A 71483-nucleotide genomic window follows, 5' to 3' on the forward strand; every position below is an offset into this window, starting at 1 on the left:
ATACCTAAATATTTTGGTCGGTTTTATTGAGAACCAAATTTTCGACCAGTTTGACAATCCAGCGCCAACATTATTTATCCACTTGAATAGTTGTTCGACCCTGCTCGTGATTTCATGGACTCTGTCACCTTTCTCAAGACTAATGTTTCAGTTGAAGAGAACCGACTTGCCACTACTGTGGACTACAGACCCACAGATTCACACCTCTACGTATATTCATCCTCCCAACCATCCCATGCCAAAAATTCAAATCCATATTCCCAGTTCCTCAGGCCTCGTCTGTGCAGCGACAATTTGGACTTCAAATGAAAATCAAATGGGTGCCTTTCCCATTTCAATTGTGCAGGTGCATTGGAACGTACCTGCAACACCTTCAGACAGACCACTTTACAACCTTCTGAGGAAACAAACAAACAAGAAGATGTCATGCGGAGCACGATACTTGCAAAATCCCCCGCCCCCCCCCCCCCACCCACACAAAAGTTTCCATTGATACAGCAAATTGTCCATTTCATGAAGATTAAAATTTACGATCTTGATCAAAGCTCGGGTCAACAGGATGAAAAGTGACGATTTTTCCGATGAAAAATGATGATTTTAGAAGTTTGACCTTGAGTTGACCTTTGACCTTTTGACCTCAAAAATAGTTGGTTTCCCAATTCAGTGAGGCAATACACAAATGCTGTTCTATTTTCAAGTCAATCGGATGAAAATTGACGGCTTTTCAGTTGAAAATTGATGATTTTTAAAATTTGACCTTGAGTTGACCTTTGACCTTTTGACCTCAAAAAAACTTGATTTCCCAATATATTGACTCAATATACAAATGTTATTAAATTTTCACGTCAATCGGATTTAAAATGGCGATTTTAGAAATTTGACCTTTTTTTGTTTGTTTGTTTTTGTATACTGAATCGAGCCTCGTGAAAGAGCTAACTAACATTTACTTCACAAACAAATCAACCAGACAAACAAAATATATAAAAAGAGGGAGCGGAAGACAAGATGGGGAGAGAAGGGGAAGCACACAACCACAACATCCGAGAGCAGGGAGATGTATGGAAGGGAGAGGGCCTGGGGGGAGGAGGCATGGGAAGGGGGGGGGGGGGAGGGAGAAGTATAAAACACAAGGACACCAAGGACTTCCTGGACAGAAGTTGGTATTTCAAAAAAGTGGAATTGGGGTGAAATTAGCGGGGGTAGAAAAGATCAAGGTTTTGGATGGGGGAAGATAAGAGATGGTGGTGAACAGCTGTTTTAAAGACCTGGAGGTGGAGTGGGATTGAAGAGAGTGAGGGAGTTTGTTCCAGAGGCGGGAGAAAAGAGGAATGAAGGAGTGAAGGTGAGCAAAGAGTCTTGATTTTGGCAGTTTAACCGTAAGAGGGTTGCAGGCAGATCTTGTGCGACCTGTAGGAATATTTGCGGGACAGAGCCCAGAGAGAGCTGGGGGGGGGGGGGGGCAAGGCCAGAGAGGAGTCGGTAGAAGACGGCTGAGAAAATACTGGCTGAGAAAATATCTCCTGACCTCCAGATGACCTTTGACCTTTGACCTCAAAATCAATAGGCTTCTCAATTGGGACGACCTATACAACTTGGTGAAGTGTTGTGACGATCGGTTTAGAATTGTGACCTGTAGGCCGGTGAGAAACAAACAGACAGACAGACAGACAGACAGAACCACAAACGTAACCGACCAATATACTTGAAAAATCTTCGATTTTGCAAGTACCAAACATACCGAATAAAGGACCCCATTCACATGGATCTACCATCCCATCACTTTAACTGCACCTCTGGAAATGAGATCTGCAGAATTCCATGTTTTATTTTACCCAATTCTGTTGTATCCATCTCACCTCTCCTACTTTTTCTCTTCTCCCTCTCATTCACTTTTCCGTTCTTCTCCTGTCCTCCTTTTCCTCTTTTCTCGCCTCTTTCGCTTTTCTCAAATCTTTCTCTCTCCTTAATATATCAATCTTTTTATTCTTTTGAGTTTAACTTCCGTTTTCAGTGCCGAGGAAATTGGACAAAGAGGATTGAACCAAAGGGTGGACCTTGTAGCAGAATTTCCCATTGGTGGAGGTCTTCCACTGAAGTTGCCAATTTTTGTCCATCTGACTCCTCATGAGATGAGAAAGCTTTGATGGGTCCAAAGGGATTTGGGCTTCAAAATCCGATCTGAGAGCATGATTGGCTGCCTGATCACATGCCTTATTGCCTGTCATGCACATATGGGCAGGAATCCAGCACATGTCAAGGACTGAGCTCCTCCATTTTGTAATATCAATAAGTTGTAGGACCTCAAGAACCAGGTTGTACTTGCATGAGACTGTAGGGACTCCATCGCCTTCAGAGCAGAGAGCGAATCAAAAAAGATGACTGCACTTTGGGGGTTAAGGTCACTTATCCATTCGGAGTCATGGGGGGGGGGGGGGGGGCAAATTGCCACTTTGTTTGCGGGATTTACAAGTAAAGAATCCAAAGCCATTTCTTTAGTCGTTCTCATACTTGCAAGTCCGAAAGGAGGTGAATCAGAGTTTCTGAAATGCCCTTGGCCTTCCTTTTGGGGGTAGGGAGGATTTGGAGGGGGAGAGTGGAAATGATGAATTTGGACTTAGGACCGGAAATCGTAAATCCCCATCTTTGGAGCCGCTGCTTGATCCTACAAATATCAGTCTGAAGGTTTTTGGCCGTAAAATGTAGGTTTCTGCTCTGGCTGCGGTGTTGTCTATCTTGCTATGAGAACCTGAAGAAGAGGCTGCATCATGAATCACAATATGAAATAGAGTGCGACTAAACAGCTACCCTGGACTTATCCTTGTGGAAAATGGGGGGCATGGCTTGCCCTACTCTTACCTGAAAATATCTGTTGGACAAAGTTCCGGATCCACCAGAACATTCTGCCATTGATTTCTAGTTGATGTATCAATATAAAGAAGGCCTTCTTCCCAGACTGTGTCATAGGCCTTGTGGATATCAAGAAATACTCTGAATAGTGACTCGTAGATGTTTAAAGATTTCCTGGTGACATTAACAAGTGAGGACATATGACTGATAGCACAACGTCCCTTTCTAAACCCACTCTGGTATTTGTGCAGCATGTTCGGTCTTTTCCCAGAAGAAAACCAGACGGTCATTAACTATCTCTTCCAATGTTTTACTAACAACAGAATAGGAGCAAATGATCCATCAGAGGATGGGTTTGAGGGATCTTTTCAGACATTGGGAATTGGAATGACAATGGAGGAATTGGAATGACCAGTCACAAGAAAGATTTCCTAAAGATCAGATCTTTTTGAATAGTTCAAGGATTACTAACAACAACCTATCATCCGTGTGCTTGAACATTGAGTCGGTTAAATGATCGGGAGCAGGAACAATATTCCTGGACTTCTGAAGAACTTGCTTCATTTGCAGAAGTCAGAGGTCCAGCTTGAATGTACAGCTAAGATGATGGGAGTCAATGATGATGGCTTTGTGTTGGTTTCAAATTGAAGCTTATTTGCTTCAAACTCTGAGTCATTCTTGATGTCTTCAATAAGATTAGAAAAGTGTGTGTTCCATGACCAAGCAGATTGTAGAGCGCTCGCCCAGCGGATTAAGAACTCAAGCAAGCACTCCAATGAAACGGTTAATAAGGAGCGGCTGGCTCGGCAAGCAACAGAATGCTGATTGCTTCTGGTTTAAATGGCAGAAAATGTTTGGCAGATCCGACCCGCCAATCCCCACTTCCTTAATACTTTGAAATGGACTCAATCTGGATCCATTATATAGAGGGAAATTTAAAAACAGATGGTCAAAATCTTTGATTTTCCTGCAAGTATCGCAGGTCCTAGTACAGTGGAGTGACACCCTATCCTATGTATGTATGAATTAATACGACAGAGCAGAAGGAGGGATGACAGCGTTGCTTAAATAAATAAATACACTTCGTTATAAGAACCGCTAACGTCTTAAATTTTTCAGATTTCACTCCAGATTTCGATACTTATTTCGTCTACAGGATCCGATCCTCAAATCGAAATCCAGATTTTGATTATATGCTTTAATTAGTCCGTGAGAGTAGATCATGTTTCCATGCCAAGCCACGTTTGAATAGGCCTAAACAAAATTGCGCGGCCGAAGAACCCAGCGATTTGACAGAGGGCTGACCAAGACGATGCACCGCCATTTTGTAAGGCTTATTTTGTTTTTTTGGTCAGCACCCCCTAAATTATCTTCAAAAAGGGTGCTTATACACACCCAGACACCCATTTTTATGGCTCCGGCGACGAAGTCGTTCTTAATGTCGTTGCCGGAGTTACCGGAGGCATTATGTTTTCAGGTTGTCTGTCCGTCCGTCTGTCCATCTGTCTGTCCGTCCGCACGTCTGTCTGTCCATCTGTCCATCCATCCGTCCATGATAGGTTTTCATTACTGCGATAACTTGAGAACGGCTGAAGGGATCTTAGTCAAACTTGGCACAGGTATGTATAATGAGGTAAAGATGAACTGATTAGATTTTGGTGTCACGAGGGCAAAGGCCAAAGGTCAGAGGTCATGTTAGGTAAAAAATACTGTTACCGCGATCACTTGTGAACCAGTGATGGGATTCTGACCATATTTGGTACAGTTATGTAGAATGATGTAAAGATGAACTGATTAGATTTTGGGTTCAATAGGTCAAAGGTCAAAGTCTGTAATAGGTCTATAACTCGAGAATGGTTGAAGTGATCTAATGCAAACTTGGTACAGGTATGTATAATGATGTAAAGATTAACTGATTAGATTTTGGGTTCAAGAGGTCAAAGGTTAAAGGTCAAAGTCTGCAATAGGTCTATAACTTGAGAATGGCTAAAGGGATCTAATTCAAACTTGGTACAGATATGTAGTTGCCAATGAGGGGGGGAGTGTAAGGGGGGGGGGGTGGGGTGGAAGTATGGGATCTGTGGGTCCACCCCCAGAAAATTTAGAAACGAGAATTCGGAAACATCGTTGGAAACGGCATTTCCTGCATTCTTGGAAGTTTGCAGTTCGTTGTGTTCTTCCCTGGCCCAACAGTTCAGCAGATTCGCGATGACTAATGGGCCAAAGTGGCGAACTGGTGAGCAGACTTGGCCAGGTGGAATCCCTAGTCAAAACAAGAATGACCGCACTGTGGTCACATGACAACTTTCAACAAAATCCAGCAACGGGCCATTTGGGAAACAGGCATTTAAAGCGCTATGTAAAGATGAACAGCACGATTGGGAAACACATTTAATGCGCTACTAAAAAAGTAACCTTGTCAGCCTTGTCAGCCTCCGCCACGGTTCTACGAGCCAATTTGTCACACAGTCACAGGTTGTTTAACCCAATATGGGGCCATTCAAAAATGATATAACACTAATTTTGTAAGCACAATAGTTAGTTATAATATGTAAGCAAAACAGTTATTTATTTATTTATTTGAATGCCCGTATCTTCTGGAAGGAGCTTCCAGTGGTTGGTTTTTGGGCTCAGAACGGGACGGAAGTGGGGCCTTGAGGTGCTAATTTGAACTCTTGGTGTGTGCTGTGCTCGCTTTGGAGTAATTGTTGACCTGGATGGAAGATGGGATAGAAGAGAACATGGAAGTTGATTCCACAGGTGGGGGAAAAAGGAGTAATGAATGAGTACAGGTGGGCAGTGGTCCTGGATTTGGGTAGTTTCAGCAGAAGTGGGTTGATGATGGACCATGTGCACCCTGCAGAAAAACCTAGGGGTGAGGGGTGGGGGACAAAGCACGGAAAGAGCAGAGGTTGCAAGACCAGAAAGGAGGGTTAGAAGAGTCACTTTTTGAAGTGGCTTTAGTTTATTTATCTAATCTTCTCTCACGTTTTTCCCCTATTATTTTCGCTTTACTTGTAGTTCCAGTCCCCTTAACTTTCAACTCCTGAACCCTGACCCTCCCAGTCAAAATTAGTCATTCTCACTACCACTTGCTCCCTGATGATCTCTGACTCATTCCCACCCTATTATCAACTCTCACGCATATCCTGTCTCTCTTTTGCTTAAACGAAGGATTAACGTCTGAAACGTCACCGTCTTGCTTCCCATGATGGCTGGCATACCTCAATCAACGTTCTGTTGGTTTCATCCATCATCGCACGAAGTGCCTGACCCAAAGGCCATCTGGATCATCAGCTGGGAACTGTACGTCATCAAAGTTTTGACCCTCCATGCCAGATCAAGCTCTCCAAACGGTGGGTCCACAAGTGCAATCAACAAGTAGCCCTTTAATGGAAATGGGAGCAAAATGCAATCAATGCACATTTTGACCTCCTAACTTGGCAAAAGAGATTGATTATTATTGATAGATAAAAACCTCCCCCTCCCCCAACCCCCCTATATAGAACATGATGTTTGATGATCCAGTGTGTGTCCTTGTAGCACAAGAACTGTCGTTTTTTAAAATGAAAGGAGTTGGGATGATAGAAGGGTGGGAGGTCTGGGAGAAAGTTTGGCAGAAGGGTGGGAGGTCTGGGATAAGTTTAATTAGGATGGTGGGAGGTCTGCGAGAAATTTGGGAAGGATGGTTGGAGGTTTGGGAGAAGTTTGGGAAGGATGGTTGATTGGTTGGAGGTTTGGGAGAAGTTTGGGAAGGATGGTTGGATGTTTGGGAGAAGTTTGGGAAGGATGGTTGGAGGTTTGGGAGAAGTTTTGGAAGGAGGGTGGGAGGGTTGGGAGAAGTTTTGGAAGGAAGGTGGGAGGTCTGGGAGAAGTTTGGGAAGGATGGTGGGAGGTTTGGGAGAAGTTTTGGAAGGAAGGTGGGAGAAGTTTTGGAAGGAAGGTGGGAGGTCTGGGAGAAGTTTGGGAAGGATGGTGGGAGGTTTGGAAGAAGTTTGGGAAGGATGGTGGGAGGTTTGGGAGAAGTTTGGGAAGGATGGTGGGAGGTTTGGGAGAAGTTTGGGAAGGATGGTGGGAGGTTTGGGAGAAGTTTGGGAAGGATGGTGGGAGGTCTGGGCGAAGTTTGGGAAGGATGGTGAGAGGTTTGGGAGAAGTTTGGGAAGGATGGTGGGAGGTTTGGGAAGGATGGTGGGAGGTTTGGGAAGGAAGGTGGGAGGTCTGGGAGAAGTTTGGGAAGGATGGTGGGAGGAGAAGTTTTGGAAGGAAGGTGGGAGGTCTGGGAGAAGTTTGGGAAGGATGGTGGGAGGTTTGGGAGAAGTTTTGGAAGGAAGGTGGGAGAAGTTTTGGAAGGAAGGTGGGAGGTCTGGGAGAAGTTTGGGAAGGATGGTGGGAGGTTTGGGAGAAGTTTGGGAAGGATGGTGGGAGGTTTGGGAGAAGTTTGGGAAGGATGGTGGGAGGTTTAGGAGAAGTTTGGGAAGGATGGTGGGAGGTTTGGGGGAAGTTTGGGAAGGATGGTGGGAGGTTTGGGAGAAGTTTGGGAAGGATGGTGGGAGGTTTGGAAGAAGTTTGGGAAGGATGGTGGGAGGTTTGGGAGAAGTTTGGGAAGGATGGTGGGAGGTTTGGGAGAAGTTTGGGAAGGATGGTGGGAGGTTTGGGAGAAGTTTGGGAAGGATGGTGGGAGGTTTGGGAGAAGTTTGGGAAGGATGGGTGGGAGGTCTGGGAGAAGTTTGGGAAGGATGGTGAGAGGTTTGGGAGAAGTTTGGGAAGGATGGTGGGAGGTTTGGGAAGGATGGTGGGAGGTTTGGGAAGGAAGGTGGGAGGTCTGGGAGAAGTTTGGGAAGGATGGTGGGAGGTTTGGGAGAAGTTTGGGAAGGAAGGTGGGAGGTCTGGGAGAGGTTTGGGAAGGAGGGTGGGGGGTGTGAGAAGTTTGGGAAGGATGGTGGGAGGTTTGGGAGAAGTTTGGGAAGGATGGTGGGAGGTCTGGGAGAAGTTTGGGAAGGATGGTGGGAGGTTTGGGAAGGATGGTGGGAGGTTTGGGAGAGGTTTGGGAAGGATGGTGAGAGGTTTGGGAGAAGTTTTGGAAGGAAGGTGGGAGAAGTTTTGGAAGGAAGGTGGGAGGTCTGGGAGAAGTTTGGGAAGGATGGTGGGAGGTTTGGGAGAAGTTTGGGAAGGATGGTGGGAGGTTTGGGAGAAGTTTGGGAAGGATGGTGGGAGGTTTGGGAGAAGTTTGGGAAGGATGGTGGGAGGTTTGGGAGAAGTTTGGGAAGGATGGTGGGAGGTTTGGGAGAAGTTTGGGAAGGATGGTGGGAGGTTTGGGAGAAGTTTGGGAAGGAAGGTGGGAGGTCTGGGAGAAGTTTGGGAAGGATGGTGGGAGGTTTGGGAGAAGTTTGGGAAGGAAGGTGGGAGGTCTGGGAGAGGTTTGGGAAGGAGGGTGGGGGGTGTGAGAAGTTTGGGAAGGATGGTGGGAGGTTTGGGAGAAGTTTGGGAAGGATGGTGGGAGGTCTGGGAGAAGTTTGGGAAGGATGGTGGGAGGTTTGGGAAGGATGGTGGGAGGTTTGGGAGAAGTTTGGGAAGGATGGTGGGAGGTTTGGGAGAAGTTTGGGAAGGATGGTGGGAGGTTTGGGAGAAGTTTGGGAAGGATGGTTGGAGGTTTGGGAGAAGTTTGGGAAGGATGGTTGGAGGTTTGGGAGAAGTTTGGGAAGGATGGTTGGAGGTTTGGGAGAAGTTTGGGAAGGATGGTGGGAGGTTTGGGAGAAGTTTGGGAAGGATGGTTGGAGGTTTGGGAGAAGTTTGGGAAGGATGGTTGGAGGTTTGGGAGAAGTTTGGGAAGGATGGTTGGAGGTTTGGGAGAAGTTTGGGAAGGATGGTGGGAGGTTTGGGAGAAGTTTGGGAAGGATGGTTGGAGGTTTGGGAGAAGTTTGGGAAGGATGGTTGGAGGTTTGGGAGAAGTTTGGGAAGGATGGTTGGAGGTTTGGGAGAAGTTTGGGAAGGATGGTGGGAGGTCTGGGAGAAGTTTGGGAAGGATGGTTGGAGGTTTGGGAGAAGTTTGGGAAGGATGGTTGGAGGTCTGGGAGAGGTTTGGGAAGGAGGGTGGGGGATGTGAGAAGTTTGGGAAGGATGGTGGGAGGTTTGGGAGAAGGGTGGGAGGTTTGGGAGAATTTTGGGAAGGATGGTGGGAGGTTTGGGAGAAGTTTGGGAAGGATGGTTGGAGGTTTGGGAGAAGTTTGGGAAGGAAGGTGGGAGGTCTGGGAGAGGTTTGGGAAGGATGGTGGGAGGTTTGGGAGAAGTTTGGGAAGGATGGTGGGAGGTTTGGGAGAAGTTTGGGAAGGATGGTTGGAGGTTTGGGATGGGATGGGATGGGATGGAAAGTATAGGATACATGGGTAGAGGGGCAGGACATTGTCACGAATATTCCCCCGGTCGGCGCTTGCCATTAACTCATGACGTTTTTTGACATTTTGTTATGACTCGGTCCCTATTTATATCTGCAAACACCACACACACGAAAAAAACGATATTTTAATGTATTTAATACGCGTTTCTATTATCTGCCAATAAGTGAGGTCCGTTTACTTAATAGCCAATCAGAAAGTACCATTCCGAGGCGGCTGCCAATGAGCGGCCGCCGGCGTCGGGAGTCTTGAGATGGTGGGCGTGGTTTGCGAAGCGATGAGGCGGCTTGTGCTGTTCATGTTCTCCGGAAACAGTGAACTTCAGGATCGTTGGGAAGGACTTTGTCTCCCTCGCGCTGTCCAACGTTTGTCCTGTTGTTGTCCCTGGTGTCCCACGGCGCTTCCATAAGGACGTCCTCGGTTGGATAGGTAAGTGGAGCATTGTTTACATTGTTTATTGGTTTGTACGAGACAAGATGCGGACATTTGTTGAGACGTTGCCGTTGGAGCAAATATTGGTGGTAAAGTTTGATGTATGTGGTGAATAATTACCATAGTAGACATCCACATCCACAACCACATCCACATCCACAGCCACAACCACAACCACAGCCACAACCACATCCACATCCACATCCACAACCACAACCACATCCACAACCACATCCACATCCAGCATTGCGGAATGATTGGGGGTTTTCCTTGTTTCACCAACATTCCTTTGGTCCACTTGTTGCTGATGTTTCGTTGTGCAGGTTTGCTAATCCGGCACGAATATCACACTCGTGATTAAACCAATACATAAACCAATACATAAAGTATAAACCAATAAACGTCAAACGAGTTCGAACTACAAACCAATAGTTTCATATATTGAGTGTTTTTTGAATCGCATGAGGACCGCGGCTTGCACAGTGTTAGTGATAGCGAGTAATGATTAACCAGGGTGTTGGCACGGCCCCAGCACGGTGCTGGCACGGTGTTGGCATAATGTTGGCACGGTGTTGGCATGGTGTTGGCATGGTGCTGGCATGGTGCTGGCATGGTGCTGGCATGGTACTGGCATGGTGCTGGCACGGTGTTTGCATGGTGTTTGCATGGTGTTTGCATGGTGTTGGCATGGTGTTGGCATGGTGTTGGCATGGTGCTGGCATGGTGCTGGCATGGTGCTGGAATAGTACTGGCATGGAGCTGGCACGGTGTTTGCATGGTGTTTGCATGGTGTTGGCATGGTGTTGGCATGGTGTTGGCATGATGTTTGCATAGTGTTTGCATGGTGTTGGCATGGTGTTGGCATGGTGTTGGCATGGTGTTTGCATGGTGTTGGCACGGTGTTGGCATGGTGCTGGCATGGTGCTGGAATAGTACTGGCATGGTGCTGGCACGGTGTTTGCATGGTGTTGGCACGGTGTTGGCACGATGTTGGCACGGTGTTGGCATGATGTTGGCACGGTGTTGGCATGGTGTTGGCATGATGTTGGCATGGTGTTGGCATGGTGTTGGCATGGTGTTGGCACGGTGCTGGGATGGTGCTGGAATAGTACTGGCATGGTGCTGGCACGGTGTTTGCATGGTGTTGGCATGGTGTTTGCATGGTGTTGGCACGGTGTTGGCATGGTGCTGGAATAGTACTGGCATGGTGCTGGCACAGTGTTTGCATGGTGCTGACACGGTGCTGGCACGGTGTTGACACGGTCTGGCACGGTGTTGACACGGTGCTGGCACGGTGTTGGCACGGTCTTAACATGGTGCTGGCAGGGTGTGACATGGTGTTGTCAGGGTGCTGGTGCAGTTGCTGGTATTGGAACAGTGTTGTCAGGGTGCTGGTCCAGTTACTGGTAGGGTATTGGCACAGTGGTGGCAGGGTATTGGCAATGTTGTCAGGGTGGTGGCACAGTGTTGTCAGGGTGGTGGCACAGTGTTGTCAGGGTGGTGGCACAGTGTTATCAGGGTGGTGGCACAGTGTTGTCAGGGTGGTGGCACAGTGTTGTCAGGGTGGTGGCACAGTGTTGTCAGGGTATTGGCAGTGTTGTCAGGGTATTGGCAGTGTTGTTAGGGTGGTGGCACAGTGTTGTCAGGGTGGTGGCACCGTGTTGTCAGGGTGGTGGCACCGTGTTGTCAGGGTGGTGGCACAGTGTTGTCAGGGTGGTGGCACAGTGTTGTCAGGGTGGTGGCACAGTGTTGTCAGGGTATTGGCAGTGTTGTCAGAGTGGTGGCACAGTGTTGTCAGGGTATTGGGACAGTGTTGTCAGGGTATTGGGACAGTGTTGTCAGGGTGGTGGCACAGTGTTGTCAGGGTGGTGGCACAGTGTTGTCAGGGTGGTGGCACAGTGTTGTCAGGGTGGTGGCACAGTGTTGTCAGGGTGGTGGCACAGTGTTGTCAGGGTATTTATTGGCAGTGTTGTCAGGGTGGTGGCACAGTGTTGTCAGGGTATTGGGACAGTGTTGTCAGGGTATTGGGACAGTGTTGTCAGGGTGGTGGCACAGTGTTGTCAGGGTGGTGGCACAGTGTTGTCAGGGTGGTGGCACAGTGTTGTCAGGGTGGTGGCACAGTGTTGTCAGGGTGGTGGCACAGTGTTGTCAGGGTGGTGGCACAGTGTTGTCAGGGTGGTGGCACAGTGTTGTCAGGGTATTGGGACAGTGTTGTCAGGGTGGTGGCACAGTGTTGTCAGGGTGGTGGCAGTGTTGTCAGGGTGGTGGCACAGTGTTGTCAGGGTATTGGGACAGTGTTGTCAGGGTATTGGGACAGTGTTGTCAGGGTGGTGGCACAGTGTTGTCAGGGTGGTGGCACAGTGTTGTCAGGGTGGTGGCACAGTGTTGTCAGGGTGGTGGCACAGTGTTGTCAGGTTATTGGGACAGTGTTGTCAGGGTGGTGGCACAGTGTTGTCAGGGTGGTGGCACAATGTTGTCAGGGTATTGGGACAGTGTTGTCAGGGTGGTGGCACAGTATTGTCAGGGTGGTGGCACTGTGTTGTCAGGGTGGTGGCACAGTGTTGTCAGGGTGGTGGCACAGTGTTGTCAGGGTGGTGGCACAGTGTTGTCAGGGTGGTGGCACAGTGTTGTCAGGGTGGTGGCACAGTGTTGTCAGGGTGGTGGCACAGTGTTGTCAGGGTGGTGGCACAGTGTTGTCAGGGTGGGGGCACAGTGTTGTCAGGGTGGGGGCACAGTGTTGTCAGGGTGGTGGCACAGTGTTGTCAGGGTGGTGGTACAGTGTTGTCAGGGTGGTGGCACAGTGTTGTCAGGGTGGTGGCAGTGTTGTCAGGGTGGTGGCACAGTGTTGTCAGGGTGGTGGCACAGTGTTGTCAGGGTGGTGGCACAGTGTTGTCAGGGTATTGGGACAGTGTTGTCAGGGTAGTGGCACAGTGTTGTCAGGGTGGTGGCACAGTGTTGTCAGGGTGGTGGCACAGTGTTGTCAGGGTGGTGGCACAGTGTTGTCAGGGTGGTGGCACAGTGTTGTCAGGGTGGTGGCACAGTGTTGTCAGGGTGGTGGCACAGTGTTGTCAGGGTGGTGGCACAGTGTTGTCAGGGTGGGGGCACAGTGTTGTCAGGGTGGGGGCACAGTGTTGTCAGGGTGGTGGCACAGTGTTGTCAGGGTGGTGGCACAGTGTTGTCAGGGTGGTGGCACAGTGTTGTCAGGGTGGTGGCACAGTGTTGTCAGGGTGGTGGCACAGTGTTGTCAGGGTATTGGGACAGTGTTGTAAGGGTGGTGGCACAGTGTTGTCAGGGTGGTGACAGTGTTGTCAGGGTATTGGGACAGTGTTGTCAGGGTGGTGGCACTGTGTTGTCAGGGTGGTGGCACAGTGTTGTCAGGGTGGTGGCACATTGTTGTCAGGGTGGTGGCACAGTGTTGTCAGGGTGGTGGTACAGTGTTGTCAGGGTGGTGGCACAGTGTTGTGAGGGTGGTGGTACAGTGTTGTCAGGGTGGTGGCACAGTGTTGTCAGGGTGGTGGCACAGTGTTGTCAGGGTGGTGGCACAGTGTTGTCAGGGTGGTGGCACAGTGTTGTCAGGGTATTGGCACAGTGTTGTCAGGGTGGTGGCACAGTGTTGTCAGGGTATTGGCAGTGTTGTCAGGGTGGTGGCACAGTGTTGTCAGGGTGGTGGCACAGTGTTGTCAGGGTGGTGGCACAGTGTTGTCAGGGTGGTGGCACAGTGTTGTCAGGGTGGTGGCACAGTGTTGTCAGGGTGGTGGCACAGTGTTGTCAGGGTATTGGCAGTGTTGTCAGGGTGGTGGCACAGTGTTGTCAGGGTGGTGGCACAGTTGTCAGGGTGGTGGCACAGTGTTGTCAGGGTATTGGGACAGTGTTGTCAGGGTATTGGGACAGTGTTGTCAGGGTATTGGGACAGTGTTGTCAGGGTATTGGGACAGTGTTGTCAGGGTATTGGGACAGTGTTGTCAGGGTGGTGGCACAGTGTTGTCAGGGTATTGGGACAGTGTTGTCAGGGTATTGGGACAGTGTTGTCAGGGTGGTGGCACAGTGTTGTCAGGGTGGTGGCACAGTGTTGTCAGGGTGGTGGCACAGTGTTGTCAGGGTGGTGGCACAGTGTTGTCAGGGTGGTGGCACAGTGTTGTCAGGGTATTGGGACAGTGTTGTCAGGGTATTGGGACAGTGTTGTCAGGGTGGTGGCACATTGTTGTCAGGGTGGTGGCACAGTGTTGTCAGGGTGGTGGCACAGTGTTGTCAGGGTGGTGGCACAGTTGTCAGGGTGGTGGCACAGTGTTGTCAGGGTGGTGGCACAGTGTTGTCAGGGTGGTGGCACAGTGTTGTCAGGGTGGTGGCACAGTGTTGTCAGGGTGGTGGCACTGTTGTCCAGGTGGTGGCACAGTGTTGTCCAGGTGGTGGCACAGTGTTGTCAGGGTGGTGGCACAGTGTTGTCAGGGTGGTGGCACAGTGTTGTCAGGGTGGTGGCACAGTGTTGTCAGGGTGGTGGCACAGTGTTGTCAGGGTGGTGGCACAGTGTTGTCAGGGTGGTGGCACGGTATTAGCAGGTTTTTATTATTATTATTATCCAGAAATGATAATCTGCTGTTGTTATGCTCGGTTTCCTTTGAACGCAATGGGCGTTTTTTGTTCTTGTGCTGTAGGTGAGCGAGTTTATTGTTTAGTTTGAATTTTTGTCACATTGTTTATCTCTCTGAGATTATTCTCTTGGAGTGTGAGACCATTGACTTGCTAAAAGCACAAATTTGAATACTTCAGGACACGCGTGTTCTTCCGGTAACACCATCCTGGTTGAACTCTCAAAATCCAGGGTCTCTGCGGACCTCAAGTCCTTTGTTCCTCTTTTCTCCATTTTGTGAAACTACCTTCTATGGTCTGTTCAGTCGCACACTTCCCTCCAGGGCTTCAAGCAGGCAGCACACCACCATCTTGCGTCATTCCCCAGGCCATGCCATGACCCTTTCCACCCTTATTAACCCCTACCCTCGTACTTGTACATGGCTGTGCTGTCTGTCTCTGTCTCGTCCTGTTTGTTCATTCCATTGGTTGGTGTGTCCAGATATGTCCCTACTGCCAGTCCATTGCCTCTCTACGCCATCCCCATGTGCCCTCTTTGACGACCTTCCATATTGTATAAAATATATAAATACCATTTTGTTTATTTGACTCCAACAGTGCGAATATCACAAAAGATGCCACCGTCAATGTACAAGATGGCCAGCTTAATCCGCGTGTGTTTTAGGGAACGACGCCTCATTATTACCCCACCACGTCCCCTTCTTGTGGGGTCTGCTGGGGAATATGTTGCCAAAGTCTTTCACGAACCGGCTGACCAGGCCTGACATTTGACTCAAGGTGACTAGGGCATCATCTTATAATTTCTCAGGGTACCGGCGATGACTCGCCTTCAATTCACGGAAGACACCGTGGGACCTTCAACGGCCAACAACTAATTCTGGCACACGGTACACCCACCTGAACGTCTGTCCGAGGGACAGCACACCTGGTGATGCACCTCTCTCCCCGAAAAGCACTCACCTGACGCTTTATAATCTGCTTGAGAAACGAACCCAGGTTAGACAGCCCAAAGGTAACTAAGTTACCTCTGCACGCCATGTGGGCGTGCCAACAACAACCTCCCCGGATGTCAACATTTGGACCTTGTAGGTCCTTACGGGACTGTCGTACTCCCAGTAACTCGACATGGTGGCACCTGTGCGACATGGTGGCACACCTAATATTTGTCTTTGTATGAACACTTGTATTACACGCAGAACCGGTGACATCGACGGTGTCAAATAATTGTTTAAAAACCTTCCGAATGAAATGATTATTGGTGCTCTTCACTCTTCTCCTGGCACTTCATACCTTCACGTGAAGCCCAACATTCCCATTCATCCAATATTTCTTTGATCCGACCGCCCAACCCGACACCTGTGCCATCGAGGCCCCGTGAGTGAAGGTGTTGGGTCGGGCGTGTTCCCAGGGCATGGAGCCGATGTGCCTCAAGATGAAGAGGAAATACCATATCTGTTACTGCAGCTCTTTGAATTGTAATCGATATAATAAGGTTCTGATAGCACACCTGTCCCCCTTTCGTCTCCCGAGCCAAACCCGTGTGCACGTGGATCCTGTTTTCACCATTTGTTCACCTCTGATATCCTGGGTGTAACATACCAAGGGTAACGATGGTTAATCTTTATGTCCCACATTGCATGATCCCACCCCACTAAATCATATAAATGGTGCGGATGTGTGAAATTCCTCCATCACTCGATTCCTCTGGAGCCTCGGGGAACCCCACTAACCTCGCACCTACCTGGTCATGGTAGAAAGGTCTTTGGAATGTGCGACTAGTGAAGAACACCTCCTTCCGGTGAGATTAATTATCCCCAGAATTACGGATCGATTATTTCCCCCAGAATTGGCGATTTTATTTATTTATTTATTTTATGACTCGCAATACCCCCTTCCATTGACAGCACTATGTCATATATATATATATATTTACATAAAGAGAATTGGGGTGCTTCCCTCCTCCTCGACCCCCACTCCCACCTTGAACCTCCAGGATTAGGAATTATTTTTTTCTTTCTTTTAACCATCGAAAAACTTCGTGCGCACACCGAGTTCATCCAGCAATTCTCACCTTATTTCATACAGGAGTGCAACACACACACACACACACACACACACACACACACACACACACACACACACACACACACACACACACACACACACACTTCTGAAATGATCACAGCTGTACACTTCTCTCAATTTTGTTTAATCATTGTCCTTACTTGTCCCTCACAATTTATCCTTCTGCCCTCGTTTCTCTGCCTCTGGTTATCTGCTTCCCTTATCCCAAGGCCCCATGAAGCTTTGTTTGGCACAACAACTTATTTTGCTCAACGAATCCAAATGTCACACTTTTTCAGAATTAATTGTTGTTGTTTTTTGTATACACAGTCAAGGCTTTGTGGAAGAGCTAGAACACTGAATGGATCAGTACGCAACAGAACAAAAGGAACAACAGAGAGGGGTGGTGGTGGAGTGGTGGCAACACCAAAAGCAGAGTTGAAGGACAAAGTAGAGGGAGACTTGGACAAACAGTAGGTGTGGGGTGGAATGGGGAGCAGGAAAGGGTACATGCGTAGACAGGATGGGTTCAGAAGGAAACTCCCAGGAAGGACAAACTGGGAAATTTGGAAGTAGGTGGGAGGGGGGGGGGGGGGGGGGGCGGGGCAAGGGTAAAAAAGATCAAGGTTTTGGGTTGGGGATGATCTGAGATTGTGATGTACGGCTGTCTTGAAGACCTGGAATGAAGAACGAGATTGAGAAGAACATGGGAGGTAAAAAAAGAAATGAAAGAGTGGAGGTGAGCAGTCATCCTGGATTTAGGCAGTTTCACCAGAACGGGGGTTGATGGTGGACCACGTGCACCTTGCAAAAACCTGGGGGGGGGGGGGGGTGGGGGGGGCAGAGAGGAGTGACAAAGCACAGAAAGAGCAGACGGTGCAAGACCAGAAAGGAGGTGGTTGAAGACAGAGAGACCACCAACCTTTCTACGATGGCAAAGTGATAGGCCCATCAACTCAGCTTCATCGTGGGATCCAATGATTTTAAAGGTCTTTGTTTCCATGGCATCAAGTGGAGCAAGATGTGATGCAGGGGCGCCAGTCCTGAGCAGAGGGCAGTACTCCATGAAGCTGCGAATGAAGGCCTTGTAGGTGTATAGAAGCTCAGGTGTGCCAAAGAAGGACTTAGCACGATGGAGGATTCCCAGTGGGCGGCTAGCTTCGCAGGCCAACTTTGAAATGTGGTTTTCCCAAAGAAAGATCATGGCTGAACTTCGTCAAGAGTAAAGCGGATCGTTAAGGAAGTAGATGGGTGTGGGGGTGCCAGACAGTTCTTTTGGAGAGAGATAGTGGGTGTGAGATTTGTCAGGATTGAAAGACATTCCAAGTGTTTGGCACCGACTTTCAAACCCGTTCTTCACTGAGCTGCCGAAGAGTGAATTCTTAATTTTTTTAACCTTTGATTTAAAAGTTTGAAATGCATTTTGCTTGACTCGACTTTTGTTTTTCTTTTTTTTGTGTGTCAGTTCTGCCTGTACATGGCCTGGCATGCAGGTCCATGTCCCAGAGGCATGAACATGACTCATGACTTCCAGTTGCTATGGCAACCACAATGTTCCAGACATGACCTTGTTTTTGCTCTGGTCTGCTTGCTTAGATTGCCTCTCGGCACGTCTTGGGAGTTGAGGAATGAGATAGACATTGTTACGAGTCCTGCATGTGACTGTGTGTGTGTTTGTGTTTATACCTATTTTTATATTATTTGTCATTTAAATGTAAAGGGTAAATGTATACATGAACAAAATGAATGCATTCTGCTTGTCACAGCTTGTATTCATGAACATCGTTTTGGTCTTGTTGACTTTATCAAACGTTGACTCACTGCATATCTACTTTTTTTTTTTTTTTTTTTTTTTTTTTTGGATACAAGATCGAGGCTCGTGAAAGAGCGAACATTAATCACACAGAAAGACAAGGATATCAGATCCTTGTACGATATCAGATCCTGTGCCACCACCCTGACAACACTGTGCCACCACCCTGACAACACTGTGCCACCACCCTGACAACACTGTGCCACCACCCTGACAACACTGTGCCACCACCCTGACAACACTGTGCCACCACCCTGACAACACTGTGCCACTTGGTGTGCATTGCACTTGGTGTGCAATCCGGGCCTTTTTAGCCCGAGGAATTCCGCGTGGGGTGGATGAAGCTTCGCTTGAGACGAGGTCTGCTCCTTCTTGTTCGTCGCGAAATTGGGGAATCGGAAAGCAGTTACAACCTTAGTTGGTGGAACCTTTTTTTGGGGGGAAATTGGGGAATCAGAAAGCAGTAACAACTTTAGTTGGTGGAACTTTTTTGGGGGAAAATTGGGGAATCAGAAAGCAGTAACAACCTTAGTTGGTGGAACTTTTTTTTGGGGGAAATTGGGGAATCAGAAAGCAGTAACAACTTTAGTTGGTGGAACTTTTTTTGGGGGGAAATTGGGGAATCAGAAAGCAGTAACAACTTTAGTTGGTGGAACTTTTTTTGGGGGGAAATTGGGGAATCAGAAAGCAGTAACAACTTTAGTTGGTGGAACGTTTTTTGGGGGGAAATTGGGGAATCAGAAAGCAGTAACGACTTTAGTTGGTGGAACTTTTTTTGGGGGGAAATTGGGGAATCAGAAAGCAGTAACAACTTTAGTTGGTGGAACTTTTTTTGGGGGGAAATTGGGGAATCAGAAAGCAGTAACAACTTTAGTTGGTGGAACTTTTTTTGGGGGGAAATTGGGGAATCAGAAAGCAGTAACAACTTTAGTTGGTGGAACTTTTTTTGGGGGGAAATTGGGGAATCAGAAAGCAGTAACAACTTTAGTTGGTGGAACTTTTTTTGGGGGGAAATTGGGGAATCAGAAAGCAGTAACAACTTTAGTTGGTGGAACTTTTTTTGGGGGGAAATTGGGGAATCAGAAAACAGTAACAACTTTAGTTGGTGGAACGTTTTTTGGGGGGAAATTGGGGAATCAGAAAGCAGTAACAACTTTAGTTGGTGGAACTTTTTTTGGGGGGAAATTGGGGAATCAGAAAACAGTAACAACCTTAGTTGGTGGAACTTTTTTTGGGGGGAAATTGGGGAATCAGAAAGCAGTAACAACTTTAGTTGGTGGAACTTTTTTTGGGGGGAAATTGGGGAATCAGAAAGCAGTAACAACTTTAGTTGGTGGAACTTTTTTTGGGGGGAAATTGGGGAATCAGAAAACAGTAACAACCTTAGTTGGTGGAACTTTTTTTGGGGGGAAATTGGGGAATCAGAAAGCAGTAACAACCTTAGTTGGTGGGACTTTTTTTGGGGGGAAATTGGGGAATCAGAAAGCAGTAACAACTTTAGTTGGTGGAACTTTTTTTGGGGGGAAATTGGGGAATCAGAAAGCAGTAACAACCTTAGTTGGTGGGACTTTTTTTGGGGGGAAATTGGGGAATCAGAAAGCAGTAACAACTTTAGTTGGTGGAACTATTTTTGGGGGGAAATTGGGGAATCAGAAAGCAGTAACAACTTTAGTTGGTGGAACTTTTTTTGGGGGGAAATTGGGGAATCAGAAAACAGTAACAACCTTAGTTGGTGGAACTTTTTTTGGGGGGAAATTGGGGAATCAGAAAGCAGTAACAACTTTAGTTGGTGGAACTTTTTTTGGGGGGAAATTGGGGAATCAGAAAGCAGTAACAACTTTAGTTGGTGGAACTTTTTTTGGGGGGAAATTGGGGAATCAGAAAGCAGTAACAACTTTAGTTGGTGGAACTTTTTTTGGGGGGAAATTGGGGAATCAGAAAACAGTAACAACCTTAGTTGGTGGAACTTTTTTGGGGGGGAAATTGGGGAATCAGAAAGCAGTAACAACTTTAGTTGGTGGAACTTTTTTTGGGGGGAAATTGGGGAATCAGAAAGCAGTAACAACTTTAGTTGGTGGAACTTTTTTTGGGGGGAAATTGGGGAATCAGAAAGCAGTAACAACTTTAGTTGGTGGAACCTTTTTGGGGGGGAAATTGTGGAATCAGAAAACAGTAACAACTTTAGTTGGTGGAACTTTTTTTGGGGGGAAATTGGGGAATCAGAAAGCAGTAACAACTTTAGTTGGTGGAACTTTTTTGGGGGGGAAATTGGGGAATCGGAAAGCAGTAACAACTTTAGTTGGTGGAACTTTTTTTGGGGGGAAATTGGGGAATCAGAAAGCAGTAACAACTTTAGTTGGTGGAACTTTTTTTGGGGGGAAATTGGGGAATCAGAAAGCAGTAACAACTTTAGTTGGTGGAACTTTTTTTGGGGGGAAATTGGGGAATCAGAAAGCAGTAACAACTTTAGTTGGTGGAACTTTTTTTGGGGGGAAATTGGGGAATCAGAAAGCAGTAACAACTTTAGTTGGTGGAACTTTTTTGGGGGGGAAATTGGGGAATCAGAAAGCAGTAACAACTTTAGTTGGTGGAACTTTTTTTTGGGGGAAATTGGGGAATCAGAAAGCAGTAACAACTTTAGTTGGTGGAACTTTTTTTGGGGGGAAATTGGGGAATCAGAAAGCAGTAACAACTTTAGTTGGTGGAACCTTTTTTGGGGGAAAATTGGGGAATCAGAAAGCAGTAACAACTTTAGTTGGTGGAACTTTTTTTGGGGGAAATTGGGGAATCAGAAAGCAGTAACAACTTTAGTTGGTGGAACTTTTTTGGGGGGGGGAAATTGGGGAATCAGAAAACAGTAACAACTTTAGTTGGTGGAACTTTTTTGGGGGGAGAATTGGGGAATCAGAAAGCAGTAACAACTTTAGTTGGTGGAACTTTTTTTGGGGGGAAATTGGGGAATCAGAAAGCAGTAACAACTTTAGTTGGTGGAACTTTTTTGGGGGGGAAATTGTGGAATCAGAAAACAGTAACAACTTTAGTTGGTGGAACTTTTTTGGGGGGGAAATTGTGGAATCAGAAAACAGTAACAACTTTAGTTGGTGGAACTTTTTTTGGGGGGAAATTGGGGAATCAGAAAGCAGTAACAACTTTAGTTGGTGGAACTTTTTTTGGGGGGAAATTGGGGAATCAGAAAGCAGTAACAACTTTAGTTGGTGGAACTTTTTTGGGGGGAAATTGGGGAATCAGAAAGCAGTAACAACTTTAGTTGGTGGAACTTTTTTTGGGGGGAAATTGGGGAATCAGAAAGCAGTAACAACTTTAGTTGGTGGAACTTTTTTGGGGGGAAATTGGGGAATCAGAAAGCAGTAACAACTTTAGTTGGTGGAACTTTTTTTGGGGGATACCGTGCTTAAATCCCAACCGTCCCAAACCTCTGCATTTATTTAAGTTATTCATTTTTGTTCTGTGTGAACAGTGTTTGCCTGTATCCTTGTTTGCAGGAGCGGGGACGGCGTGTGCCCAACATCTACAAAAGCAATGATCTCATTCAAAGATAATGTCCCAGACTTTAGGACTCCTTCACCCAAGGCGGCTTATGTAAGTGTTGTGTTATTTGGTCCATTTTCCGATTGGTTTGTGCAAAGGTTATTCACTTTGTGGATGTTTGGTGTTTTTTATGCTCATCATTTTACCTTGTCTTACTTTATTAAAACTATGTTGTGCTTTTGTTATTAAAAAACCCACTAAATGAACAGAATAACATAAATATAATTCACAAACAACACAAAACCCAATTTTCTCTTGGGGTGAAGAAAAAGAATAAGAAGGTTCTCCATCGCGGTTTGATAAGTAAACAGGTGAATCCTAGGGCCAGGTCTAGGAGCAAAAAAAGGGATAGGAACAAGTCAAATGACCTAAAAATCCAACCCTGTGAATGTGGCGAGAACAGCAGCTGTACCTGGCAAACGACACTCCAAGCTGATAACATTTTTCCAAGATGGAAAAAAAAGAAACACCCCAAAAAACCTCGGAATTCCCCCGGATCTTTTGCAGTCGAGTCTACAGCAAGTTAATCGATTTAGAATGTCTGCAAATGTAAAATGAAGGTGAAAACGATCGACATGAAAGGCCTGTCGTCATCCGCTCTCCCACCAAGAGTGGTGCCACACGGCAGACATTTACACAGATAATTTACATCATCCTCCCCCTCCTTCGGCAAACGTCTGCGTCAGCAAACGACGGTCCACTTGGTGGTGCAGCAAATCACATGCTTTCCTCACCGCGTGTTTCCTGACCTCTCACGGTGGTGGTCATAATATTGGTGACTATTGTGCGGCGTCTTTATCTCGTGATGCCCTCACCTGGTCATTCCTCCTGGCGATTGCTATACTGATCGCGGTGCTAACCTTGATGACATTACGTTTCTTTGACTCCCCTGACACGAAGGGGCCACCCGCGATCAGTGGGCCGACACGGGTTCTCCCGCTCGGAGGGCGTGGGTGCCCGCCAGTATATAGTTAATAATGTTTGGGCCATAGGGCGTCGGGCATCTAAACAATGTTCCCAAAAATCGTAGAATCCTTTAGCATTCCACTCACTACGTAATGAATCGTTCAGTCAAACTTTTCATGAAATGTATTAACTCAATTGCCAGGAAAACTGCTTCATAGTCCCTTGTATTGGGAGTACCGTACCGCATACGCATTTTCTGGTTTTTACCCAAAAATCGTAGAATCCTTTAGCATTCCACTCACTACATAATGAATCGTTCAGTCAAACTTTTCATGAAATGTATTAACTCAATTGCCAGGAAAACTGCTTCATATTCCCTTGTATTGGGAGTACCGTACCGCATACGCATTTTCTGTTTTTTACCCAAAAATCGTAGAATCTTTTAGCATTCCACTCACTACGTAATGAATCGTTCAGTCAAACTTTTCATGAAATGTATTAACTCAATTGCCAGGAAAACTGCTTCATATTCCCTTGTATTGGGAGTACCGTACCGCATACGCATTTTCTGGTTTTTACCCAAAAATCGTAGAATCCTTTAGCATTCCACTCACTACATAATGAATCGTTCAGTCAAACTTTTCATGAAATGTATTAACTCAATTGCCAGGAAAACTGCTTCATAGTCCCTTGTATTGGGAGTACCATACCGCATACGCATTTTCTGGTTTTTACCCAAAAATCGTAGAATCCTTTAGCATTCCACTCACTACATAATGAATCGTTCAGTCAAACTTTTCATGAAATGTATTAACTCAATTGCCAGGAAAACTGCTTCATATTCCCTTGTATTGGGAGTACCGTACCGCATACGCATTTTCTGGTTTTTACCCAAAAATCGTAGAATCTTTTAGCATTCCACTCACTACATAATGAATCGTTCAGTCAAACTTTTCATGAAATGTATTAACTCAATTGCCAGGAAAACTGCTTCATATTCCCTTGTATTGGGAGTACCGTACCGCATACGCATTTTCTGGTTTTTACCCAAAAATCGTAGAATCCTTTAGCATTCCACTCACTACATAATGAATCGTTCAGTCAAACTTTTCATGAAATGTATTAACTCAATTGCCAGGAAAACTGCTTCATAGTCCCTTGTATTGGGAGTACCATACCGCATACGCATTTTCTGGTTTTTACCCAAAAATCGTAGAATCCTTTAGCATTCCACTCACTACATAATGAATCGTTCAGTCAAACTTTTCATGAAATGTATTAACTCAATTGCCAGGAAAACTGCTTCATATTCCCTTGTATTGGGAGTACCGTACCGCATACGCATTTTCTGGTTTTTACCCAAAAATCGTAGAATCTTTTAGCATTCCACTCACTACGTAATGAATCGTTCAGTCAAACTTTTCATGAAATGTATTAACTCAATTGCCAGGAAAACTGCTTCATAGTCCCTTGTATTGGGAGTACCGTAGCGCATACGCATTTTCTGGTTTTTACCCAAAAATCGTAGAATCTTTTAGCATTCCACTCACTACGTAATGAATCGTTCAGTCAAACTTTCCATGAAATGTATTAACTCAATTGCCAGGAAAACTGCTTCATATTCCCTTGTATTGGGAGTACCGTACCGCATACGCATTTTCTGGTTTTTACCCAAAAATCGTAGAATCTTTTAGCATTCCACTCACTACGTAATGAATCGTTCAGTCAAACTTTCCATGAAATGTATTAACTCAATTGCCAGGAAAACTGCTTCATATTCCCTTGTATTGGGAGTACCGTACCGCATACGCATTTTCTGGTTTTTACCCAAAAATCGTTTGGGGGCAATCGATATGCTGCCCCTCCTCCTCTCCCTCGCCCACCAAAAAGTGGGGGACATGATGTTTATTCAGTCAAACCCAGGGTCAGATGATTGAAATGTGGAATATTATTCGCTTACACCAGATAATGCAACCTTTGCAACCTTTACTCTTTATTACCATAACTACGGCATTGATACCAAAACATTTTGTTTTTAAATTTTGATCTTTTTTTTTTCTTTTTTCTTTTTACATCAACTAAAGTTTGTGGGAAAAGTCGTGCATGCCGCGTATTATGAGACGTCAATTTACTGTTTAATTTATCGCAAGGACGTTTTTTGACGATTGATTGTGCAAAGTATTTGTACTCGAGTTCTTCGAATCACGAGATGTTTCCTAAGATGGGAGGGGCCCAACAAGCCAACACAGGTTGTTTGACGTAAATGCATGATTGACACGACCAACGTGAAGTTTGTTTGTTCTTGTTTCGTCCCCATCATCCTGTTTTGGGTCATCATGATGACTACGTTCAACATTAAACTCGTTTTTGTTGATTTATTTTAGGCTTCTTCTTCTTTGTTTCTCCGCCTTCTGGAGCTGTCTTAATGGATCTGAATCGCCATCAAGTTAATTATGATGGCTGCATCACCCTTCATTCCAATTATGTTCTCAATTTTGTCTTGTGCCAGCCATTTCGAAGTCCACCGAAAGAAATATGTGTCATTTGCGACAAGACCGTCTACCCCATGGACCGACTGATGGCCAACGAGCGCGTTTATCACAGGCCGTGCTTTCGCTGCAGCCATTGTTCCAGGACATTGAGGTTTGTTCTTTGTCAAATTCACCGCATTTCACTGCTGTAAAAATGTGAACAGTGCAGGAAGTGAGAATCTTGTTTTTCTGTTTTTATTTATTTATTACCCCACACGCAAAGGACAAATGTTCATTGTCTGTCTGTCTGTCTCTGTCTACAGACACCAGCCTATGATTGAGAAACAACTTTCTTTCAATTGAATGTTATATTTTGAACACTAATTGGACCATGAACCTGCAGTTTATCAGTACTTTGGCTCTGAATTTGGCAAATTGTACATAATATCATCTTGATCACACATGCGCACAGAGGACTAAGATTTGTACGGCGTAACCCGTAAGGCGATGCCGTCTGGAACAGCATGTTTGTCCAGTGTATGTATGTATGTATGTATGGATGGATGGATGTATGGATGGATGTATGTATGTATGTCCCTTCCACCAGCATTTTGTGGGTTTATTACCCTCGCCAGAGGAGAGGGTATTGCATTTGAGTCTGTTTGTCTGTTTGTTTGTCTGTCCGCACAGAATAAATATGATTTTCTCTGCAACCGTTGGTCCGATTGACAGGAAGTTTTCATCATAGGTGCAACTCCACCTGTATAATTTTTTTATGATAATTATGACGTCATAGGTCACGTGGTTCGGCCGCCATCTTTGAAAAATCGAAAAAATTTGCACCTCTATATCTCGGAAAGCACTGAATAGAAAAAAATGAGACATGGCTCATTGTAAAGAACTCTCCATGGGGAATAAAATATGTTAATGATGATGTCATAGATGCCTCCATTATGACGTCATAATTCGACAAGTACAAAACTTCATCCGATCAAGATGAAATTTCTTGAGCATCATCTAGGAATAAATTAGTTTAGGAAAAAAATAATGAAGACGTCATTGGTCACGTTGTTCGGCGGCCATATTTGTTTTAGCACAAAAGCCTTAAAAACCACTGAAAATACATCCTGGCGAGGGTTTGCAATCTCTGATTGCTCTTTCTTGTTCCCTTTAAAATTCGTTTTCTCTGCAACCAGAGAATGCAACGTTTTAAAACAACGCGTATGAAACTGTCTTGGAAGAAGAAACTTGTGCCAATAGGATATCCAATTGTCCATACGAGTTGTTTTTTAGTACAAGGCTACAAAGCTCCATGCTGCATGGAAAGGAAACAAGCTTGAAACTCTGTTTCATTATGCTGTCGGTATTTGATCTACAAGTTGGCTAATTGCCTTTAAATGTTGGCTAACATTGTTGGCAAATCAACTTGGCTAACAATTGTTGGCTAATAAAAATAAGTTGGCTAACCCCCACTCTAGCAGGGAAAATGGCCTTAAAATGCCTGTCGTTGTTGTTGTGTGTGTTTGATCTGCCTTCGTCGGTTATTTGCTTGGCAGGCCCTGTAGTGTAGTGAGTCCTCAAAAGAAAATTGATGAATGATTATAAATAAAATGAATGACAACCCACACATGATGATACTCTATTGGGAGTTGGTGCTGCAGAAGCAGTTTCCTGGCATGGGTTATGCTGGGTAGTTTGCCATTGCCTTCCCAGTGGTGATTAGGGCAGTGATTTGGAATTCGGCCAGGGTGCCGGCGATGGCTCACCTACTCTTTGAGAAGGACTCGGAGTAGGATGTTTAACATCCAACAATTGATGCTGGCAGATGGGACACCCAATTAACGTCCATTGGAGGGTCGGCACACACTGATTAATCAGACCGCCTGTAAAACACCAGGATGACAGTTTATTGTTGGGGCGAGATTCAAACCCAGACTGGACAGCTCAGAGAGGTGAGTGCTATCCTGCCAAGCCGACCCATACATGGTATCATTCACATTTGTCTGGTGCAAAATTGAGACGTCCACGTTTTCTGAACATTGTTTAAATTGCAAAGAGCGATGGAATGTGAAGAATGATGAATGTTCTAACTTGTGCGCATTACTTTGCTCTTTCTGTGTTTGTGTGTGCGATGCAGTATTGGAAAGTTTGCGTCTCTCCATGGAAACATTTATTGCAAACCACATTATGAGCAACTGTTCAAGTCGAAGGGAAACTATGATGAGGGTTTTGGACACAGGCAGCACAAGGAACTCTGGAAGCAGAAAACCGATTTCTCCAAAAAGGATGATGTGCCTGTTCTGGTTCCAAATCTACAATGGCATGAAGATTCCAGTTCAGAGAGAAACTGGAATGATGTTGTCATTAAAGAAGGGGCTGTCTTGCCGACACCCGACGTTGACGGTACGCAGGTTCTGTCTCGCTATTCAGAGAAGCAGGACTTTTCAGATTCGGTAGTAATGAGACAACAGAGTTCTGGGGACTTGCGCAGCTCTCCATCAGGCAGTGGTCGATTTGAGAGCCGACAAGAGTATTTGAAAGTTGAACATGATGCTTACGGTGGAGAGACGAAGGGAGATGAATTTTCAGCCAGTTTTGGAAGGGATGAAAATAATGGCAATTTTTCTAACGTCCTGACACGAAAGGTAATTTGGCCTCCCATTGATGCATCCGAGATCTCTCCAAGACAGAATGTTGTGAACCGATTACAAAAGCCAGATTGGCCCCCGAAAGAGGCGGATTGTCCTACCTATCTCGACTGGGAAGGGCCCGATTGCTTGGATCGCCCGAAGAAAGGATCCATGAACGTCCAGTGGCCTCCACAACACGAAGACACACGCAGCCCGCCAAACAGGGAAAATTATGCAATGAAGTTTAAGCCTGATTGGCCCCCAAGGAAATATTCAGATGAGAATGTGAGCGAGTTTAAAAAATCGACCTATGATGATGATGATTATCAAAAATGGAGGAACACAAGTGAGGTTGATCAAAGCAATTTCATTGACGAGGATTCACAGATGCACTCCAAAGAAACGAATTCCTTTGTTCACCAAGCACCTCCCGGCAATTTCTCCTTTTCAGAAGGGGAAGCATATGATGAAGTCCAGATCAAAGTTGGGGCACTGGATGTAGTCGACAATTCTTGGGAAGGTGTGCCCATAACTGCTCCGAATATGCACGAGAGAAGCATTGAGTGGCACAATAGAGAGGAGGAGGTTTCAAAATTGACTCCGAGCATGTTTGAGAGGGGATTCGACTTGGACAATAGAGACCAGGTGTATTCGGAGTACACTCCAAGAGTGTATGAGGGAAGGATCGAGTCGCACGAGAGTAACGAGGTGAACTCGGAATTCACTCCTCAGCATCTCGACGGAAGCGAGTCACCGAGAAGGGATTATTCCGTAGGGAGACTCAAAGATACAGAGTGGCCACCTCAAAATCAATCCTATGTAACTTCGGCATCGGACTTGCCAGACAACATCACGGGCATTGTGGATAGAAAGAAGATCGAATATACGGAGAAGAGTGACCGGGAAAGAAGTAGGCTAAATGATGGAGGCGAACCTCGAATGAAGAATTATAATGAAGTCGGAAAGTTGCTGGTGGAGGAAAGGAGTTTTCCTGAGATTGATAACCATCGGAGTTATTACTCGTCCCATGAGAGGAGGCACCACTTTGATGGAGACGCTTCTGATGCGAGTGCGTCACAACCTTGGAAGAACGCGGAGTCGGATGATGGAAATGTGGAATATAAGTCTCGTACAACACAAAACACGATCTTCTCCCGGGATGAAGAAGATGAAGAGGGTGCTCGATCGCCCTTTGGTAGGCATAAGGATGGAGATGAACCGCAAGGCTATTGGACCAGGAATGCAGTTTATTCAGAGTCACAGCCCGAGTCAGATGATCGAAATGTGGAATATAATTCTCATACAACGCAACACACAATCTTCTCCCGTGGTGAAGAAGAAGAAGAAGAGGGTGCTCGATCGCCCTTTGATAAGTATGGAGATAAATCCCATGGCTATGGAACCAGGTATACAGTTTATGCAGAGGCAAACCCAGAGTCAGATAATAGAAATGTGGAATATAATTCGCATGCAACACAAAACGCAAGGTTCTCCCATAGTGAAGAAGAAGAGGAGGGTGCTCGATATCCACTTGATAAGTACGCAGATGAATCGCAGGGCTCCCTGACCAGGAATGCAGATTACACAGGGCCAACCCACCTTTCATATCACAGGGAGCCACAGGAGGATGTTCCACCCTCTGGGATCATTGTCCAAGCACGTAGCAAGCTGAGGGAAAGAGTGGACAATAGAAATGCTTACATACCACTGGGGGGATTTAAAGATGGAGAGCACCAGTAAAATGTCCTGCTGCAGCTACAGTAGGACGTGTACAGTCATGGAGCACCTGTAATATGCACAATTGGAAACGTCCTCAGGTTAATGTTCTCAAGCTGGGGAATGCACACAAAGGAAAACCACTGCACAACACCGACTCAAAATGGCCTGAAACGTCCGATTCAGTCCCTGGAGTTGGTGTCGCCATCTTGTCCCATTTATGGAGAATCTTTCCCCCTTTCCTCATCTTTGTTATCCTTATTTTAAAATGCTATATTCTCAGCATTGCACAATTAGTACTGTGGTATAATAGGCCATAGCTTTTGTCTGTGTGTCTTATCAATTGGGGGTTTCTGTTCAATCCCGTTACAAAATGCTTCCGATTTGCGTTGCCTGCAGATGTTTTGTTGATGTTCCTCTTTCCTCGTTGCACCTGTGCGATGTTCTTTTTATTATTTAGTTTTTGGCATCCTATGCATGTATGAGTGTATGCGCTCGAGTTGCAAATGATCGCATCCTTTATGATGTGGAAATAGCCAAAGTTTGCTGTTTTACAATGGAATACCAAGTCTTCGTGAACGCTGTGCGTGATAGGCCCACCAGGATGACATAGGCCTCAGTCTGCGTCAGCGGACAAGTGGAACGATGGATTTTTGCCATTAACTGAAAGCTGATGACTATCAACCACCATGCTAAGTTAGTTACCACTGTGGTTAACACACACTCTTATCGGCTTTCAGTTGATAAAATCCATTGTTGGTTTGCTTTACCCTTCATTCAATCTCGATACTTTATTGTCTGTGCTCTTGCGTGGTGTGAGACCAGGAACGATGTTGCAGACAGCAGGAAGGGGAGCTTTGCTTTAAGTGTTGAAAGAGACATTCCTGTTAAAAGTAGAAAAATAAATACAATGAAGTGAGCCATACCGCATCCTTTCCGTACTGAATGCCGATGACATAAAAAAGGGATTGAAAAAAATGAATAAATGGGATGCATGTAGTGGATGAACCCGTCTTGCTCGGTGTAGTGAGGGTGGGTACACTAGTTTATGATCAATTTCTGATTTCAAATGTTTGTATACACTTCAAGTGGCCAAGCGCATATTTTACCGTAACCTGAAAGTCGCTGAATTTTCAAGTTTCTGTTGCTCAGAGATGGGAAGCATTTTATTTTATTTGTCTTAGGCCTCAGGCCTCGGTTTATTGAAAGAACATTACTTTCTCATGCAAATTGCAATTTTGTCTGTTGATCAATTTTTGTTTCATGTACCATGGAGAAGGTGAATAGTGCTTGTATCTTACACATTTTATTCTGGTCACTGTTGGGTTTATTTTGGAAATTCGATATACAGTACGTGTATATTTTTGTTGTTGAGGAATAAACCTTGATTTGACAAACAAAATCGTTGGTGATCTTTACCTCCGTCCCCGAAGGTGGATGGAGGTTTGTTTTCGTCCTGTTTGTCTTTTTTTTTTTTTTTGTATACAGAGTCGAGGCTCGTGAAAGAGCTAACATTTATCAAACAAACAAATCAAACAAACAAGCAAACAAAGTATATTAAAAGGGGAGCGGTCGACAAGATTGGGAGAGAAGGGGAGGAAGCACACAAACACAACATTTGAGAGCAGGGACATCGGGAGAGGGCCTGGGGGGAGGCAGGATAGGTATAAAACGCAAGGACACCAAGGACTTCCAGGAAAGAAGTCAAAAGTCACCTCAAAAAAGTGGATTTGGGGTGAAATTAGCGGGGGTAGAAAAGATCAAGGTTTTGGATGGGGGAGGATAAGAGATGGTGGTGAACAGCCGTTTTAAAGACCTGGAGGGAGGAGTGGGATTGAAGAGAGTGAGGGAGTTTGTTCCAGAGGCGGGAGAAAAGAGGAGTGAAGGTGAGCAGAGAGTCTTGATTTTGGCAGTTTAACCATAAGAGGGTTGCAGGCAGATCTTGTGCGACCTGCAGGAATATTTGGGGGACAGAGCCCAGAGAGAGCTGGGGGAGCAAGGCCGGAGAGGAGTCGGTAGAAGACGGGGAGACCACCAACCTGCCTGCGGTGATAAAGTGAAAGGCCCTCGGAGATAGCGTCATCGCGGGAGATTCCAATGATTCTGAACGCTTTGGTTTCAACAGCGTGACGACGAGCTAGGTGTGAGGCAGGAGCACCAGCCCAGAGGGGAGAGCAGTACTCCATTGAGCTGCAGATGAAAGCCTTGTATGTGGTGAGGAGCTCAGGTGTGCCAAGGAAGGACTTCGCACGACGGAGGATGCCCAGTCGGCGACTGGCTTTGGAGGCCAGCTTGGAAATGTGGTTTTCCCAGGAAAGATCATGGCAGATAGTGAGACCCAAAAGCTTGAGTAACAGAACTTCTTGGAGAGGATTATTCAGAAAGTAGATGGGAGGGTTGTTCAGTCGGTCCTTTCGGAGAGACATTGTAAGAGTGTGAGATTTGTCAGGATTGAAAGACATGTTCCACTTGTTTGACCAGTCTGTGATTTTGTCCAGGTCTGCAGAGAGTGAGGAGGCTGCAGACTGCCGATATGAGGGATGAGGAATGGAGCGGCAGAGAGTGGAGTCATCAGCAAAGAGATAGAGAGGATTTTCAAGAGAGTCAGAGAGATCATTGATGAAGACCAGAAAAAGCACAGGGCCCAGAACACTGCCTTGGGGAACTCCAGCCTGAACAGGAAGAGGAGATGAGAGAAACCAATTCAGGGCCACACGTTGACGACGACTAGAGAGGAAGTCCGCCAGCCATGCGTGGAGATTTCCATGGATACCAAAGGAGGAGAGTTTGGTGAGCAGAGCGGGGTGCCAGACCGTATTGAAGGCACGTGATATGTCGAGGGAGACAGCTCTAATTTCCTGTTTGGCATTGAGGACCTCCATCCATTGTTGAGACAGCAGAAGCAGCATGTCCAGAGTAGAGTGACCTGGTCTGAAACCAAATTGATGATCAGAGATCAAGCCTGTCATTCTGAGTCTGTCGATCAGAGTCTGTCGTTCTGAGCAGAATATCTCAAAAAGTTGTGGACAGATTCAGACGAAACTTGGTGGACAGGTTGGGTGTTTGACAAGGACAAAATGATTCAATTTTAGTGAAAATCCAGATACGATAATTTAAACATGATTCTTCACAATTGATGGAGTACTGCTCTCCCTTCTGGGCTGGCTCGCCTGCCTCCCATCTTGCTCAGCTGGATGCCATGGAAACCAAGGACTTCAAGATCTTTGGAATCTCGTGCGATGAAGCTGAGTCTATGGGCCTATCATTTTGTCATCGCCAACAGGTCGGTGGCCTCTGTCTTCCATAGCCTCCATTTTTGTTTTGCACCCTTTGCCTTGTCTGTCTGCTTTGCACCCCCCCCCCCCCCCCCCCCACCTGTCAAGTGTCTGCAGGACGCATGCAATCCACCAGCAACCCCCATCTAGCGAAACTGCCAAAATACAGAACCACTGCTCACCTCCACTTATTTGTTTCTCCTTTTCCTGCCTATGGAACCAACTTCCACATTCTCTTCAATCTCATTCTTCTACACCCATCAAATCTTTCTCCCATGAACCCCGAAAAATTTGCTTCTTTATCCAACATGTCCACCCATTGTGTTCTCCCCTACCCCTCATCCTTACCCACATCCCTTGTTTGTCCGTCTCCATCTATTTTCTCACACGGCCCTGCTGTTAGCATTTATCCCTCTCCTTCTGCTGCTACTTTTGTTATGTTGTGTCCTGATCCGTTGTGTTCCAGTTCATCCACCAACCTTGACTATGTATATAAAAAGAACTAGCAGAAGGTAAAATAAGAACTCTATAATCTGGTTTGAAATATCCCACTCCTGACAACAGATTAGACCCCGGACGCCGTTTGCAACTTTTAACTCTGGCCGGATCCTTCCACCCAAAGTCGGTTTACCATACAGGTGAGCCAAGCTAGGCAAATGGGGACCATACAGGTGAGCCAAGCTAGGCAAATGGGGACCGTCCCAGGAGTTACGTGACACACTCTAGTCAGTCGGCCGAGCGAAACCATCATCACGTAACCGCACCTGAGGTCGAACTTTGATAACATATCTGAGCTGGCCAAATGCCTCAGCAGTCTTAGGTCGCCATCAAAATTGACAGAATAAGTCAAGACATTTTCTTAAAGAAATGGCCTTTATTGCCCGGAACAAGAAACAAAGGGCAAGTATTCACAACAGCCAGCCAAACAGGTATTTACAATGGTAAGCCAAGCAGGTACTGTATTTACAATGGCAAGCCAAGCAGGTATTTACAGGCAGGTGAGACAATGAAATTGCATACATGTACAATAATTACAGCACTCATACATTCATTCTCCTTACCCCGACGCTAACATTCCTGCCCCGGATCCTTATCTGCTATGAGATAACACTTTACAGTACATATGCCGGCATCATGTATCCGATAGGAAAGGGAGAGATTGGTGATTGGCAAAGATTGATGGGATGGATGATTGGTGACAAAGATTAGCTGGTAGAAGAAAACATGAGAGAAGAGAAGGACGAGAATAGACTCGTGTTGTGCGAGTAATATAAATAATCGATCGAGCCCCGAGCAAAGGCTGTGATCGCTTCAAGTAACAACGCCTTTGAGCACGTCCTTTCCTCCCCCAGTCTCCCAGATTCCCACTGCCTCTCTGATTCCCTCACACAGCCACCTTATCTCCGTAACCGTATCTCCTCACGATCTTTTTTTCGCTTCGACCGTCCACTCCCCCACGGGCGGGGCCGCTTCCCTGGCACACTCTGCTTCAGGAGGCGCTCGTGAAATGCGCCCGACAACTGCCTTCTGAGCGCTAATGAGGAGAATCAGTTCAGAGTATGGAATTATGGTACAATCTTTTTTCAGCGCCGCTCGTGAAATCGTGACAGGTGCTAAGGGAATAATGCCTTACAGTTAAACTAAACACTATAACTATGAAATAACTGCTCAACTATGGGAGGATTTATTTGGAACTCATAACCACAACAATATCTACTCGTGGGGCACCCATGGGCATAGACATGTATGACAGTTGGACATCTTGAGTTAGATGCTCCACGTAGAGTTTACAAAGTGGGTACTGGCAATTCATCAGCTCCAGAAATTATGTAATCTACACAATTTATCTACTTCACATGATGTGTGAATACATGTTCATGCACATGGGAAATACAGTTTGTAATGTGTTATTACACATATTATAAAATGTAACTTCACAATCTAAAATCTCCCCTCCCCCCTTTTTGCCACAATCATTACCGAAATGCACACAGAAGAGGAGGGAGGATAGGGGTAGAAGGGAGAGAGGGGTGGGAGAAGGGGGAGAGCGACACTTCTACCTTAACTTGAGAGGGGGAGAAGGGAAAATCTGTCTTGACTGATTTACTTCTGCTGTTCATTTTTATGCCTCCGCCGACGAAGTCGCCGAAGGCATTATGTTTTCAGGTTGTCCGTCCGCTATATGTGTAGGTTTTCGTTACCTCGATAACTTGAGAACAGCAAAAGGGATATTGGTCAAACTTGACACAGGTATGTATAATTAGGTAAAGATGAATTGATTAGATTTTGGGGTCACGAGGACAAAGGTCAGAGGTCATGTTAGGTAAAAAGACTTACCGCGCACGATAACTTGTGAACCAGTGATGGGATTCTGACCAAATTTGGTAAACTTATGTAGAATGATGTAAGGATGAACTGATTAGATCTTGGGGTCAAAGGTTAAAGTCTGTAATAGGTCTATAACTTGAGAAAGGCTGAAGTGATCCAATTCAAACTTAGTACAGGTACAGTCACGTGAAAAAGTAAGTACACCCTGAAGGAACTGCGCTCCAACGCGAGTCGAAAGAATTGACGCGACCAAAGACGGAATTCGTCCGAGTTGCTTTATTGAAACAAAACAGCTCAGGTATTCTGACAAGCCCGTTTTTCGGGCAACAATATATATACACATTTATGTCGGGAAGTTTGCCCGGCAAAAGCTATACCGGGCATGCCCGGGTATCAAGGGCGAGCCTTGGAAAGGCGAGTCTGGACCTGCCCGGGCGTGTTTGGCTGCGGCCTGGCAAGTCGAGGCTGGGCGTGCCCGGGCGCTCTGGGCGAGCACTGGAAAGGCGATAGCGGGCATGCCCGGACGCTCTGGGCGAGCCCTGGAAAGGCGATAGCGGGCATGCCCGGACGCTCTGGGCGAGCCCTGGAAAGGCGATAGCGGGCATGCCCGGACGCTCTGGGCGAGCCCTGGAAAGGCGATAGCGGGCATGCCCAGACGCTCTGGGCGAACCCTGGAAAGGCGAGAGCGGGCATGCCCGGGAAAGACGAGACCGGGCGTGCCCGGGAGGTTTGGGCGTGCCCGGGAACAGTGAGTCCGGGCATGCCCGGGAGAGGCGCGTCTGGCCGTGTTCTGGCCGGTGCAAGGCGATTATGTACATCCAGCGGTAACCGCTACACACGCCCCTCCAGAATCGACCTGCACCGGCAGGGTCAATTTAAGGGGGGTCCGGATGACCCGGCCGAAGCGACCCCTGGAGGGTCGTGGGGAGGGGTCTGACGTGGTGGTGGGTGGTCGAGCGGGGGGAACTGTGGACGGGGGGCGGCCTCGCCGCGGAGGAAGGGCCAACCGTGGTGGTCGGTCGACGTCCATGTGCGCCGGTTTGAGGCGGTCCACAGAAATCCGGTCCGGCCGGCCGCCGAAGTCGACGATGAAAGACTTGCCGCCCCGTCGCAGGACCCGGAAGGGCCCGTCGTACGGCGGCCGGAGTGGCCCCCGGTGCGCGTCATGACGCACAAAGACGTACTCCGCTGTGCGAAGCGCCGGGGGGACGTAGGACTGGGGGCCACCGTGGCGGGACGTCGGCACGGGGGCAAATCGTCGGGCGGCCTCCTGGAGGTCCGAGCGCTGGCGAGCGGCGGACCAGGGACTGGTAGCGTCAGGCACGAATTCGCCCGGGACGCGGAGTGGCTGGCCGTAGACGAGCTCGGCGGCGGACGCCTGGAGGTCTTCCTTGGGGGCCATGCGAAGGCCCAAAAGGACCCACGGCAGCCGGTCGGCCCAACCGTCGTCCTGAAGGCCGGCCATGAGTGCAGCCTTCATGGAGCGGTGAAACCGCTCGCACAACCCATTGGCTTGGGGGTGGTAGGCCGTGGTGCGGTGCAGCGTGACCCCCAACGAAAGGGCGGCCGCGCCCCAAAGCTCAGACGTGAACTGTGGGCCGCGGTCGGACGAGATGTCCGCTGGTGCGCCGAAGCGCGCGACCCAGGTGGCGATGAACGCCTGCGCCACGTCGGCGGTGGTGGTGGAGGTGAGGGGCACGGCCTCCGGCCACCTGGTGGTCCTGTCCACCATGGTGAGCAGGTGGGTGAACCCCCGCGAGGGGGGCAGGGGACCCACCAGGTCCACGTGGACGTGGTCGAAATGCCGTTCAGGCACGGCGAAAGGTGCCAGCGGGGCCTGGGTGTGGCGGTGGACCTTGACTCGCTGGCAGGCCGTGCAGGGGTTGGCCCAGTCGCGGATGTTTCGTCGAAGGCCGTGCCAGACGAAACGTGCCGACACCAGCTTCTGAGAAGCTTTCCGGCCCGGGTGAGAAAGGCCGTGGATGGAGGCGAAGATGCGGCGCTGCCAGGAAACGGGCACGATGGGGCGAGGCTGGCCCTGGGAGACGTCGCAGAGCAGGACGGTGCCCGCGAAGGGGATGTCGGCCAGGCGGAGGCCCGTGTCCACCACGCGGAGTGCCTGCACTGAGGCGTCGGTGGTCTGGTCGGCCGCCATGAGCGTGAAGTCCACGCCGAGGTGGACCGCGTTCGCGCTGGCCCGCGAAAGGCAGTCGGCCACGGCGTTGTCTTTGCCGGCGACGTGCTGGATGTCCGTGGTGAACTCCGACACGGCGGAGAGGTGGCGCTGCTGGCGGGCCGACCACGGCTCCGTGACCTTAGCCATTGCGTAGACCAACGGCTTGTGGTCGACGAAAGCCGTGAACGGGCGGCCCTCCAGGAGGTGTCGGAAATGGCGAACGGCCAGGAATAGCCCGAGCAGCTCGCGGTCGAACGTGCTGTAGTTTAACTCGTTCGGCCGGAGTTGCCGGCTGAAAAAAGTGAGTGGCTGCCAAACCCCGTCCACCCATTGCTCATGGACGGCGCCCACCGCGTAGTTGGAGGCGTCCGTAGTGAGGGCGATGGGCGCGTTGAGCACCGGGTGAGCCAGCAGCGTTGCGTCGGCGAGGGCCCGTTTGGCACTGGCGAAAGCCGCGTCCATGGCCGCGGACCAAACAATGTCATGCTTGGCCGGCTTGCCCCGGAGGGCCTCGTAAAGGGGCCGCATGAGCTGAGCAGCGCGGGGCACGAATCGGTGATAAAAATTCACCATGCCGAGGAACTCTTGGAGGGCCTTGATGGAACGGGGACGCGGGAATGTGGTGATGGCCTCGACCTTGGTCGGCAGCGGCACGGCCCCGGTCTTGGTGATGCGGTGGCCCAAAAAGTCAACGGTCGTCGCGCCGAAGTGGCATTTGACCGGGTTGACAATTAAGCCGTGCTCGCTGAGGCGACCGAACAGTGTTCGGAGGTGGAGGAGGTGCTCGGCGCGGGACGTGCTGGCGACGAGGATGTCGTCCAGATAGACGAAAAGAAACGGCAGGTCGCGCAGCACGCCGTCCATCAAGCGCTGGAACGCCTGGGCCGCGTTCTTGAGGCCAAACAGCATCCGCAAAAATTCGAACAGGCCGAACGGCGTGATGACGGCCGTCTTCGGGACGTCGGCCGCCCGGACAGGTACCTGGTGGTAGCCCCGTATCAGGTCAATTTTCGAAAAGATGACCCGTCCCGCCAAACGGGCGGAAAAGTCCTGAATATGCGGGATCGGGTACCTGTCGGGGGTGGTAGCGTCATTGAGACGGCGGTAGTCGCCACACGGGCGCCATCCACCCCCCGGCTTTGGCACGATGTGCAGTGGCGAGGCCCACGCGCTATCGGAGCGCCGCACGATGCCGAGGTGCTCCAACGCGTCGAATTCGGCCTTTGCCACGGCGAGCTTGGCTGGGTCGAGGCGGCGGGCCCTGGCGTAGACCGGCGGGCCCGTAGTGGGTATGTGGTGCTCGATCCCGTGCCGCACCGCGACGGCCTAAAACGTCAGCCGCGTGAGGGCCGGGAATTCCACGAGCAGGCGAGCGAACTCGTTCGTTGCCGGGAGGGCGCACGCCAGTTCGGTCGGCGCGGAGCTGCTCATTGTGCACGCCAGGGAGCTGAAGGTCTCGGCGTGGACAAGGCGACGTCGTTTGACGTCGACCAGCAGCCCGTGCGCGCAGAGGAAGTCGGCGCCCAGCAAAGCCACGGGGACGCTGGCGGTAACAAAAGTCCATTGAAAGCGCTGGCTGCCGAAGCAGAGGGTGACGACGCGTGGGCCGAAAGTGCGTATGGCCGAGCCATTAGCAGCGACCAAAGAGGGGCCGCAAACTGCGTCCAGCCTGTCCTGCTCGGAGGCAGGTATGACGCTCAGTTGGGCGCCGGTGTCGCACAGGAAACGCCGTCCAGACGCTTTGTCCCGAATAAACAGCAAGTTGCCCGAGTGGCCGGCGCTCATGGCTGGGAATGAACGCCGGCCCGGCCGTTTCCCGACCTGCCGAAAGTGCACGGGGGCCGGCACGTCCGAGCCTTGTGTCCGAACCTGGCGTGGTAATAACACCACGCCCGGTCAGGTGGAGGCCCCGGCCGTCGTGTCGGAAGCGGGCGGTGCGGCGTGGCGGCCGCCAGTTGCACCGGCAGTTCGGCCTCCAACCGCGCAGGGCGCTCGGGCGTCGTGGGCGTCGCCTCGAACGGCGGCGGGCTCCAGGTAACCGCGCCGATGTGCTGGCCCGCCGAGGAGATCTTATCGGCTTCCCTGGCGAGGGCGCGGGAATCCGTGATCAACGTGCCAGCCAGGGCGAGGCGTACCGGGTTAGGCAGCTGACGGAGGAACAGCTCCCGGAACAGGAATGCCGGAGAGTGCTCGCCGAGCAACGAGAGCATATAGTCCATGCGCTCGGACGGGCGCATGTCGCCGAGCTCGGGCAGGTCAAGCAGGCGCCGTGCGCGTGCTGCCGGTGAGAGGGCGAAAGCGCCGAGGAGGAGCGTCTTCAGCGCGTCGTATTTGTCAGCAGCCGGCGGGTGCTGGAGGAGGCTCAGGGCGCGGGCTGCGGTGGCGGAACCGAGCGCCGCCACAACATGGTGGAAGCGGGTGTCGTCCGCGGTGATGCCTCGCAGGGCGAACTGGGAGTCCGCCTGGGCGAACCAAACAGCCGCGTGAGCCTCCCAGAAGGTAGGCAGTTTAAGCGTCACTGCCGTATCCATGTCGGTAGGTCACCAATGAAGGAACTGCGCTCCAACGCGAGTCGAAAGAATTGACGCGACCAAAGACGGAATTCGTCCGAGTTGCTTTATTTTATTTTATTTATTTATTTTTTTTTTTTTTTTTTTTTTTTTTTTTTTTGTATACAAGATCGAGGCTCGTGAAAGAGCAAACATTAATCACACAAAAAGACAAACCGACACACAAAACACAAAAAACAAGGGGAGCGGCAGACAAGATGGGGAGAGAGGGGGGAGGACACAAAAGAGAGGGGGAAGAAGGGGAAGGACACAAACACAACATTTGAGAGCAGGGACATCGGGAGGACTTGGGGGGAGGTGGGAGAGGATTAAAACATATGAACACAGCAAGGACTCTGGGGTGAATTACCGGGGGTAGAAAAGATCAAGGTTTTCGATGGGGGAAGATAAGAGATGGTGGTGAACAGCTGTTTTAAAGACCTGGAGGGAGGAGTGGGATTGAAGGGAGTGGGGGAGTTTGTTCCAGAGGCGGGAGAAAAGGGGAATGAAAGAGTGAAGGTGAGCAGAGAGCCTAGACTTTGGCAGTTTAACCATAAGAGGGTTGCAGGCAGATCTTGTGCGACCTGAAGGAATATTGGGGGGACAGAGCACAGAGAGAGCTGGGGGAGCAAGGCCGGAGAGGAGTCGGTAGAAGACAGAAAGACCACCTACCTGCCTGCGGTGAGTGAGTGAAAGGCCCTCAGAGATAGCTTCATCGCGGGAGATTCCAATGATTCTGAAAGCTTTGGATTCAACAGCGTGAAGCCGAGCCAGGTGTGAGGCAGGAGCACCAGCCCAGAGGGGGGAACAGTATTCCATTGAGCTGCGGATGAAAGCCTTGTATGTGGTGAGGAGCTCAGGTGTGCCAAGGAAGGACTTCGCACGACGGAGGATGCCCAGTCGGCGACTGGCTTTGGAGGCCAGCTTGGAAATGTGGTTTTCCCAAGAAAGATCATGGCAGATAGTGAGACCCAAAAGCTTGAGCGACAGAACTTCTTGGAGAGGATTGTTGAGAAAGTAGATGGGAGGGTTGTCCAGTCGGTCCTTTCGGAGAGACATTGTAAGAGTGTGAGATTTGTCAGGATTGAAAGACATGTTCCACTTGTTTGACCAGTCTGTGATTTTGTCCAGGTCTGCAGAGAGTGAGGAGGCTGCAGACTGCCGATCTGAGGGATGAGGAATGGAGCGACAGAGAGTAGAGTCGTCAGCAAAGAGATAGAGAGGATTTTCAAGAGAGTCAGAGAGATCATTGATGAAGACCAGAAAAAGCACAGGGCCCAGAACACTACCTTGGGGAACTCCAGCCTGAACAGGAAGAGGAGATGAGAGAAACCCATTCAGGGCCACACGTTGACTACGACCAGAGAGGAAGTCCGCCAGCCATGCGTGGAGATTTCCATGGATACCAAAGGAGGAGAGTTTGGAGAGCAGAGCAGGGTGCCAGACCGTATCGAAGGCACGTGAAATGTCAAGGGAGACAGCTCTAATTTCCTGTTTGGCGTTGAGGACCTCCATCCATTGTTGAGAAAGCAGAAGCAGCATGTCCAGAGTAGAGTGACCAGGTCTGAAACCAAATTGATGATCAGAGATCAAGCCATTGGAGAAGAGGAAAGATTTAATATCTGAAGCAATGATGGATTCCATGACTTTGCTGATAATTGGGAGAAGGCTGATTGGTCTGTAGTTGCTGGGATCTGTTTTTGCACCTTTTTTGTGCAAAGCGGTGATGTTGGCTGATTTCCAAGCAGATGGCAGATGACCTTGAGCAAAAGAGAGGGTGAAGAGAACAGAAAGAGGGAGTGAAAGAGCAGAAGAACATGATTTTAGGACCCGTGGGCTGATGCCGTCAGGACCAGTTGCAGAATCAGAGTCGAGGGTTGACAGAAACTTTTCCACCTTGTCAGGAGGAAAGGACACAGAGTCCAGGAGCAGCTTGGTACAACTGGGTACGGTGGGTACAGAGAGGGATGGGTTTGGGACACAAGATTTAGAGGCAAACACAGAGTTGAGGCATTCAGCTTTTTCACGTGCGGAGTCAGCCGTTAAGCCGTTTGAGGTGAGGGAGGGGATGGAGGGGGAACAAACACCAGAAACAGATTTGACCAGACGCCACCAGGATTTGGAAGAGGGAGACAGATAAGAGAGTTCGGTCTTGAGAATGGTGAGATATTGTTTCCTGGCTCTCCTGAGGGTGGACACACAATTGTTTCGGGCTTTGTGAAAGGAAATGAGATTTCCTTCCGTTGGATTTGCTTTCCAGGAGACGAAAGCAAGTTGTTTCAGGGCAACAGCCTCACCACAAGATTCCGTGTACATTTACATTTTTGAAACATTTACATTTTGTAGTCCATTGTATAATTTAAATAAACATCAATGCACATTTCGTATGTGGAAAAAGTAAGTACACCCCTACATTTATCACTTCAAATACCTAAAATTAGAATCAGGTGCACCAGCTCAGGTGCAAGATTCCGTGTTTATTGAAACAAAACAGCTCAGGTATTCTGACAAGCCCTTTTTCGGGCAACAATATATATACACATTTATGTCGGGAAGTTTGCCCGGCAAAAGCTATACCGGGCATGCCCGGGTATCAAGGGCGAGCCTTGGAAAGGCGAGTCTGGACCTGCCCGGGCGTGTTTGGCTGCGGCCTGGCAAGTCGAGGCTGGGCGTGCCCGGGCGCTCTGGGCGAGCACTGGAAAGGCGATAGCGGGCATGCCCGGACGCTCTGGGCGAGCCCTGGAAAGGCGATAGCGGGCATGCCCGGACGCTCTCGGCGAGCCCTGGAAAGGCGATAGCGGGCATGCCCGGACGCTCTGGGCGAGCCCTGGAAAGGCGATAGCGGGCATGCCCGGACGCTCTGGGCGAGCCCTGGAAAGGCGAGAGCGGGCATGCCCGGGAAAGACGAGACCGGGCGTGCCCGGGAGGTTCGGGCGTGCCCGGGAACAGTGAGTCCGGGCATGCCCGGGAGAGGCGCGTCTGGCCGTGTTCTGGCCGGTGCAAGGCGATTATGTACATCCAGCGGTAACCGCTACAACCCCATGTAAAGTTTTGACTTTTTCAACATATTTCAACATACAGATATTTGATCTTCATTTCAACAATATTGATAGATAAAGGTGATATAATATAACAAATATCATGAAACATTTACATTTTGTAGTCCATTGTATAATTTAAATAAACATAAATGCACATTTCGTATGTGGAAAAAGTAAGTACACCCCTACATTTATCACTTCAAATACCTAAAATTAGAATCAGGTGCACCAGCTCAGGTGCAAATGATTAGAACATCGTTAGAGAGGATCTTGGAGGAACCTGTCTTATTTAAACCTCAGACATTTAGTTTGGTTTGCTCTTTGTTGTTGAAGTGTGCGGCGTCACCATGCCTGGATCATCAAAAGAGCTCTCTGAGGCCTTCAGAAAGAAGGTTATAGATGCCTACAAGTCTGGGAAGGGATTTAAAAAGATCTCCAAACAATTTGAAATCAATCATTCGACTGTCCGGAAGATCATCTACAAGTGGAGAAGATTCCAAACAACTGCCAACTTGTTCAGGCCGGGCCGCCCCAGCAAGTTCAGCCCGAGAGCAGACCGCAAGATGCTGAAAGAAGTCTCTAAGAACCCCAGAATGTCATCACGGGACCTACAGGTAGCTCTTGCCACTGTTGATGTCAAAGTGCACGAGTCTACCATTAGAAAGAGGCTCCACAAATTTGATCTACATGGGAGGTGTGCCAGGAGGAAACCTTTGCTATTCAGAAAGAACATCAGGGCAAGACTAAAGTTTGCCAATGAACACCTAGGCAAAGACCAGCACTTCTGGAACAATGTGCTCTGGACAGATGAGTCAAAGGTAGAGCTATTTGTCCACAGTACCAGAAGACATGTTTGGCGAAAACCAAAGACAGCATTTGACCACAAGAACCTGATACCAACTGTAAAGCATGGTGGAGGAAATATTATGGTTTGGGGCAGCTTTGCTGCATCAGGGCCTGGGCAGCTCACCATCATAGAATCCACTATGAATTCTTCATTGTACCAGAGGTTGCTTGAGGATAATCTGAGGCCATCTGTCGGAAAGTTGAAGCTCAACCGAAGGTGGACCTTGCAACATGACAATGACCCTAAACATACCAGTAAATCCACCAAGGAATGGCTGAAAAGAACGAAATGGAGGGTTCTGGAATGGCCAAGTGAAAGCCCGGATCTAAATCCCATAGAGATGTTGTGGGGGGATTTGAAACGAGCTGTGCACGCAAGAAACCCCTCAAACATCGCACAGCTGAAAGACTTCTGCATGGAGGAGTGGGCAAAAATTTCTCCCAGTCGATGTCAGAGACTACAACACAACAGGCATTTTAAGGCCATTTTCCCTGCAAGAGCGGGGGTTAGCCTGGTGTTGGCTTAACGGTTAAACTTGTTGGCTTCAGATGTCAGGGTCCTGAGTTCAAGTCCCCGTCAGCCATTGAATTAACACCAGGTGGGTTGACTCAGCCTGTCATCATGCTGAGGTCGGCAAAATGAGTACCAGTGTACTGGAAAGAATGAGCCATTCAGGTGCCCTGCATTGAAGTGGCGACCTGTCCAGGATTGTGCCCAATAGCCCAGAAACTTTTGGCAGCCCTAAGCATCATCATGGTGCAAAAAGGAGTCGGTCCTCCTCTCAATAGTGAGGCATCACTTGGATCCAGAACCAGATCTTCATCAAAATCTAATCATTTTTGTCCGTGTCACATACCCAACCTCTCCTCGATTTTATCCAAATCCATCCACAACTTTTTGAAATGTCCTGTTAGTCTAGTAGGAAGACTAGGTCCCCCTGCACCCCCCGGAGATATACTTCTAATCAGTGTTTCTAGATTGGAAACAATGTGTAGAAAATGACTAGCTATGGCCCCAAGCTGAAAAAATGTCCCACATACCATTTTTATGCAAATTACTGCTGCCATTATCAAAAAAAGACTAGGTCCCCCTGCACCCCCCCGGAGATATACTTCTAACCAGTGTTTCTAGATTGGAAAAAATGTGTAGAAAATGACTAGCTATGGCCCCAAGCTGAAACAATGTCCCACATACCATTTTTATGCAAATTACTGCTGCCATTATCAAAAAAACGATTTTTGACATATCTCAGCCAATATTGCAGATAATTGAAAAATGAAGGTGTCTAGACCCATGTTTTGAAGGGCATAGATCATGATAGAACTATTCATAACATGATTACATGTGTCTATGGTATACTAGTATGCTAATTAGTGCTTTATTTACAAAATAATCACAGTTTTACGAAATAATAGACTCATATTAAGGTCCGTCTACACAGACGTTAACACAAAGTTTTATTTTTCTAAATACCCTGTGAAATTCACCGAATGCCCTGTGAAACCTGGGATTCTTCTCCAGCTTTTTCAAGGGCCCGACTTTTCCCTTCCCTTTGAAGGCACTGGTGCAGTCTTCTCCGCTGAACACATAGTACCCCAGGAGAGTGGCACAGTAGTCCTCTCCCAGGGATTCTGCCAGCTCAGAGACGTTGACAAGTTGGCGATGCTTCCCTGACCCTGTATCCAGGTACACCGTCAGCTTGATGTTGTGGGCATGGTGGAGCAGGATCAGGAGGATGTCTGTGTCCGGTGTTCTGACTACAGCGTTCTTGTATCCGATGGTAGCAGCATGATGGAGGTACAGAACCACCCTGGTATCAGTCTCTTCCTGGTTGCTGTAGATCGTGGGGAGTTCACGTACCTCGACCTGAAACACAAAAAGGCACCGCATTTCAATCACCAGTCACTGCCAGTTTCAGTATATCTCCGGGGGGTGCAGGGGGACCTAGTCTTTTTTTGATAATGGCAGCAGTAATTTGCATAAAAATGGTATGTGGGACATTTTTTCAGCTTGGGGCCATAGCTAGTCATTTTCTACACATTTTTTCCAATCTATAAACACTGATTAGAAGTATATCTCCGGGGGGTGCAGGGGGACCTAGTCTTTTTTTGATAATGGCAGCAGTAATTTGCATAAAAATGGTATGTGGGACATTTTGTCAGCTTGGGGCCATAGCTAGTCATTTTCTACACATTTTTTCCAATCTAGAAACACTGATTAGAAGTATATCTCCGGGGGGTGCAGGGGGACCTAGTCTTTTTTTGATAATGGCAGCAGTAATTTGCATAAAAATGGTATGTGGGACATTATTTCAGCTTGGGGCCATAGCTAGTCATTTTCTACACATTTTTTCCAATCTAGAAACACTGATTAGAAGTATATCTCCGGGGGGTGCAGGGGGACCTAGTCTTCCTACTAGACTATGTTCACAAACAGACAGACACACAGACAAGGGTGAAAACATCACCTCTACCCACCTTCGGTAGCTCTGGTAAATATGCTTGAATATTTAATTTCAGTGATGTAATGCTCAGAGGGGTTGGGACCACCGATGTTGCATCCACGATGACAGTGAGATATAAGGCGACACCTTTTTGTTTTGGTCGCACGCCATCTTGCTGTGCCTCTTCAGCACATTGCTACGGCGTGGAGCCAGTTGTCTTCCCTGGAGACGTACAAGGTGCCATCGTCAGTGAGGATGGAGGATGAAATGACCAGCCAGGTGACAATTTTCAAAATGGCCACTTAACATGTGGATGGTGTTGGTGTGCCTGTTAGGTTGGGTATTGATAAAGCATGTCGTGTGTTTGTTTATTTGTTGATATCCTACTATTCATTTGCAATTGGCTATGACACCAATACAACCTTTTATTGCAGATACAACTCAGCATCAACAAACTCCCTATATCGACCAAACAGTTTCAAATGGAGCACCGGCCGCCATTAAAGCACTGAAATTGCATCAGATGTGGCAATCAATGGGAATTCTTGATGACAGAAGGCGCCATTTGCATTTTTGCCCTCTCCATCCCTACCCCGTTTGGAATCCTGTGTGTGCACGGGAAACTTTCTGGTTTTCATTGAATCTGTATTTGGGGGACGAGTTACTTTGACACCATGTCAAGAGACTAAAGGCCCCTTTACACAGGGGTGGCGATCGTTGAGCGATGAAAAAATCTCAATGAGCGCCCAGCGATCGCCAAGATCTCTCAATGATCTTCCGGTGATCTCCAGTGATCTCCACGGTCGCCACGGTCTCCTCAAAGTTTTGACTCGGTCCAAAACAATCTCTCAACGATCGCCAAGGGAAGCGATCTCTCAACGAACGCTCAAGGGAAGCGATCTCTCAACGAACGCTCAACGAACGCTCAAGGGAAGCGATCTCTCAACGAACGCTCAATGAACGCTCAAGGGAAGCGATCTCTCAACGAACGCTCAACGAACGCTCAAGGGAAGCGATCTCTCAACGAACGCTCAACGAACGCTCAAGGGAAGCGATCTCTCAACGAACGCTCAACGAACGCTCAAGGGAAGCGATCTCTCAACGAACGCTCAACGAACGCTCAAGGAGCGCTCAACGATCTCATCGATCTCCCAATGATCTCTCAGCAATCTTTCAATGAACGCCAAATTTTTCCACCCTGAAGGTAGAGATGGCTGAGTGATCAGTGAGGGATCGCTGAGCGTTCGATGAAAGACCAATCATTGAAAGACCGGGGCGGAGATTGCTGAGAGATCATTGGGCGATCAATTTCCACTTGAGAGATTGTTGAGCGTTCGTTGAGAGATTGGGGAGAGATTGCCGCGGTGATGATAAGTGCGGCATTGGGGGCTATGAATACGGGTGCTAAACCCCCTATGTTTCATTCTCTCGGTAGACCTGCTGAAGAACACAAGAACAAGAACTGAACGAAAGGCATCAGGAAGAAGACCAAGAAGCCAAGACCGAGATCCTCTGAAGGTCAAGGTGCTGGTCAAGGTGGTCTAGGTGGTCCCGAAGTTCCAGAGGAGGAAGCTGCTGGAGACGCTGACGAACGTGACGAAGCTCATGAACGTCATGGTCGTGAACGCCGTTTTCAGAGTGCTGCTTCTGCTCCTGATTATGCTGCTGCTGATACTGATGGTCGTCGTGGTGATGGTGCTCGTGGTCTTGAGAGATGTGCTGCCCTGGACATGGACACCTCTGACTCCGAATCCAGCAGCCATGCTGCGAAGAAAAGGAAAGAAAAGACCTCTGCCACCCTCACTGAAGCTGAAGAAGATAATATGAAGGAATGGCTGAGTGAACATCCAGAGATCTATAATAAGAGACTGAAGGACTATAAGAACATGCCGAAGAAGGTGGCACTCGCACAACGATCTCCCAAACATTTACACAGAAACGGCTTTTTCGAGGCTTAGGAGATCGTTGAGAGATCGGGCCAATTTCTGATCGCTCAATGGTCACCCAACGATCTCCGTGCTGTGTAAAGGGGGCCTAAGGAAAGGGGTAAAGGTGGTGGAGTAAATGATTATGACTGAAGGGACTGATTGCAGAAGCAAAGAGAAAATTAAATTAAAGGAGTAATGGATCAGGAAATTGAAAAAAGGAATTCCCACCGAGTGACTCCAGATTGTGTTGAAGAACCAGAAATATTCCACTGAGATGAAGACATGGGGTTCTTCACCATTGAGAGATGGGGACCCTAAACGATATACAGCACGATATCTCAAAACGTTGTGGACGAGTTCAGACAAAACTTGGTGGATCGGTCGGGTGTGTGACAAGGAAAACGTAATTCAATGTTGGTGAAGATCCGAATCCGGAACCGGACATGAGAATTTTTTTTTTTTTAAGTGATTCTTCACTGTTGAGTGATCGGGCCAACAACTATATGCAACATGATATTTCAAAAAGTTGTTGAGTTCTGACAAAACTTGGTGGGTGAGTTGGGTAGGTGACAAGAACAAGCCGATTAAATTTTGGTTCAGGTCCTGATCCAGATCTGACCTATCAGTGGGATACAAAACAAACTGTTCAGCCTGGCGGAGGTGTGCACTCCAACGAGCGGTTACAACTATACTTGTACTTCCAGATGAAGATCACTTGGTGGTTAAAGCACCGGACAGCATTTGCTGCTAGGCAATTCCACTAGTTGGTGAAAAGACACAAAGTTGAGACATATTTATCTGTTCCTGTACATTTGTTGAACGTGTGACATTTTGGATTGCATTATTTAACAAGAAAAAGAGCAATCGGAGATTGCAAACCCTCGGCAGGATGTATTCTCAGTGGTTTTTTAAAAGGCTTTTGTGTTAAAACAAATATGGTGGCCGAACCACGTGACCGATGACATCTTTTTTTTTCTAAACCAATTTAATCCTAGATTATGCTCAATAAATGTAATCTTGATCGGATGAAATTTTATACTTGTCGAATTATGACGTCATACTGGAGGCACCTATGACATCATCATTAACATTTTATTCCCCATGGAGTTCTTTACAATGAGCCATGTCTCAATTCTTTCTATTCAGCCCTTTTGGAGATATGGAGGTGCAACGTTTTTCGGTTTTTCCAAGATGGCGGCCGAACCACGTGACCGATGACGTCATCATTATTATTATTTTTCTCCGCCAGTTTATGCCGACATGACGCTCAAGAAATTTCATCTTGATTGGATGTTTTGTACTTATCCAATTATGACGTCACAATGGAGGCACCTATGACATCATTAACATATTTTATTCCCCATGGAGAGTTCTTTACAATGAGCCATGTCTCAATTCTTTCTACTAGGGCATTGCCCGTACTATATCTATATCTAAAATTATATCCCCCCCCTCTATTTACATGAAATGGTTTGGTCCAAAGCGAACGGCTTGCGAGTACGGTGACAATCCCCCCCCTCTATTTACATGCAATGGTTTGGTCCAAAGCGAACGGCTTCCGGAGTTTGGTAAAGAAATCGCCATCGCGTGCACAAACGCGCAGGAAAGCGAATGAATCGCAAATTCGGTTTTATTAGTTTTAAAACATAGTTTAACGCCAACATAGTTTGCAAACGTGAAATAAATGAATACGCTCTCAAATGTGCCATCCGAGGCAGAGTGTGTCCTCCACGTTCGGCACACGCGATCGTTCGCTGCTCTCTGATTGGTTGAATCGTTTTTTGGACATAGCTCGGTAAGTAATTGTCCGATTAATATGAAACCTTGAAAAGGCACATCCTCGGGTCCCCAGCAATATACCTGGCAAGTTAAAAGTATATCGGACCCGTGGTTGTCGAGAAACAGCGGTCACAGACAAACGTACAGACGTACAAACGTACAGACGTACAAACAGAGATTACTGGAATTATAGATAGATTCAGCCCTTTCGGAGATATGGAGGTGCAACGTTTTTCGGTTTTTCCAAGATGTCGACCGAACCACGTGACGGATGACGTCATCATTATTATTTTTTTCTCCGCCAGTTTATGCCGACGTGACGCTCAAGAAATTTCATCTTGATTGGATGTTTTGTACTTATCCAATTATGATGTCACAATGGAGGCACCTATGACATCATTAACATATTTTATTCCCCATGGAGAGTTCTTTACAATGAGCCATGTCTCAATTCTTTCTATTCAGCCCTTTCAGAGACATGGAGGTGCAATGTTTTTCGGTTTTTCCAAGATGGCGGCCGAACCACGTGACCGATGACGTCATCATTATTTTTTTTTTTCTCCGCCAGTTTATGCCGACATGACGCTCAAGAAATTTCATCTTGATTGTATGTTTTGTACTTATCCAATTATGACATCATAATGGAGGTACCTATGACATCATTAACATATTTTATTCCCCATGGAGAGTTCTTTTCAATGAGCCATGTCTCAATTATTTCTATTCAGCCCTTTTGGAGATATGGAGGTGCAACGTTTTTCGGTTTTTCTAAGATGGCGGCCGAACCACGTGACTGATGACGTCATCATTATTATTTTTTTTTCCACCAGTTTATGCCGACGTGACGCTCAAGAAATTCATCTTGATTGGATGTTTTGTACTTATCCAATTATGACATCATAATGGAGGTACCTATGACATCATTAACATATTTTATTCCCCATGGAGAGTTCTTTTCAATGAGCCATGTCTCAATTATTTCTATTCAGCCCTTTTGGAGATATGGAGGTGCAACGTTTTTCGGTTTTTCTAAGATGGCGGCCGAACCACGTGACTGATGACGTCATCATTATTATTTTTTTTTCCACCAGTTTATGCCGACATGACGCTCAAGAAATTTCATCTTGATTGGATGTTTTGTACTTATCCAATTATGACATCATAATGGAGGCACCTATGACATCATTAACATATTTTATTCCCCATGGAGAGTTCTTTTCAATGAGCCATGTCTCAATTATTTCTATTCAGCCCTTTTGGAGATATGGAGGTGCAACGTTTTTCGGTTTTTCCAAGATGGCGGCCGAACCACGTGACCGATGACGTCATCATTATTTTTTTTCTCCGCCAGTTTATGCCGACGTGACGCTCAAGAAATTTCATCTTGATTGGATGTTTTGTACTTATCCAATTATGACGTCACAATGGAGGCGTCATCATCACCATGACGTCATCATCGGCACCGAAGGGGGCCCGGTGATGACGAGCGATGAAAGGGAGAAGGGAGTACTCAGTTTTCACTCTGGTTTCTGGTTTTCTTTCTTGTTTGTCCGGGTGATATCTCAGCCACCCTTTGAGCGAGGAAGCTGAAATTTCGGCACAATAGTGAGCAAGTACTTTAGCAAAAAATGGTATTTTGTCGGCATTTTGAGCTCGCTCGCCGGCATTTTGAGCTCTTCCTTTTGCCTCTTGCCTTCCATAGACTGTCCCTTCGTGCTGGACCTGCTCTTGCAACATGCTTGCTTGTTGACTCAGCCCGTCATCCTTCCGAGGTCGGCAAATTGAGTACCAGTTCACTGGCAATTCCCTGTGAGTCGCAAGAGGCGACTAACAGGGTTGGCGTCAGGAAGGGCATCCGGCTGTAAAACATTGCTTCAAAAAGGGTACCACGGTGCCCAAAAAAGGCCAACCCCTGCTATGCGGGGAAAAATGGGCTATAAAGGTGGTTCAATGTTCAATGGAGGCACCTATGACATCATTAACATATTTTATTCCCCATGGAGAGTTCTTTACAACGAGCCATGTCTCAATTCATTCTATTCAGTGCTTTCTGAGATATAGAGGTGCAAAGTTTTTCTGTTTTTCCAAGATGGCGGCCGAACCCCGTGACATATGACGTCATAATTATCATTTAAAAAATGCTACAGGTGGGGTTGCACCTATGGCGAAAATTTCCTTTCGATCGGACCAACGGTTGCAGAGAAAATCATATTTATTCTGTGCGGACAAACAGACAGACAGACAGACAAACAAACGGACTCAAATGCAATACCTTCTTCCTCTGGCGAGGGTAATTATAATCGTACAGTAGGCTGTGCCCAATCATTGGAAAAGGCCTACTCGATACTCGCACATATAGCAGGATCCCCTTTTGAACGTCTTCCTTTCCCATTCCTCTCATACTCCGTTACCCCTTTCTGAATCCAGTTGATAATTACACTCCTCCTCCCCTCTCTCTTTCCAATGCACACGTAGATGGCCCTCAGCAGTTACCAAAGTAGAATGTCGATATTAGCCCAACTATTATAGCACTTTTTATTTCCACATAAAAAAAACTTAACATACAAATAAGTTGTTCACAGCCAGCTTCAGACAACCTGAAAAAAAATGTGCACACCAACCATTCTCTCATCACAAACATCAGAAATACTGTTGGTAAACAGAAGGAAGAATGTGCAATATACAGGGATGTTGCCTGTCGACTCAAAATGCAAATATAAATTGTACACAAACGGAAATGATCACCCTTCTCTCCACAGATCGCACAGCACGAACGTTGGGATTCATTCCATCCATCGACCAATGGGTGGGTACATCGTCACAGCCACAGGTTCTCATGACAGAATTCAATGCACAACCGGATACAGGACGTGCTTAAGGCAAATCAAACGGGTCTCGAGGAAGCAGGTGCTACGTGGCGTATGGCTCACAAGCCCATGCAATTTCAGTTAAATAGAGTTGGGGGAGTAAGGGGGAGGGCGGGAGAGGAAAGAGGATCACATTCGCACAAAGTAATTGAAAACTGGCTATTTCCTTTATCTTTTTCATCAAAGCAGCTGATGAGGTCTCCTTGTAGCTGGAGAGAGTCCTCGGATGTAAGGCTGTTTCGGTACAGGACCTTGCCTCGAATGCGCTATAGGCTTTCGTCGCTCTCCGCAGCGTGCAGTTGGACGTCCTCGCCGTCCGTCATGGTCGCTTCCTCAAAGGCTTCTGGAAAAGAAAGCTGAGAATAAACAGGCCTCGTCATCGTACTTCCATTCTTTTGAACCTTCAGGTTTTATCATCCAATTATGATAAACAAAAGACATCCAAACAATAACGAGAGAGACGTCGCAGAACACCTTGGCCTGCACGGTCTTGAGAAAAATGACAAGGGAAGGGTCTTTTTAACTCTTGCTTTGCGTTGCTGAGCACGATCGACGTTTCCTTTATGCTGCAATTTTGCCTGAATCTCGATATTCAACACAGCATGAGCGGCAAATTCATTGGTCGAGGTGGCGTAATATTTTGTCCAAGTACTGCTAAATTGACGGTTTTTGGAAGTGCCGACAAGGCGACTTGCATTCTAGTGTTCAAATATGTAATTATATTTTAATAAAAGAAAGATTGTAAAGGCTGTAGAAAAAAAAAAAAAAATTCCGAAAGTTTACCGCCGTTGATGCACCGTCTTTTACACCATCTTAATTAACATGTTAAATTAGTTCATGTCTGCTATTTGTGCCCTTTATGATGTCTCCAAAAACAAAGTTTCCTGTTGGGAATGATTTTCCATGGTTTTATTTATTTGTTTTTTTATGTTGAAAACTCCAGTCATGGACTATATAGTCCTCATCAAGGCCAGGCCTTAAATAAAAGAGCTACATTGATAGAAAAGTGAAGAAAGAGGGAATAGTCGAAGTTTTTGAGGAAGTAAAAAAAAAAATCTGCTTTTTGAAAAGGGAAAGGTCGGAAGTGTTTGGAAATACCTGGGAAGGTAAAGAGTTCCAGAGTTTGGCAGTGGAGGGGAAGAAACAAATTATTTGTGATACTTTTAGCTAAGGACCAGAAAGATCTATTAGTGGAAGAAGATGAGAGGTTGTCACATTTCTTTTGGACAAAGGAATGCTTCGCCTCACGAATAACATGTTTGCAATGATTTCTGGCAGATACGAAGGCTGAATGTGAGTCGGAGGAAGAAGAGTTTTTCCATGTCCCTTATACCGCATCCCTTGCATGAATGGCTGCGGAGGAGGAATTGTTGAACGAAGAGTTGGTAGGAGAGGTAAACTTGAAAGAGAAGGTGATATAAGCCTCCATTCCTGCAACAATAACCTCAGCTATATGTTCAGCAGAGATAGAGGAATCGCCCGAGCAGAGGCAGTTGTCTTTCCAGGGAAAGTCAGAAAAGAAGTTTCGTAAACCAGTCCAGTCCGCACTATTGAAATTCCAGTACTGGCGTTTAGTCGGAGCAGAAGGAGTGGTGCTAAGTAAAGTGATGTTCACAAGATTGTGGTCAGAAGAACCAATTGGAGGTGAAATTGTGTAGCTGTAACGCAACAGATTGGAGGTGAAGAACAAATCCAAAGTATTGGACGAGTGTTCACGACGATCTGGAATATGGGTAGGGTGGTGATAATTTGTTCCAAATCATTGAGAATGGAAAATGTAAGAGCTTCAACTCCCCCAACATCCGTGTGGGATGATGTCAACCACTCCCTGTGGTGCACATTGAGGTCTCTTAAATAGAGAAATTCTGCTTGAGGGTGTTTGGATGTCATGGCCTCATGGCAGGAATTATGATAGTCAGAGAAAGTTATGAAGTTTATAGAGTTGGGAGAGCAGGAAGTGAAACTGTGAAAAGTAGTGATGGTCGGGAGACAACTCTTAAACAAGATGATATCAAAGTTTGGAGATTCGAGGTCCACAAGGCAGACAACAGGTGTGTTGATGTTGGAGTGGACACACACTCCTCCTTTGAAGTGGAATTGTGAGTGAAGGTTGTAGTCTGAAATGCTATATGAGTTAACAAGAACATCATGTGACAATTGGGTCTCAGGGAAGCAAGATATCAGGAGAGGAACTTGATATATGATGTTCAACAGAGGAAAGATTCAAAGAAAGGCCACAAATGTTGATTCAACAGGCAAGGACCTTGGGAGGGACCGATACTACTACTGACTGAGCCCCCCCCCCCCCCCCTCTCGTTGGCAGCAGACAGGTAGGTCACCGGAGATTTTTCGCACCCCATAATGCCAGGATCTAGGGACCATTAATGTTTTGGACTTTTTAGGCCTCCGCCGACGAAGTCGCCAGAGGCATTATGTTTTTGGGTTGTTCATCTGGCTGTCCGTCTGTCCGTCCGTCCGTCCATCTGTGATAGGTTTTCGTTACCGCAATAACTTGAGAACGGCTGAAGATCAGAGGTCATGTTAAGTTACAATTATTTCGTTACTGCAATAACTTAAGAATGGTTGAAGGGATCTTATTCAAATTTGGTGCAGGTATGGATAATGAGGTAAAGATGAACCGATTATATTTTGGGGTCACAAGGTCAAAGGTCAGAGGTCATGTTAAGTAAAAATTATGTTGCTGCGCCAACTCGTGAACCAGTGATGGGATTTTGAACAAACATGGTGTAAGTATGTCGGATGCAAAGATGAACCGATTGGATTATGGCATCAAGAGGTCAAAGGTCAGAGGTCAGAGGTCATGTCAGGTAACAATGTGATAACTTGAGAACAACTGAAGGGATTTACATCAAACTTGGTACAGGTATGTATAATGATGTAAACATGAACCGATTACATTTTGGGGTCGAGAGATCAAAGGTCATGTGAAGTAAAAACTATGTTGCTGCACCGACTTGGGTAGATATAGAATGGAAAGGGAAATAGAAGAGATAGAATGTAAAGGTGAGGAGTGAAAATGAGTAAGAAAAGTGTATGATGAAAAGTTTATGATGTTTGTTTACAAAAAAAGAGGTTGAAGCTAGCCCGGTAGCTCAGTTTAAGTGAGACAAAAAGTAAGACCAGCAATTCTGACACAGAGAGTGTAAGATGGTTCCGGACACCACCTTAACGCTCCTAAGTCCGAACGGCAGTTCTACTCTGAGCGGTTGCTGTGTACAACCTACTACCTAAAAAACCGGTCCAACGGGATGGGTGTTTCTAGGATACACCATCTCCTTACTGGATGGCCGTTGGATCTCGAAGGTAGCTCATCAGCCCTTTAACAGGTATCATTTTTAGTCCTGCAGGGTGTCACAGAGAAGCAAGAGATTAGGAGAGGTACTATTATTAGGGTGGCAGCCAGTGACAGGTTTAGTCACCGACAGGCAGGTTTAGTCACCGACTACCCGACCATGCGGCAGGTAGCACTGGGTTACATGTTACCAGTGGCAGTCAAGAGACTGACCTGACTGAAAATCTGCCACTTTTGACATTTGACGTTTTGAGTGACTGATGTTTGGTTGTCAGATGCAGACAAACTTAAATCATTACTTTACTCCTCAGTGCGCATGCGCAGTCAGGACGAGATTCTGTACAATTTGCCAAATTCAGAGGCCAAAGCTCTGCTAAACTGCAGGTTCGTGTTCCAATTCATGCTCCGATTAGTGTCCTACAGTAGACCGAATCGTTTCGGTTTAAAATATAAAGTTTAAAATGCCCGGGGTAATTACGATGACCACTGACCGGATTCGATGTCCATCTCCCCTGCAAATTCCTCGTCATCTGGCAGGTAACGTTTATCGATGGCCTCTTTGATCTGGTTGTTCACTCCTTTGGGGTCGAGGTCCATTGCCCACGAAAAGTTCATGAGAGCCAAGTGCGTAAGGCCAAGCTTTTTGTAAACCTACGAGCACAGTGAAGACGCCATTGCAACCATGGTGTGCTGCACACAGTTTAACAGCGGAACCGTTTCAGGCTTCAAAACGTCATTAAACAAATAAATACCTTTCCAATCAGGAAGTACACCAGGGATTCTTTGGGCACAATCTCCTTCAACTCATCCAGTTCCTCGAGTGCAGCCTGAAAAGGACACGAGTCAGTTTGACCAATCAATTTGACAATGCACGTGTACCAAGGTCATTCATCTTCCACTTTAACTTCAGTACGAGTCCAGGTTTGTAACCTTGTACTTCTCAATGGAGAAGAGAACGGAGGCGCGATGAAACTTGCACAGAGGGTTCTTGGGATCCAACTCGATCGCCTTTGTGAACGTTTCCAGAGCGGCTTCAGTTTTCTTTTGTGCATGTTGTACCTGCAAGTACAAGCAGCACCACAAGACAGCGGACTCGTATTCAATTCACATGGGAAAGGTTTTGCCACGTGTTTTTTTTTGTGTTTTGGCCATTTGAAAGTGAGGACAAAAAAAAATAATCGGAAAACACCCTTTTTTTTGTATGCAAGGTCGAGGCTCGTGTAAGAGCTAGCATTGATCACAAAAAGACAAACTGACATATAAAACATACAACATATGATAAAGGGAGCGGGAGAACAATATGGAGAACAGAGACATCGGGAGATCTGTGGGAGGGAGAGGGCTTGGGGGGAGGAGGCATGGGAAGGGTAGGCGGGGAGGTAGTTGGAACCACCTTTAAAACCACCTCTAGAGGCCATTTTTCCCCACAGAGCAGGGGTTGGCCTTTTTCGGGGACGTTTGTGTCCTTTTTGAAGCAATGTTTTACGGCCGGATGCCCTTCCTGCTGCCAACCCTGTTAGTCACCTCTTGCGACACACAGGGAATTACCAGTGAACTGGTACTCAATTTGAACTGGTACTGAGGGAGTTCATGGGGGTTACACCATATCCCCAGTTCATGGGGATATGGTGTGAGAAATGGAGAAGGTGAAAGGATTTTGGAGTTTGCTGATGGAGCTGATTTGTTGATTTGTAACACTCAGTTCCAGAAAGAGGATAATAAGCTTGTTACATACACGTCAGGTGGGTCGACGACAACCGTTAACTACCTGATGGTGCGTAAGGCGAGATAGGGGGCACCTCCAGGACACAAAGGTGATCCCGGGGGAGGAGGCTGTTTCACAGCACCACTTGGTCGTCTGCGACATAAGGGTGAAAGGTGCGAGGAGAGCTCGGCGGGTGAAGCACCAACCGAGAATGAAGGTGTGGAGGTTGAAAGAGGTGACAGTGAGGGAGGCATTAAAAGAGAGGCGGAGTATGGTCGAGGATGATGTGGTTGAGCTTGAAAGTGGTTGGATGTCAATGAAAGATAGTCTGTTGGGAGCCGTTGGTGAGGTATGTGGATGGACAAAAGGACCACCGAGGCACTCGGAAACATGGTGGTGGGATGATGAAGTTGGAAAGAGGATTGACGAGAAGAGGAAGAAGTTCAAGGAGTGGCAGAAGACGAAGGGTACGGGGGCAAAAAAGGAAGAGCATGAAAGTTATAAGGCAGCCAAGAAGGCTGCAAAGAAAGAGGTACAGACCAATCAGCCTTCTCCCAATTATCAGCAAAGTCATGGAATCCATCATTGCTTCGGATATGAAATCTTTCCTCTTCTCCAATGGCTTGATCTCTGATCATCAATTTGGTTTCAGACCAGGTCACTCTACTCTGGACATGCTGCTTCTGCTGTCTCAACAATGGATGGAGGTCCTCAATGCCAAACAGGAAATTAGAGCTGTCTCTCTCGACATATCACGTGCCTTCGATACGGTCTGGCACCCCGCTCTGCTCACCAAACTCTCCTCCTTTGGTATACATGGAAATCTCCACGCATGGCTAGCGGACTTCCTCTCTAGTCGTCGTCAACGTGTGGCCCTGAATGGGTTTCTCTCATCTTCTCTTCCTGTTCAGGCTGGAGTTCCCCAAAGCAGTGTTCTGGGCCCTGTGCTTTTTCTGGTCTGCATCAATGATCTCTCTGACTCTCTTGAAAATCCTCTCTATCTCTTTGCTGATGACTCCACTCTCTGCCGCTCCATTCCTCATCCCTCAGATCGGCAGTCTGCAGCCTCCTCACTCTCTGCAGACCTGGACAAAATCACAGACTGGGCAAACAAGTGGAACATGTCTTTCAATCCTGACAAATCTCACACCATTACGATATCTCTCCGAAAAGACCGACTGGACAACCCTCCCATCTACTTTCTGAATAATCCTCTCCAAGAAGTTCTGTCACTCAAGCTTTTGGGTCTCACTATCTGCCATGATCTTTCCTGGGAAAACCACATTTCCAAGCTGGCCTCCAAAGCCAGTCGCCGACTGGGCATCCTCCGTCGTGCGAAGTCCTTCCTTGGCACACCTGAGCTCCTCACCAAATACAAGGCTTTCATCCGCAGCTCAATGGAGTACTGCTCTCTCCTCTGGGCTGGTGCTCCTGCCTCACACCTAGCTCGTCTTCACGCTGTTGAAACCAAAGCGTTCAGAATCATTGGAATCTCCCGCGATGACGCTATCTCCGAGGGCCTTTCACTTAATCACCGCAGGCAGGTTGGTGGTCTTTCCCTCTTCTACTGACTCCTCTCCGGCCTTGCTCCCCCAGCTCTCTCTGGGCTCTGTCCCCCAAATATTCCTGCAGGTCGCACAAGATCTGCCTGCAACCCTCTTATGGTTAAACTGCCAAAATCAAGACTCTCTGCTCACCTTCACTCCTTCATTCCTCTTTTCTCCCGCCTCTGGAACAAACTCCCTCACTCTGTTTAATCCCACTCCTCCCTCCAGGTCTTTAAAACGGCTGTTCACCACCATCTCTTATCTTCCCCAATCCAAAACCTTGATCTTTTCTACCCCCGCTAATTTCACCCCAAATTCACTTTTTTTAGGTGACTTTTGACTTCTTTCCTGGAAGTCCTTGGTGTCCTTGCGTTTTATACCTATCCTGCCTCCCCCCCAGGCCCTCTCCCTCCAAAAACACCTCCCGATGTCCCTGCTCTCGAATGTTGTGTTTGTGTGCTTCCTCCCCTTCTCTCCCCATCTTGTCGACCGCTCCCCATTTTATCCACTTTGTTTGCTTGTTTGTTTGATTTGTTTGTTGTACACCGCTCCTTTCCTATGCCACCTCCAGGCATTGCAAATCGTCATTGCCGGGCACCGAAGGGGGCTCGGCAGTGACGCACGCTGAAAGAGAGTACTCAGTTTTCACTCTGGTTTCTTGTTGTACACCGCACCTTTCCTATGCCATCTCCAGGCATTGCAAATCGTCATTGCTGGGCACCGAAGGGGGCTCGGCAGTGACGCACGCTGAAAGAGAGTACTCAGTTTTCACTCTGGTTGTTTTCTTGTTTTCTTTCTTTCTTGGTTGTCCGGACGATATCTCAGCCATCCTTTGAGCTAGGAAGCTGAAATTTCGGCACAGTAGTGAGCAAGTCCTTTGTCAAATACGGTATTTTTTGTTTTTTGAATAATCAATTAATTGAGGAGTTATTTAATTATTAGCGTTTAATTAAGTACTTATTTAATTAATTAAATTTCATTTATCTTCTGACCATTATTAACTCAGGCACCTTTTGAGTTAGGAAGCTGATATTTGGACATGCCAATGACCAGGTGATTTGGCTGCAAAGGATATTTTTGATTTATTAATTAATCAATTAATCGATTAATTATTTAATTATTCGATTAATGACAAAAAAATTTTTTTTTTTTAAGTTACAGATTCTGATGAAATAGTGGTAGTTTATGTGTTCTCTGACCAAATTGATTAATAATTTAATTTTTTTATGATTATTATTTATTTATTTTCATTATTAATCATTTATTTATTTTCTTTCTCATTTGGCCAATATCTCAGGCACCTTTTGAGCTGGGAAGCTAATATTTGGACATGAGTGACCAAGTGATGTGGCTATCAAGGATATTTTTGATTTATTGATTAATCATTTCATCTATTAAGTATTTATTGATTAATCGATTAATTATTTATTGAGTAATCAATTAATTATTTAATTTTTTATAAATGACTTATTTAATTAAATTTCTAAAAGATACATCTTCGGATGAAGCACTACTGGTTTAGTTATGCGATTAGCCAATTGATTATGAAAATATTTTGTGATAATCTTTTATTGATTTTAATTATACAATTAATCAATCAATTAGTGTACACCTCTCCCTCCCAATGCAGCCTCAATGAGCTGCACTGCGGTATTGCCGGGCGCCGGAGGCGCCCCGGCAATGCCGCGCTGCAGCATATTTAATTATTTGGCATGGGGCGGTGTACTTTGAATGTATGTGTACTTGTTTTCTTGTTTGTTTTCTTTCTTGTTTTCTTGGTTGTCCGGGCGATATCTCAGCCATCCTTTGAGCTAGGAAGCTGAAATTTCGGCACAGTAGTGAGCAAGTCCTTTGTCAAATACGGTATTTTTTGTTTTTTGAATAATCAATTAATTGAGGAGTTATTTAATTATTAGCGTTTAATTAAGTACTTATTTAATTAATTAAATTTCATTTCTCTTCTGACCATTATTAACTCAGGCACCTTTTGAGTTAGGAAGCTGATATTTGGACATGCCAATGACCAGGTGATTTGGCTGCAAAGGATATTTTTGATTTATTAATTAATCAATTAATCGATTAATTATTTAATTATTCGATTAATGACAAAAAAATTTTTTTTTTTAAAGTTACAGATTCTGATGAAATAGTGGTAGTTTATGTGTTCTCTGACCAAATTGATTAATAATTTAATTTTTTTATGATTATTATTTATTTATTTTCATTATTAATCATTTATTTATTTTCTTTCTCATTTGGCCAATATCTCAGGCACCTTTTGAGCTGGGAAGCTAATATTTGGACATGAGTGACCAAGTGATGTGGCTATCAAGGATATTTTTGATTTATTGATTAATCATTTCATCTATTAATTATTTATTGATTAATCGATTAATTATTTATTGAGTAATCAATTAATTATTTAATTTTTTATAAATGACTTATTTAATTAAATTTCTAAAAGATACATCTTCGGATGAAGCACTAGTGGTTTAGTTATGCGATTAGCCAATTGATTATGAAAATATTTTGTGATAATCTTTTATTGATTTTAATTATACAATTAATCAATCAATTAGTGTACACCTCTCCCTCCCAATGCAGCCTCAATGAGCTGCACTGCGGTATTGCCGGGCGCCAGAGGCGCCCCGGCAATGCCGCGCTGCAGCATATTTAATTATTTGGCATGGGGCGGTGTACTTTGAATGTATTTGTACTTGTTTGATAAATGTTCGCTCTTTCACGAGCCTCGAATCTGTACACAAAAAAAAAAGAAGAACGTAGCAAAGGTGCAGGAGGCATGCAGGAAAATGTTCGGAGAACGCTTGGATTTAGAAGAGGGTCAGAGAGCGGTATTCAGGATTGAAAAGCAGATAGCGAAAGAGAGGTGTGATGTGATGGGGGTGAGTTGCTTGAAGGATGAAGTGGGACAAATCGTTGTGGACCCAGATGGAATTAAAGGAAGATGGAAGAGATATATGGAAATACTCTTGAATGCAGAGAATGAATGGGATGGCAACATAGAGAGTAACCCAGTTTTAGGACCGGCAGATAAGATAACCGAGAAGGAAGTTGAGGAAGCGATAAAAGCAATGAAGAGTAGAAAAGCGGGAGGGCCGACGGGAGTTGTGGGAGATATGTTGAAGGCAGCGGGAAATTGGGGTGTGAAGAGAATGACAGAGATCTGCAATCTGGTGGTGAAAGAAGGCCGCATTCCAGTGGATTGGGAACTGAGTACCCTCGTCCCTCTATACAAGGGGAAAGGTGACCCACTGGACTGTGGCTCGTATCGAGCGATAAAGTTATTGGAGCATGGAATGAAGGTATTGGAAAGGGTGTTGGAGAGGAGGATAAGGAAGAAAGTGAAGATTGACGAAATGCAGTTTGGATTTATGCCAGGAAGAGGAACGACAGACACGCTTTTTATTGTGAGGCAGTTGCAGGAGAGGTACATGGAGAAGAGGAAGAAGATGTTTCTTGGGTTTGTTGATCTGGAGAAAGCATTCGATAGGGTTCCACGTGAAGTAGTGACATGGGCATTGAGGAAGTTAGGAGTGGAGGAATGGTTGATCAGAGTAGTGATGGCAATGTACAAAAGAGCGCGCACAGCTGTAAGGACGAAGGACGGGAACAGTGGTGAGTTTGAGGTGAAGGTGGGAGTGCATCAGGAGTCGGTACTAAGTCCATTACTATTTGTAGCTGTGATGGAGGTACTGGCTCGGAATGTAAAGGAGGGTTTACCGTGGGAGTTGTTGTATGCAGATGATCTGGTGTTGATTGCAGAAAGTATGGATGGACTGAAGGAGAAGATGAACAAGTGGAAGGAATGTATGGAGACAAAAGGTCTGAAGGTGAATATCGGAAAAACAAAGGTGATGGCAAGTGGTAAAGCATGTGGTGAGGTGGAAAGAACTGGGAAGTGGCCATGTGCTATGTGCAGGAAGGGTGTCGGAGTGAACTCCATTAAATATACAATGTGCGCTGAGTGGGTTCATCAAAAATGTAGTGGTTTGAGAGGGTCATTAACCAGTGTGGCAGCTACATTGCACAGATTGCACAGGTAAGGTGTGCACAGAGGGAGCTGCAGATGGAGGAAATGTTGAGTTGGATCTTGGAGACGGCGTGAAGCTGGAAGGTGTGAAAACAGTTTGTTACCTCGGAGACATGCTGAATGGAGAAGGTGGATCAGACTCGGCAACGGTTGCTCGAGTGAGATGTGCATGGAAGACGTTTCGGGAACTGAGTGGTGTGCTGACGAGGAGGGGAGTGTCGTTGAAGCTGAAGGGAAAGGTGTATGCTGTATGTGTGAGAAGTGTTATGATTTATGGGAGCGAGACATGGGTAATGAACGTAGAGCAGCAACGAAGGCTGGAAAGGGTGGAAATGCGAATGGTTCAGTGGATGTGTGGAGTATCGTTGAGAGAGAGGAAGCCAAATGATGAATTGCGAAAGATGATGGGAATAGAGCCTGTGATGGATGCTGTAAAGAGAAACAGTTTGAGATGGTTTGGTCACGTGTTGAGGAAGGATGAAAGTGACTGGTTGAGAAGAGTGATGGAAATGAATGTGGAAGGAAGTAGAGGACGGGGAAGACCGAGAAAGACTTGGCTAAAGATGGTCGAAGAAGAAATGCGGGCAAGGGGGTTAACAAGAGGAGATGCAGAAAATCGGGCAAAATGGAGAAGATTGTTATGGGGACCGCAAGGCTAACCCCCGCTCTTGCAGGGAAAATGGCCTTAAAATGCCTGTTGTTGTTGTTGTTGTTGTTGGTACTCAATTTGCCGACCTCGGAAGGATGACAGGCTGAGTCAACCCCCCCTGGCGTTAATTCAGCGATCGACCGGGATTCGAACCCAGGATCCTAGGATCCCAAGCCGGCACCCTAACCGCTAAGCCAACACTAGGCTTGGGAGAGGGAGAGGTAAAAGAGGTAAAAAAAACTTGTAAAAAAAAACTCCAAAAAAACCACATGGACACAGCCAGGACTTCCAGGAAAGAAGTCGGTATTTCAAAAAAGTGGATCTGGGGTGAATTAACAGGGGTAGAAAAGATCAAGGCAAGACCCTTGTGGAAAGCCTGGTACTCACCACGCCAACATGACATAGCAGCACAGAGTTCTGGGGGTTGATACTGAGGGCTTTGCGAAAGTGCACTTCAGCGAGGACACACTTCTCTTGTTTGAAGTAAATTAATCCTAAGCCATACCTGGCGAGAAAAAACAAGCATTCAGAAAGATGACGAAACTCCCATCAATCGGTGTGATGCGACAAAGTGCATCAAACAGAGTATGCTTGGCATGGCAAATCAGACGTCCTGCGCACACAGGAAGTGTACCAGGCATTGTAGTGGCGTGGGCTGATCCGCACGGCATTGCGGAAGCACGGCAGAGCCTTATCCAGCTCTTCAGTTAGCACCAGCTCATGTCCCAACAACGTGTACGCATAGGCGAACGTAGGATCAACTTGCACAGCACGTTTGAAGAACTTGATGGCCACGTCATGCTCACGCTGTAGGCTGTAACAGTTGCCCGCCACGCACCATGCCTAGCCGGAAACACACGCCAACGAAGAAATTCCACCGCTTGCCCATTCCCTTACAATGCAATTGGTTACGGCTAAGCTCGAGTGGAATAACATATGGGAAGGGGCTTGGAGAACCACGAAATGGCCGGTGGGTTAGAACGCGCACTGTGGTGCAAAAGGGCCCAAGACAAAATGTCTTCTATACAAGCCATTGCACGAACCAGCAACCCACATACAATACACCAACACACACAAAGAGAAGTAATTCCAGGTAAAATGAGTACATGTTCTCCAAATGTGACGAGGTTTCCTGGAATCCAGCACAATTCCCAAGAAAGCCAAGTCTGACCTCACCATTGAATGCAAGATAAGAAATAAATTTGGACACTTGCGGTGCCAACAAGCACCACGGTTTACTTCCTGTTCGGGTTACCTATTAACGCAAAAGCCTCACCTTTGTGATGCCATCAATCTTTCCCACGTCGTGGGCTAACTTCATGGAGAATCTTTATTTTTTCAAGCAAGTGCACTGCAAGACTTGGTACAGACAGTACCGGAACAGCACCGTGCCCATCAAGCACCTTTCTCTCTCCACACAACCTGGGTCGACCTGTTGGGAGTCTCCGATAGGAGCACGCAGCTCACGATGCTGGGATCTCAGGTTCAAATGCCATCTTGTGTGTTCATTTGCTCAAGGTATGGCAGAGGAAACAGTGTTGCCTTTCAGCAAACAGCCGAAATGGGGAATAAAAACCCAACTTGCTTCCAAATCAATCATCCATTTTTACTTCTACCTTTTCATAAACATTGAGCGAGCAGGCCCAAATTCATACCTGAGGGGAATTTAGATCCATCTCGGTAAGTTCCTGTGCCAAAGCTGAAAGGGCCACGTCCCGCTGGAGGTGCCACAATGTTGTGGAGTAGATCTCCATGCCCTCCATGTAACGTGGGTCAAGATAGCGAAGCTCCCCGAACACCTTCTCCGCCTGAAGACACACAAGACCACGACCATTTGATGTTCCGGAAGGATGCATCTCAAACGAATTGGGTACAAGCTCACAGACCATTTATACAAGTTGCCTAGGTTGACTGAATTTTCTAATGAAGAGGGAAGAGTTGATAGTAGTGGGTTGATTTTTACCTCCGCCACCGAAGGTGGATGGAGGTTATGTTTTCACACCTGTGTCTGTTTGTGAACAAGATATCTCAAAGAGCTGTGGACGGATTCGGACGAAATTTGTCAGAGATGTAGTGTATGTGACAAGGACGAAATGATTAGATTTTGGTGAAGATCCCAATTCAGCTACTAGAATTTTAAAGTGATTTTTCACCATTGGGAGATTAGGCCAAAAACGAGATATAGCAGGATATCTCAAAAAGTTATTGATGGATTTGGACGAAACTTGGTGGACTGATTGGGTGTCTGACAAGGACAAATAGATTCGATTTTAGTGAAGATCGGAATATGGATTCGGATATGAGAATTATTTAATTTTTCAAGTGATTCTTCACCATTAGGAGATCGGGCCAAAAACGATACGTAGCAGGATATCTCAAAAAATTGTGGACGGATTTGGACGAAACTTGGTGGACCGTTTGGGTGTCTGACAAGGACAAATAGATTCGATTTTAGTGAAGATCGGAATATGGATTCGGATATGAGAATTATTTAATTTTTCAAGTGATTCTTCACCATAAGGAGATCGGGCCAAAAACGATATAAAGCAGGATATTCCAAAAAGTTATTGATGGATTTGGACGAAACTTGGTGGACTGATTGGGTGTCTGACAAGGACAAATAGATTCGATTTTAGTGAAGATCGGAATATGGATTCGGATATGAGAATTATTTAATTTTTCAAGTGATTCTTCACCATTAGGAGATCGGGCCAAAAACGATATATAGCAGGATATCTCAAAAAGTTATTGATGGATTTGGACGAAACTTGGTGGACTGATTGGGTGTCTGACAAGGACAAATAGATTAGATTTTAGTGAAGATCGGAATATGGATTCGGATATGAGAATTATTTAATTTTTCAAGTGATTCTTCACCATAAGGAGATCGGGCCAAAAACGAGATATAGCAGGATATCTCAAAAAGTTATTGATGGATTTGGACGAAACTTGGTGGACTGATTGGGTGTCTGACAAGGACAAATAGATTCGATTTTAGTGAAGATCGGAATATGGATTCGGATATGAGAATTATTTAATTTTTCAAGTGATTCTTCACCATTAGGAGATCGGGCCAAAAACGATATATAGCAGGATATCTCAAAAAGTTATTGATGGATTTGGACGAAACTTGGTGGACTGATTGGGTGTCTGACAAGGACAAATAGATTAGATTTTAGTGAAGATCGGAATATGGATTCGGATATGAGAATTATTTAATTTTTCAAGTGATTCTTCACCATTAGGAGATCGGGCCAAAAACGATACATAGCAGGATATCTCAAAAAGTTATTGATGGATTTGGACGAAACTTGGTGGACTGATTGGGTGTCTGACAAGGACAAATAGATTCGATTTTAGTGAAGATCGGAATATGGATTATGAGAATTATTTAATTTTTCAAGTGATTCTTCACCATTAGGAGATCGCGCCAAAAACGATATATAGCAGGATATCTCAAAAAGTTATTGATGGATTTGGACAAAACTTGGTGGACAGGTGGTGTGGCTCACAAGGAAGAATCGATTCAATTTTGGTGAAGATCTGAATATGCATTCGGATACGAGAATTATTTAATTTCTTAAGTGATTCTTCACCATTGAGAGATTCTTCACCATTGAGAGATGGGGCGAAAACCGATATACAACATGATATGTCAAAAAGTTATGGATGAGTTATGACTAAACTTGGTGGACCGTTTGGGTGTGTGACAAGGAAGAATCGATTCAATTTTGGTGAAGATCCGGATCCGGCTAGTATAATTTTTAAAGTGATTCTTCACCATTGGGAAATGGGCCAAAAACGATACATAGCAGGATATGTCAAAAAGTTGTGGACGGATTTGGACGAAACTTGGTGGACAGGTGGTGTGTCCCACAAGGAAGAATCGATTAAATTTTGGTGAAGATCTGAATATGCATTCGGATACGAGAATTATTTAATTTCTTAAGTGATTCTTCACCATTGAGAGATGGGGCGAAAACCGATATACAACATGATATGTCAAAAAGTTATGGATGAGTTATGACTAAACTTGGTGGACGAGTTGGTTAGGTGACAAGAACAAGCCGATGACATTTTGGTTCAGGTCTGAATCCAGATCCGGCCGATCAGTGGGATACAAAACATAAACTGTACAGCCCGTCAGAGGTATGCGCTCTACCGAGTGCACTTCTAGTTAGAGTTGTGATGAATGGTCAAAATAATCAATGACACAGGTCAGGCTGTGCCTTGCATATCGATCAACACACTCGCCCTTCCTGCCAGGCCTTGCCTGAGAGTAATCCGCCAACTCGAAGTGTGCGCGGCCATGCTGGCTCAACACCCAGCCTGTGCGATAGTGCTGCGGAGGGAGCTGCTCGAAGAGCCGCACGGCTTCCCGGCAGTCGTAGGCGCACAGGGCCCTGTACGCCTTTCCCAAGTCCCTGAGAATGGCCAGCAGGCTCTCTGCAAACCCAGAGCACGATTGTCACAACCAGTGTCAAAAACAATCACCATTACAAACAAAGATAATAGTGAAGATTGATTATTTCTCTGCAAACATACTTCCATGCTCAAATAAAATTTCCATTGCAACAATTGTGGAAAAGACCATGTGGTCTGATATTGGTTCACGAGTTATCAAACAGAGTGACCACCATATTCGTCATGGGTGTGTCTGTCTGTCTGTCCGCAGCATAACTACCCGATGATATCACCCGATCTTGATGAAACTTGGGTGGGAGGTTGATATCATGATCTAGTTGTGTCCTGCCTAGAGTGGGCGTACCACACTCCATTGTGGGCGGAGCCACGCCCGAAAAAGATGTATTTTTAGAGGGTAATCGAGTTCAAGCTACATCTTCTCGGAGGGGTTTGGTGGAATCTGACAGGGGTTTCTGTATTTGGTTAGGCCAATGTCATGTGTCTAGCCCCACGGAGCTCGATTTTTCATTTTCGCCCCAAGGTCAAGGTCACAGGGTCACAAAATTTAGAAAAGTCGATTTTTGATGGTTTTATTACATTGTTCGCTTCCTGATAGGGTGGAATGTCGTACATGATCTTATATTATCACATACATCATGAAATACAAGTTTTCCAACAAATTTCAGAATCTTCGACCTTTGACCTTTGAAGGTTACAAAGGTCAAATTTTCAAAGTTGTCCGAATCGAACCAAATTTTCGGTATTGTGTAGCTAACTAACCTCATAACTGATTATACATTATTTTATATCTCATTTCAAGGTCAGTAACCTTCGTTTTGACATTTCAAGGTCACAAAGGTCAAATTTTCAAAGTTGTCCGAATCGAACCGAATATTCGGTATTGTGTAGCTAACTAACCTCATAACTGATTATACATTATTTTCCATCTCATTTCAAGGTCAGTAACCTTCGTTTTGACATTTCAAGGTCACAAAGGTCAAATTTTCAAAGTTGTCCGAATCGAACCGAATATTCGGTATTGTGTAGCTAACTAACCTCATAACTGATTATACATTATTTTCCATCTCATTTCAAGGTCAGTAACCTTCGTTTTGACATTTCAAGGTCACAAAGGTCAAATTTTCAAAGTTGTCCGAATCGAACTGAATTTTCGGTATTGTGTAGCTAACTAGTCTCATAACAGATAATACATTCCTATTTATATATTTTCAATGTCGGTTTACACTTTTATAGGTCACAAAGGATGGCTGTTTCAAAGTAGTCCATCCTTCGTCATTGAATAACGCTCGCTCGTGAACCATCGTCGTCTCCTGAGTTGTTTCTTTCAAAAACTTTGTTACTCCAGAAAAAGCAGTCAACATCAAACTGCTCACAAATGGTGTTGGCATCATTCAGTTTGTTTTCACATTTCTCGACTACATTTTGCTTGTCTTTTTTTGACAGGCCTTGTTCTTTGGTTGTTTTTTTTAAATCAATATAAACATAAAACCCAACAGAATCAGGATGCCATAATGGCTACAATCTGCTAAAATTTTCAACAAGTTTGCTGTAACACTGAAACAGGAAGGCCGTATTTTGATTAGAGGTTTATCAGGATCTAGGCGAGCGACCGGGATGCTATCTCATGTATGGGTGGAAACAGACACCATTTTTACCTCCGCCACCAAAAGTGTAAGGAGGTTATGTTTTCACCCCTGTCTGTCTGTTTGTTGGTTGGTTACTTGCGAAATTCGAACATTTCTCAAGTATATTGGTTGTTTGGTCTTGTGCATTATTACTTGCAAAATCGAAGATTTTTCAAGTATATTGGTCGGTTCCGTTTGTGGTTCTGTCTGTTTGTTTGTTTGTTTGTTTGTCACCGGCCTACAGGTCACAATTCTAAAGCGATCGTCACGAAACTTCACCAAGTTGTATGTCGTCCCAATTGAGAAGCCTATTGATTTTGAGGTCAAAGGTCATCTGGAGGTCAAATTTCTAAAATCGCCATTTTAAATCCGATTGACTTGAAAATTGAATAGCATTTGTATATCAAGTCACTAAATTGGGAAACATACTATTTTTGAGGTCAAAATGTCAAAGGTCAACTGAAGGTCAAAGTTTAAAAATCATCAATTTTCATCTAAAAAGCCATCAATTCTCAACCAATTGGCTTGAAAATTGAACAGCATTTGCATATCGAGTCACTAAATTGGGAAACATACTATTTTTGAGGTCAAAAGGTCACCTAAAGGTCAAATTTTAAAAATCATCAATTTTCATTTAAAAAGACGTCAATTCTCAACCGATTGACTTGAAAATTGAACAGCATTTGCATATCGAGTCACTAAATTGGGAAAGATACGTTGTTAGGTCAAAAGGTCAAAGGTCAACTCAAGGTCAAACTTCCAAAATCATCACTTTTTATCTGAAAAACTGTCACTTTTCTTCCTATTGACCCGAGCTTCGATCAAGATTGTCAATTTTAATCTTGATGAAATGGACAATTTGCTGTATCAATGGAATTTTTTTCTTGGGGAGGGGGGGGCGTATTTTGCAAGAATCGTGCTCCGCATGACGTCTTCTTGTTCTATCTGTTTGTCAGTCGCCTACAGGTCACAATTTTCATCCGATCTTCACGAAACTTCACCAAATGGTAGAGTTGGTCATGAGCAAGAAGCCTATTGTTTTGGGGTCAAAAGGTCAACAGGTCAACATAGGCCAAAGGTCACCAACTTTGTCAAATTTCTAAAATCCTCAATTTTCATCCGGTTGACTTGAAATTTGAAGAGGATTTGCATATCTGGTCACTGAATTCAATCACCAATTATATATTAGGTCAACATAGGCCAAAAGGTCAACAGAGGCCAAAAGATCAACATAAGCCAAGTTTCTAAAATCCTCAATTTGTATCCGATTAACTTGAAATTTGAAGAGAATTTACATATCTGGTCATTAAATTCAACCACCAAGTATTTTTGAGGTCAACATAGGCCAAAAGGTCAACATAGGCCAAATTTATAAAATCCTCAATTTTCATCCGATTAACTTGAAATTTGAAGATGATTTGCATATCTGGTTAATAAATTCAACCACCAAGTATGTTTTGGCCCCAAGACCCTTAAAGACCCAAAGGCACCAGGCAGGGGTTGACAGTCAACTTACAGGCAAATTATG

At 46.3% G+C, this 71483-nt stretch overlaps 2 protein-coding genes across 7 annotated transcripts in view; one reads left to right on the top strand and one right to left on the bottom strand.

The window, feature by feature from the left end:
- The first annotated feature begins 9489 nt into the window (after nucleotides 1-9489).
- On the top strand, nucleotides 9490-30809 carry LOC137429618 (uncharacterized). 2 transcript variants are annotated; one of them, XM_078779628.1, is made up of 4 exons: nucleotides 9490-9668; nucleotides 21639-21735; nucleotides 25100-25233; nucleotides 27199-30809. In XM_078779628.1, the coding sequence occupies exons 2-4, from the start codon at nucleotides 21676-21678 to the stop codon at nucleotides 29429-29431; spliced, it is 2427 nt and encodes an 808-aa protein (XP_078635754.1). In that variant the 5' UTR covers nucleotides 9490-9668; nucleotides 21639-21675; the 3' UTR covers nucleotides 29432-30809. The 2 variants fall into 2 exon arrangements, with proteins under 2 accessions (XP_078635754.1, XP_067975788.2); XM_068119687.2 differs by lacking the exon at nucleotides 9490-9668 and adding an exon at nucleotides 15917-16056.
- Nucleotides 30810-52294: 21485 nt separating this feature from the next.
- Nucleotides 52295-71483, bottom strand: part of CDC27 (cell division cycle 27) — a 61142-nt gene continuing 41953 nt past the window's right edge. For 2 of the 5 annotated variants that reach the window (XM_068119684.2, XM_078779627.1), the window contains exons 13-20: nucleotides 68179-68351; nucleotides 65561-65713; nucleotides 64540-64748; nucleotides 64293-64410; nucleotides 56884-57012; nucleotides 56706-56780; nucleotides 56445-56604; nucleotides 52295-52996 (exon numbers count right to left, since the gene is read on the bottom strand). In XM_068119684.2, coding sequence (XP_067975785.1) covers nucleotides 52974-52996; nucleotides 56445-56604; nucleotides 56706-56780; nucleotides 56884-57012; nucleotides 64293-64410; nucleotides 64540-64748; nucleotides 65561-65713; nucleotides 68179-68351 — 1040 coding nt within the window. In that variant the 3' untranslated portion in view covers nucleotides 52295-52973. The remainder of the gene's footprint in view (nucleotides 52997-56444; nucleotides 56605-56705; nucleotides 56781-56883; nucleotides 57013-64292; nucleotides 64411-64539; nucleotides 64749-65560; nucleotides 65714-68178; nucleotides 68352-71483) is intronic. The other 3 variants (XM_068119683.2, XM_068119685.2, XR_013623771.1) reach the window with 2 other exon arrangements.

Source organism: Myxine glutinosa, chromosome 6 (assembly GCF_964187855.1).
Source record: "Myxine glutinosa chromosome 6, kmMyxGlut1.1, whole genome shotgun sequence".
NCBI lineage: Eukaryota > Metazoa > Chordata > Myxini > Myxiniformes > Myxinidae > Myxine > Myxine glutinosa.

Bases quoted from the DNA above. Each gene is read 5' to 3' on its own strand.
- LOC137429618 (XM_078779628.1), top strand. From the start codon at position 21,676: ATGATCTCATTCAAAGATAATGTCCCAGACTTTAGGACTCCTTCACCC. The intron at 21,736-25,099 runs GTAAGTGTTGTG...GTCTTGTGCCAG, and splicing joins CTTCACCCAAGGCGGCTTAT to CCATTTCGAAGTCCACCGAA. The intron at 25,234-27,198 runs GTTTGTTCTTTG...TGTGCGATGCAG, and splicing joins CATTGTTCCAGGACATTGAG to TATTGGAAAGTTTGCGTCTC.